This window comes from Mustela nivalis (genome assembly GCF_964662115.1).
Source record: "Mustela nivalis genome assembly, chromosome: 11".
NCBI classification, from domain to species: Eukaryota; Metazoa; Chordata; class Mammalia; order Carnivora; family Mustelidae; genus Mustela; species Mustela nivalis.
Window position 1 is genome coordinate 9,000,783 of NC_139030.1, and position 72,089 is coordinate 9,072,871.

Genomic DNA, 72,089 nt, shown 5'->3' on the forward strand with positions numbered 1-72,089 from the left:
ACTGGCTTATAGTCTGCCAAACAGAATTTTTCGTCTTGAACTTTACACATGGGAAATGTAACTTCAAAGCTTATCTTTATGGATAACTCTAAACCACTGAAATTTTCCAAACCATTTCTGAAAAGTAAAGGAAATATTAATGTTGTTAAATCATTGTTAGTAAGTCAGTTTCTTTGAATTTTAGCAGTCCAGATCTGAGATAACTAACAGTTTTGGAAGGCATACTACTGTATTCAAGAAATGGTTTCATTAACCAAAAATTACTTACATACTAGACATGTTGGTAAAGAGAGTTGACTAAATACAATCTAATGGCTGTGCAGACCAACTCTGATTAGTGAATTACATTTTCAAATTCAGCAAAAGGGCAATCTACCACCAGTGAGCAATTCAACTGCATAAATAGCGATGAAAAGGAAATATAAATTACCCTAAACAACTTGAACCACTGGAAAATAATATTACCATACAAAACATTCTAATTATCTCACTCAAAGCAAATTTGTTTTAGAGCATGTGCAAAACACAAAATGCTAACAGGTTTTTTTTTTTTTATGCCAATTATAGCCGACTACCATTTAGCCATTGTATTTTATTATTTCCAATAGCTTTTCTTCTCCTGGATTTACACAATACTTTTACTTAGATACCTTTGTGTTATTTACATCATGTTTCCTGAACTATAGGATGTCTAGTACTTGGTTGATTGTGTTTTAAATTTATTATGTGGCATTAACTTCCCCCATGGTGACCTAGAAATTGTATTAGAAAAGTAAGCTAATGCAGTATTTCTCAAACTGTGTTTCATGATACACTGGCTCTGTGTTTTATATATATATATATATATATTTATATATATTATATTAATATTATATATATTATATTATTAAATATATATATATTTAAGATTTTTAAAAATTTTTATTTATTTGAGAGAGAGAGAGCATGAAAGGAGAGAAGGTCAGAGGAAGAAGCAGACTCCCTATGCAGCTGGGAGCCCAATGCGGGAATAGATCTGGGGGACTCCGAGATCTGAGCTGAAGGCAGTCGCTTAACCAACTGAGCCCTCCAGGCACCCCAGCTTTGTGCTATATTAATAGACATTTTAAAGAATAAAGTATCCTGTGATTAAATAATTTTTAAAGACTTCAAGTTAAACAATGTATGCAAATTAATATAGGTTGGCTCAGAACCTTGTATTTACAATTCACTGGCAATTTATAAGTTTCATGTGCTTATTTATTGTGCTGCATTTTTCAATAATGTTGGTGATGGAGTATTTTGTGAGGAGAGTGTACACAGAAAGTTATTTAAATGCTGACCTAGGGGGCGCCTGGGTGGCTCAGTGGGTTAAATCCTCTGCCTTGGGCTCAGGTCATGATCCCAGGGTCCTGGGATCGAGCCCCACATCGGGCTCTCTGCTAAGCAGGAAGCCTGCTTCCTCCTTTCTCTCTCTGCCTACTTGTGATTTCTGTCTGTCAAATAAATAAATAAAATCTTTAAAAAAAAAAAAAATGCTGACCTAGGGGGATTTTGATTTGGGGAGAATAAAACTTTGCTTCAATATTTCCTAGGATATGATATGCTTATAGATAAGATTCCTTGGCTGAAGATTGGAGCTTGGGGCTTTTGCACTGGTTCTTCCTTCTCTTACCTCATCTACTAGGGTCTTTTACATTCCTTCACCCTAACTCTTCTCTCTTCTCCTTTCAGGCTTGAGACTCCAACATCTGCTTTTCCCATCTGTTTCCTACTTTAAAAGAAATGAATTTATTTTCTATTTATAAATTGTCTTTACTGTGTATCTTTGATGTTACAATTACTTTGCTAGATAAAGAATGGAAAGGTGTGGGATTTAGCACCAGGAACATCTGAATCCAAGTTTTCATGTAGCCAAGTCCTAGCTGTGTCTCCACATTTTAAGCCCCTGCTTTTCCTTCTCAGCACCTGCTGCTTCCACTGAGCTGCCTGTGGAGTACCATGAATTATGCCCAGAAATATCAGCACATAAGGAAGTGTTTAGATCATCAGTAAAGCAAGACCACAAATAAATACATAAATACATAAATAATAGTTTTAAATTATTTGATTTTAGCACTACAGACTAGTGATCAGTTTAAAACAGTGGTCACAGACAATTAAAATTTTATTCAATTTCTAATCTAATTTAGGGATTTATATCATTATTGTTTAGAATGCCATATAAGTAAGTACTTCATCCCTTTTTAATTCCTGAGACAACTGACAATTTAAACCTGGTATTTCTGGGATGTATGTCTAAATTGTACCACATCTTCATTCTCTTCCTGCTCCCTACATTTCTCCCCTGTTCCTAAAACCTCAGTTTGGGAAAGAGTATCTCTGTTTTTCATACACCTGCACTTTAATCTCTTTCACAAGAATTCTCTAGACATTTGCTACAAAATTGGAATCATCTAAATTCCCTTAGGCCATGATGGAGAGAGTAAGTTCTAGGAGAATAAAAAAGGAAATACTGGCATGAAAATAAGGATATTCACACATTAGTCAATATTCAAAAACTGTGTTCTATCCTCTGTTTTGTTTACTGTATATGTGACCCGTTGGGAATGTCCAGCCTCTATTTATGCCTGAGAGTATATCTTCATGCATAAATACCCTCAAGTCAGTTTTAGCAGATGTGGTATACATAGCACTAACTGTATGATTTCTAACATCATCACACACAATAAAATTTAATTAAGACATGAGGTTGCAAGGATGATAAATACAGAATAATTAAGTTGAATACATGTTTAGGTTTCAGATGTTGGTAATATTACAAATAGATCTCAGCAAATGAGAAACTCCTATTTTAAACATATCAAGAATCATGCAAGTTTGCAGAAGGCACATGAATAAGTAACTAGAAGTATTTGTTGTTAACATATGTTTAAGAAAACCATAAAAGGCACTCTGGACAAAAGATTTTAGATTCAGATTGTATGATTAACTCATCCTTGAGCATAACAACTTCTTGTAGACACATCTCTAAAGGCAAGGGAAACAAAAGCAAAAATTAACTTTTGAGACTTCATCAGGATAAAAATCTCCTGCACTGCAAAGGAGACAGTCAACAAAACTAACAGGCAATCTACAGAATGGGAGAAGATATTTTCAAATGACATTATGGTTAAAGGACTAGTATCCAAAGTCTATAAAGAACTTCTCAAATTTGACATCCAAAAAACAAATAATCCAGTCAAGAAATGCACAGAGGACATGAACAAACACTTCTCCAAAGAACATAAAAATGGCTAACAGACATATAAAAAAATTCTCCATGTCACTAGCCATCAGGGAAATACAAATCAAAACTACAATGAGCTACTACCTAACACAAGTTAAAATAGCTAAAATTAACAAGACTGGCAACACTAAATGTTGGCAAGGGTGATGAGAAAGGGGAACCCTCTTAAACTGTTGGTGGGAATGCAAGCTGGTACAACTACTCTGGAAAACAGTATGAAGGTCCATCAAGATGTTAAAAATAGAGATACCCCACAACCCAGCAATTGCCCTATTAGGTATTTAACCCAAAGATACAGGTATAGTGCACCTGCACCCCAATAATCCTAGTAGCAATGTCTACAATACCCAAACTGTGGAAGGACCTGAGATGCCTTTCAACAGATGAATGGATAAAGAAGATGTGGTTCATACATACAATGGACTATTACTCAGCCATGAGAAAGGATGAGTACTTACCATTTGCAAAGACATGGATGGAACTTGGGGGGAATTATGCTAAGTGAAATAAGTTAGGCAGAAAAAGACAATTTTCATATGGTTTCACTTATATATGGAACATAAGGAATAGTGTAAAGAACAATAGGGGAAGGGAAGGAAAACTGGGTGAAAAGAAATCAGAGAGGGAGACAAACCATATGAGACTCTTGACTCCAGGAAACAAACTGAGGGTTGTGGAAAGGGAGATGGGTGTGGGGATACATAACTAGATGATGGGTATTAAGAAGGGCATGTGTGGTGACGAGAACTGGACATTATACCCAACTAATGAATTATTGAACATTATATAAAAAAAAAATGACACTATACATTGGATAATTAAATTTAAACTAAAAAAAAAAAAAAGAATCTCAGAAGTACGGGTTCTTAGGTTGCTCAGTTAGTTTAGCATCTGACTTTTGATTTCTGCTCAGGTCTTAATTTCAGTGTTGTGAGTTCAAACTCCATATTGGGCTCCATGCCAGGTGAGAAGACTTCTAGTAAATAAATAAATAAATAAATAACATCTCAGAATTGGAAGGACACTTTTAGGTCGTGTCGTCCAATTACCTCCTTTTGGCAGAGATTTTTCTAGCCTCATGTAGTAAGTTAAGATGCCATGTTTGGGACAAATTATATCAGATAACATTGTGTTACACTGTATGTATAGAAATCTTGCTATATTGACTTGATCAAATAAAGCATTGTTTTGGGTTTTTTGTTTTGTTTTGTTTTGTTTGTTTGTTTTGTTTTTTGTTTCTTTATATAACAACCTAAAAGTAGCCAGTTTTATATCACTCATGATAAGTTAGTTGAGGCTGTTGTTTAGGAGCTAAGTGGGCTATTTCTTTCTTCCTTCAGTGTCACCCTTAGAGTGTGACTTTCATTTTCATGGACCCAAGATAGCCCATGCTCCTTTAAGTACTTTGTCCACATTCCTGGTATACTCAAATTAAAAATCAAAATAAAGGAAACATAACCTTGCCATTGTCAAAGACTCAAAAATTCAGACACTAGTATCATTGAAAAGAACAGATATTAATCAGCAACAAAGTATTAAAATAGGAAAGAGGATCTAGAATGAACAGAACCCAATTTTTATTTCTGCAGGGGTGACCAGGAGTATTAAATGGAGAATAAGGGAATATAGAAAAATAAGTGAGACTCAGTCAGGAAAGTGGAAGTTAATAAAAAGCAGGAAGAAATTTTGGGTCCCTGTAAAACCCATCTGAATTTGCTATCAGCTACTTATTGAAGTTTGGTTCCTTCCTTCCCACAGAGACAGGGAGACAGGGGCCCTATAATCAGATGTTGACTGGAATAAATAATATTTTCTTTGGCAGCTTTGAGCTTCTCTAAGCAGAAACTTAAGAGTGCTGGAATTCTTATCCTAGGCATGTGACCTTGATCTTAGAAATTAGAAATTAAAAATCTTAGAAATTGTGGTAGGATTTGTTCAAGTATTTCAATTGGGTTGGAGGAAGTGAGGAGTGGACAAATGAATCTGCAGTTTTTATAAGTCATGGTTGAGGTCTAGTTAAGAATAAATCTCAGGGAGCCTATCCAGAGTTTGGTCAAGGGGATAATTTTTGTTACTAGATTTTGTCTTCTTATAGGGAAAGGGAGACTTTTGTCCTAGAGTTATAGCATATGGTTACCCATAGCTGCACTAAACTTTGTACAAATGTATACCCTTGACATAGTTTCCTGATATCCCCTCACATAATTGATTAATCTTGGGTAAAATATTAGGTAGGTGTCTTAGTAATATCACTGTCATGGTATTCCACACAGATTTTTTCTGATTTTTCTGAAAAGTCACAGTAACAACTAGGTGGCCACACCTGGTAGGGGGTAAAGGATTCAAAAATTGATATATGTTCTCAATCAATGTCTAAAATATGATGCTGTATCACCCATAGCTAGGATTCACAGGAATTAAGTTGTGGGCATCGTTATAGCACACTCACTATTACACCCAGTAAGCCTGTATGAAAATTGCCTTCCTATTTCTGTGATTTTATGCTCTACTACCTTAGAGATCTTAGTTTCAATAAAAAGGAGTGATGTGGGGCACCTGGCTGGCTCAGTCTATAGAGCATGGGACTCTTGATTTCGGGGTTGTGAGGTCAAGCCCAGCATTGGGTGCAGAGGGTGCAGAGCTTAGTTAAAAAACAACAAACAAACAAGAAAAACAACAAGTAATGTTCCAATTGGGAAGCACAACAATGATTTCATTGAACTGGAAATTAAGACTACCACCTGGCCACTTTGGACTCCTCATGACTGTGAATCAACAGACAAATAAAGGGGGTTACTCTGCTGGCTGATCCTGACTTCTTCTCCACTTTGGGGTTAAAGAAGAATATGTCTAGAATACAGGAGAATGCTTAAGATGTTTCAATATCACCAGACCCTTTGATAAAGGCTAATGAAAAACTATAACAATCCAATCCAGTCATGACTACTAATAGCTCAAACTCTTCAGTTATGAAGGTTTAGCCACCCTGCCAGGTAAAGAACCTGGTAAGGTGCTTGAATGAAGGTAAAAAAAATACAGAATGGGTAGTAGGAGAAGGCAGTTATAAATACCAACTACAACCATATGTCCAGTTACAAAAATGAGGATTATAATTATCATAAATATGCCCTCCTTATTTTTTTTGAATACCTTTATATAATGTATAGATATATGAATTTACTTTCTTTCCCTTCTTATTCTTTCATCATGTAACATAAGATCTACTGACTTCATATCATACTATTTAAGTATTCTTAATTCTACATCACAGTATTTAAGTTTTAGGATATCAGCAATAGTAAACATCACTTAAGAGCTTTGCCTCCTCTGCTGGGGAAAGGTTAATGTGGTTTTACTTGAATACGAGATGATTGTTTCCTGTTAGGTGGACTTGTATCCATGTTGTTGAATTTATTGGGAGCTTAAATGTGTTTTAAGGAGACTGTATTAGTGCCAGGTTGACAAGGAGTGGATTTGTGATAACTAATTTTGTATGTCAACTCAATTGAATCATGGGGTACCCAGGTATTTGGCTAAACATTATTTTGGAGTGTGTCTAAGAAAGTGTTTCCACATGAGATTAACATTAGAATTGGTGGACTCAATAGAACAGATTGTCTTCTCCACTGTGGGCAGAAATTAGCTAATCATATGAAGACCTGAATATAACAAAAGGTGAAGAAAGGGAAGATTCATCACTTACACCGGTATGATTGAGCTGCGATATCTTTTCCTGCCCTCATACCAAGATTTTCAACCCTGGTTTCCAAGCCTTTGGCCTCAGATTGAACTACACTCCTGGCTTTCCTGTACTTCTAGTTTTCAAACCACAGATCATGGTACTTCTCAGCCTCCATAATTGCATGAGCCAACATCTCATAATAAATAAAAACAAACATATTTCATAGGTATTTTAAATATACTTAATATTTATTTCCATTTGTTTTGTTTATCAGGAGAACTCTGAATGGTAGAAAAGGTAAATAGCATTGCCTGATTTCTAAATATATAGATTTTTTCCAGGACCTTTTTTTAACCTCATTAATTAATTAGTGCATTTAATAAATCCCTGATATCCATGAAATGCCATCATTGATAACACGAAGAAATTCTAGGTCAGAGTGTTTGTACACAGCCTAACACTTTCTCCTAAGGAGAAAGGGCAAGAGACATAAGGCTTATGAAGCCAAAATGGGAGAGACCAATGAAACCACAAGTGGAAATATATAGAAGTAAACCCATTGTTTTCATGTATACAATAATATGCTTTCATTGTTTATTTTGTTTTTTGTTTGTTTGTTTGTTTGTTTGGGGGTTTTGTTGTTATTGTTGGTATATTTTTTATTGTTAGTGTTGTTGTCCTTCTGATTGCTGTGTTTTCTATAGTAGAAGTATTTATCTATTGCAACTTTCAAAAATATATTTGTTTAAACAATTGAAGTGATATGAAATATTACTAAGAAATATTCTTTCTACTTCTCTAGAATAAGCATGTGACTTCTGTCCTATGTTCTGCCCACAAATTGATGCCTTAATGAAAAGAGAAGAAAATGCTGTAGACTATGGCTCAACTAACTACAGTTTGCTTATCACACATCAATTTTTTTAAGATAAAACTTTATTAAAACATAGCCACACCCATTCATGGTATGTAGTACCTGAAGCTGATTTCCCAGCTCCCAGGGCACAAATAAGTAGTTGCAGCATGATAATATAGCCTATAAGGATAAAATATTTACAATCCTTCTTTAAGGAAAAGATTGCAAATTGCTTCTCCAGATAACTATAGAAAATAAAGGTGCTATAAAACTAAGTTAAGAAAACAAAAAGCCTGTTATAGTTTGAACAATTTTAGGGAAGGACTTCTTAAGAGGCAACTATCTTGTCAGTCACTTCCTTTAGTGGGGGACAGTATTTTACCCTATCACAATATGGGATATTGTGAGTAATTCACCCATATATTTATTCACATTATATTTATCTTGAAAAAGATAAATAGGAAAGCTCCATTCTAGCCATGCACTTGCTACTTCTGCATTGTGAGGAAATTTTAGGAAGAAGGCAGGACATCTTCCCAACTTCAAAAAAGCTGTGGAGAAAGTAACAACTGTGCCCTATGTTCCTCTTCAATGTGAACATTTTCCAGCAGCCAACCAAGTTAGGCTCTGTTAAAGAAGTCCCAAGGCTAAGAAGAGTTTCTTCACTAGAATAGCTTTTAAAGTGACAAAAAAATTGTTAGCTACAGGAGCAGTATATCATAAAGATACCCTTTTGGCCATTGGGAGGGTAGATAATGAAGCAATTTAACATAATTATTGAAAAAATAAAGTAAAAAAAAAATTCTTGTTAAAATTGAGTTGAGGCTCTTTGACAGAACCCAGTATTTTAGTAAAAGGAAAGCAGGTGTGGCCTTCCAAATGAAGGGCACATATGAATGATTAGAAGATTAATATACAAACATGGAGTCTGTGGTATGTGAGACAAAAAGAAGATTCCAGGAAAGAATTTAATCAGTCTAGATAATAATCAGGATTTGAAAAAGAACAGTAAGTTCTTAAAAGATAAGTATATGCAATAAATGGTGCTGGGAAAATTGGACAGTTATGTATAGAGGAACAAAATTTGACCATTCTCCTACACAATACACTAAGATAAACTCAACTTGGATAAAAGACTTCAACATGAGGAAGTAACCTCTTCAACATCAGCCACAGGAACTTCTTTCAAGACATGTCTCCAAGGAAAGAGAAACAAAAGCAAAAATAAACTTCTGGGATTTCATCAAGACGAAAAGCTTCTGCAGAGCAAAGGAAACAGTCAACAAAACAAAGAGGTAACACATGGAATGGGAGAAGATATTCACAAACGACACTACAGACAAAGGGCTGATATCCAAGATCTATAAAGAACTCCTCAAATTCAACACTCAAAAAAACAGATAATCACGTCAAAAAAATAGGTAGAAGACATGAACAGACACTTCTCCAAAGAAAACATACAAATGGATAACAGACAAATAAAAAAATGTTGATCATCACTAGCCATGAGGGAGATTCAAATCCAAACCACATTGAGATACCATCTTACACCAGTTAGAATGGCCAAAGTCAACAAGACAGTAAACAACAAGTATTGGAGAGATGTGGAGAAAGGGGAACCTTCTTACACTGTTGGTGGGAATGCAAGTTGGTGCAGCCACTTTGGAAAAACAATGTGGGGATTCCTTAAGAAATTAAAAATAGAGCTGTACTATGACCCAGCAATTGCACTACAGGTATTTACCCCAAAGATACAGATGTAGTGAATAGAATGGCCATCTGTACCCCAATGTTCATAGCAGCAATGGCCACAGTCACCAAACTGTGCAAAGAGCCAAGATACCCTTCAACAGACAAATGGATAAAGAAGATATGGTCCATATATACAATGGAGTATTGTGCCTCTATCAGAAAGGATGAATACTCAACTTTTGTATCAACATGAACGGGACTGGAGGAGATTATGCTATTATGAAATAAATCAAGCCGAGAAAGTCAATTATCATATGGTTTCACTTACTTGTGAAGCAAGTACGTGGTCATTGGGAGGAGAGGAGAGGAGGAGAACTAAGTTGGGGGAAATCAGAGAGGGAGAAGAACCATGAGAGTGTGTGGACTCTGAGAATCAAACTGAGTGTTTTGGAGGGGGGTGGGGTGTTGGGTAAGCCTCGTGTTGGGTATTAAGGAGGGCACATATTGCATGGAGCACTGGCTGTGGTGCATAAGCATTGAATCTTGGAACACTGAAAAAATAAAATTAAATTTAAAAAATACTAAAAAAAAGGTAAGTATATTTTGGGATTTTTTTTTTTTGGCTTTTATTTAGATTTCAAAGATAAAAAGGAGTTTCAATAGACGATTTTATAGAATAAATAGTAATGATAGTAGTAATAAGTAATAATAAGCCATTTTAGTCCCATTCTAATCACTTTATCCTTTACCTTTTTAAATAATCCTTGATAACCTATGAAAAAAATATTATTATTATTCCCATTTCACAGTTAATATAGGACTTTAAGAGACTAAATGAAAGAATGTGCAATAATACTAAAAAATGAACCCTGGCCAATCTCTGAAGTTCATGTTTATAAACAATGGGGAATCATGCATATCTAAGTTATTGGTGAGTGGAAAAGCTTAAACTTTGACTCTTGCCTTTGCAATTGTGTCCTGTCTCAAGACTGATATATATGTTCATTTGAAAGTCTCTTTATAAGGTAAAAATTCAGCTAGGTGGACAACATAAATTATTCATAGGAAATAAACCATTTAAACATACTGTGGCTATCAATTATTTTTATATTCTTATTTAAGTTACAATAAGGACAATAAGTTTAAATTTATATTGATTACAAATTTAGGTCAAATACATGGATTAAAGAATTAAGGTATTGGCAGTTCAATTATGTTACACAATGATCTGTTGCTTTGAATCATCACTTAAAATTAAATATAGCCTCCCCACCCACACATCCTAAAAATTACACATTTTATTTAAGAAATGAAAGTTGTTTATTCTTTCTTTTCACTATTTAAAAAGATTATGCAGGATTTTTATTCGAAAATGTCATATTTATGTGCAAAACTTTATCTGTCATTTTCTTGATTTAGTTCCCTGAAGACAGAAGATGGTTTATCAGTAACATGATCCTAGCCCAGTGCAAAATTTGTTTATAAGGAAAGTCATTTCAAACACCTTACAAATTCTGAATCTATGAAGCTGCCAAGAATTTTTTCATATATTTGCTAAGAGTATTAAAAAAAATGTATAAGAAGAGTTTTCCATACAAAGAATGAAAGGTATACTGGCATTGTGATTTTCTTATAGTTTAAATTGTGAATTAATTCACAATTACTTAACATTACAGAAAACATATACTCAGAAAAAAATTAACAAATGTTCATATTATACCACATTTTATTTAAATCTTTTTAATTTTAAACATGAGAACTATAGATAAGAGCAAATCATCTCTTTCTATCCTTTTCTCAATATTTGTCTCCCCAAGTAAAAACAGCAAAGTTAATTGTATTACTCCCACTCATATTTTAATATACTCATTAAAAATATAAACTATAGTATAATTTAATATTAAATATATCACCATCTACCATTATAGTTACCAGAGTCATTGTGTACATATTTTTAAAGAAATTGCTTATTTTGTCAATATTATCTTTTCAAGATTCATGTGTATGTGTTCTTTGCAATTCAACTGCAGAATATTTGATTATTTTAGAATTTATTACTTTAAAATTCATTTATTCCTCTTTTAGTGGACATTCCTGCTAGTCCATGTTCTTAATTACAAACAGTGCTCGGAACATTATTAAATTCACCCCCATAGGAATGTAAATGCAGGTGCTGGGTATAAAGTGTACACTTTTAATTGATTAAAATAATGAAATGGAATTCATCCTGAAAAGTGTTTGTAGTTGTTTCTAATCTTACATATATGAGTATTCTTATATTGTCATATCCTTAAATAATGGTAATGGTTTGCCTTATCAGAGATTTTTGTTTGAATTTATGAATATGAAATGGCATTTCTTTGATTTATAGGGATATAAACCTTCTGAATATTTATTGGAAATCCAGATTTTTTTAAAACTGAGCTTTCATGTCTTTGGACATGTTTTACTATGCACTAAAACTTCTTATTTTATTTTTTCAAGACTTTTTATAACATTTTTTAAATGATCTAGATATGTTTTTAAGAGTGCTTAATATTTACCTTTATTCCATGACTTATATTTCAGCTTGTTTGTCTTGAATACAGTTAAATGTATCTGTATTTTCCTCTTCATTTGACTGAAACAAATCTTTCTTTTTCTATTTGCTAAGAGAGATATTTCCATTCCTTCTCACACATATATATTACAACATCTTGCCATTTATTATATGCATTTAACATTTTTGGAATTATGAATATACTTAGCGAAGTTTAATAAGTATGAAAAAGAATGAACACACATTGTCTTTTTGAATATAGACCTACATATATTCATATCCTGTAATTCTAATTATAAATGAAATTTCAAAAATAAGACAGAATGTGATCCATCCCTGGGGCAAATTTTTATTTTATTCTAATGTAGTTGTAGAAGGAAATAGGCTATATATTTTGTCAGACCCTCATATTTCAACAACTGAAAATTAAAGCAACTTAAAATTCATTATGTGAAACAGGAAAACTTATCTCAGGGTGCCTGGGTGGCTCAGTGGGTCAAGCCTCTGCTTTCAGCTCAAGTCATCAAGCCCAGCCTCCAGCTCTCTGCTCAGCAGGGAGTCTGTTTCCCCCTTTCCCTCTGCCTGCCTCTCTGCCTACTTGTGATCTTGCTCTCTCTCTCTCTCTGTCAAATAAATACATAAATAATTCTTAAAAAAAAAAAAAGCTTGTCTCTTTATTAACCTTTTTTTTTTTTTGGCTACAGAAATCTCAAGAAATAATAAAGTCCTGGACTAATCCCTGAATAGATATTTCAGGTCTGAAAAATTTTACTTTTTCTTGATCCTTTGAATTACTGAATAGTCTGGGTTTTGATTATTGAAAACGATTCTGTTTTCTTTAATTGCTAAATGTTTAAGAATTTCCTTTGAATGCAATTTTTATTGTTATAGTTTTAAAAACATATCTCGAAAATGTATGCATCTCTATAGAAATTTAGTACATTCCAAATAAATTTAATATTCAATTTTTTTTTTTAGCTGGAAATCCTTTCTTGTCAATATTTTTTTGGGGAAACAGTAAAACAGAACAGCTGGCTGCCTGGGGTGCCTGAGTAGCACAGTGTGTTAAACATCTGACTTGGTTCCATCTCAGATTATGATCTTAGAGGGTCCTGAGATTTAGCCTGGCATCAGGCTTCATGCTCAGTAGAGTCTGCTTGAGATTCTCTCTCCCTCTCCCTTTGCACCTCTCTTCTTGTGCTCTCTCTTTAAAATAAATATGTCCTTTAAAAACAAACAAACAAGCAAACAAACAAACAAACTAAAAAACATCCTGGATGCCTATTACCTGAATTTAATATTTTGTCAGGTATCTATTAGATTATAGTTAATTAACATGTTTATATTTATTTGCTGTCTCTCTTTGTATAGATCAGATACAACTACCACCAGAATCTCCTACCTCTTGAGTGGAATGCGGTTACCATTACTGCAATTAATAATTTAAACTTAATAATAGTGTGTACACACGTACAGACACATGCACACAATTTCCCTAAAATAATAAAATGGTATCATGTTGTGCTTTTTTTTTTTTTTTTACAAATTTCCATTTTCTTTGAAAATCACTGTTTTGGGAATCATCCATTCCATATTAATATATTTATATTTGATTTGTTCATTTTAAGTGTATTTTAATATCTCCATCCCATGTATAAATATCATTACATGTGTCAAATCTATTTCGTTTGTTTCTATGTTTCTGTGTCACAGGAAATTACTCAGAGGAGAGTAGGTGGGCCAGAGGTGAGGTAAATGGGTTATGGGGATAAAGGAGAACACTTGTGATGCTTTGTTCTTGTTTGTTTGTTTTTAGCACTTTATTTTGATTTTTTTTTAATGATGTCATGTTAGTCACCATACAGTGCATCATTAGTTTCTGATGTAGTGCTCCATAATTCATTGTTTGTGTCTGTTTTTTAGTGTTTAAAGATCTTTCTGTTCTCTTGTTGTAGGTATTTTTTTTTTAAGATTTTGTTTATTTATTTAACAGAGTGAGAGCAGAAGAGCACATCCGGGGAGCAGCAGAGGAGAGGGCAAAGAAGGCCACCCACTAGCAATGAGCCCAATGTGGGGCTCTATCAAAGCACTCTGGGATCCAGACTAAAGCCGACAGTCATTTAACTGACTGAGCCACCCAGGTTCCCCTTACTGTAGGTCTTAATATCTACAAATTTTCCACTAAGCACTACTTAATTAGCTATGTTCAGTATGTTTTGATATGCTGAGTCATTTTTCATTCATGCCCAAATATTTTCTGATTCTCCCTTTGATTTCTTCTCTTGCCCTTTGGATACTTAGAAGTGTGTGCTTTAATTTGCACATTTTTGTGAGTTTCTTAAAATTTTTCCTGCCACTGATTCTTAATTTCACTGTGGTTAGAAAGCATACTTTTATTATTTCTATTCTCTTATATTTTTTGAAGTTTGTTTTACAGTAGCATATAGAACATTTTTGGAGAATATGCACTTGAAAATGCACTTGAAAAGAGTATCCGTTCTGTTGTTGGGTGGTCAGCACACAAGATCAGGTCAAATTGTTTTATAATGTTGCTTAAATTTCTATTTCACTCTTGGTCTTTCTACTTGTTCTATCAGTTATTAAAATTGAGGTATTGAACTCTCTAATTATTATTATTAAATTTTTCTATTTTCCTAATTTATTCCTATCAGTTCTTGCTTTATATGTTTCAGAGATCTTTTATTAGATACATATATATGTATAATTGTTAACCTTCCTTTTAAGCTGGCCATTTTATCATTAAAATGTGTCTCTATCTCTAATAATATTTTGTTTTAATTTGTATTAATTCTAGTCTGCCCAAAATTCCACCACAGACTTTAATGGCAGAAATTAATTTTCTTACAGTTCTAGAGGTAAGGCCAGATTATCAGCAGGCTTAGTTTCTTCTAAAACCTTTTTCCTTGGCTTGCAGATGGCTTCCTTCTAACTGTGTCCTCACATAGTCTTTCCTCTGTTCTGCTGTGACCTTGGTATCTGCCTGTATGTCCAAATACCTCTTGTTAAAAACTCACATTCTGAGGTACTAGAGGTTAGAGGTACAACAAATGAGTTTTAGGGGAACAAAATTCAGCCCATAACATGCCTATTTTGTTGGATTTTAGGATAGCCACTCCAGGTTTTTTGTGTTTTCTGCAATATTTCATTTTTTTAAAATTATTGTATATTTTATCTGTGATATAAGATATGATTTGCTAAAGGCACTTATAATTTTAGCAATGTTTATCAATCAAGTATTTTTAATTAAAGTATATAGATTAGTTTTAGACATAATGCTGTTGTACACTTAATAGATTACAGTGTAGTGTAAACATAATTTTTATATGCACTGGAAAACAAAAAAATTCATTTGACTCACTTTATTGTAATAGTTACTTTAGGGCAGTGGTCAAGAACTGAACCTGCAACACTAAAGTGTGCCTGTATTTGTCCCTTTGAATCTTTAGTGTGTCTTTAAATCTAGTCTGACAATATCTGTCTTTTAATGAGGTTGTTTCATCTATTTGTAATGTTACTGATATTTTTAGATTCATATATGATATTCTATGCTTTGTTTTCTATGTGACATCTTTCTTTCTTCTTCCTTTACTGCTTTATCTGCATTAAATAATTTTCTAATGTATGTATTTTTTAATGCTGATTCTTTTTTACTATACTTTTGAGATTTTTGTTCTTTTCTACTGGTGTTTGTATGGTTAACCATATTTGTCCTAACTTGCCAAAATAAGCATCACACTCAGTGTCTCAATCCAGTGATATATGGAAACATTATTCTTATTATTACTTTTCCTTCTTTTTATGTATTATTCTTATTATAGGTATTACATTTCAGTGTTTCAAATTGAACATATACCATGTATTTTATCTATCATTTCCTTAGCTCAGTAGAGCTTTGCTCCCACCCACCCCCTTTGTGCTATCATTTGCAAAATATCTCATACATATTGCATTTACATTATGAGCCTAACAATAAATTATGTATACATGATTCTATACAATTTAATGTTAAGTAAAAAAGATAAAAATTCATTTATACTTACATGATAACTTTTATACTTACATGATAACATTTACTGGTGGTTATTTATTTATTTGGACTTGAATTACTATTTAGGATCTCTTGTTTTTAGCCTGCAGAACTTCCTTCACTATTTACTGTAAGGCAGATCTGTTAGCAACAAATTTTCTGCTGTTGTTGATCTGAGAAAGTCTTTATTTTTGAAAAATGGCTTTTCTGTATATAAGATTTTTGCAAGGTTGACATTTATTACTCTGAACACTATGAATAGGTTATCCTATGGATTTCTGGCATATACTGTTCCTGTTGAGAAAATTACTTTTTATCTTACTAGGATTCCCTTGTATGAAGAGTTGTGTTTTTTTTTTTCCTTTTGTTTTATTCAAGATTTTTTTTTCTTAGTCCTTGAGTTTCAGCACTTTTATTGTAATGAGTCTATTTGTGAATCTCCTTGTATTTATCCTACTTGGAATTCTTCAAACTTTCTAGATATGTAAGTTATTGTTTTTCAGTAAATTTGGGAAGTATTCAATCTTTGAAGATATTTTCTTTTCCTTTTCCTCTTTCTTGTCCTCTAATTATCCATTTATTAGTACACTTTTAGGGTCTCTACTTTTCTTCATTCTTGTTTCTCTGTTCTTTAGTTTGTATAATCTCTATCTTCGGTTTATATAATCTTTATCAATATATATTCAAATTTACTTACTCCTTTTTGCTAGTGCAAATTTACTGATGAGGTGCTATAGTGATTTTTTTTTATTTTAGTCATTGAATTATTTCACTTATTTGATATATTTAAAAGCAGACTAAACACAGTAAGAAGATGAATTGTTAAAACCCAAAGATATATTAATATAAATTATCCAGAGAGAAAATTTTAAAACAAATGAATACAGCATATTGAATAAATATATTGACTGAAAAACTTGAAGAGAAAAACCAGAACAGAGTCAATATTTGTAAAGATAAAAGTTAAGACATTTTTAAGTTGATGAAAGTTATCTACCCACAAGTTCAAAAAACCTAGTGACACAAAACAAGCTTAATATCAAATAAAATTAAATACAACACACCAAAAAGGAAGAAAAACCCAAATGTACAAATCAAATATATAATCAAAAAAGCAAATACACTGAAGACATACTGCTAAAACCAAATATAAGAGAAAATATTTAAATCATTCAGAAAAAACAAAAAAACAACCTACTATTAAGCATTCCATAGAAAGATAATAACAATGCTAAATATTGATCTAAAAATGTAACTTAAAATGCATTACATAAAGTAATAAACTAAAAAGAGAAATAGACAAATCCATACTCATGGATGGAGGTTTTGGCATGTCTCTCTCTCTCTTACTCTTAAGATTTACTTATTTATTCGAGAGAGAGAGATAAAGTGAACTCACAAGTGTGAGGGGCAGAGGGAAAGGGAGAGAGATTCCTAAGCCAATCTCGTGCTATGTGCAGAGCCTGACATGGGGCTTGATCTCATGACACTGAGATCATGACCCGAGCCAAATCTGAGAGTCAGACACTTAGCTGACTGTGCCAACCAGGTGTCCCTTGCATGTCTCTTGTAGGTGATAGAACAGGTAAAAAATAAGTAAGTATGTGTGATTTTGATTGACAATATTAACTAAAATAAATTCTTTGATTGTTTAATGATGACAGAAATTAAAATAGTGGATACCTCGGGGTTATAGATTGGGAAAAGATACAAGGCACCTTATGAGATTCATATACATTCCATATGTTGTTTCAGTGGATGACACATGATAACATCATTAAACTACAAATTTAAGATATTACACTTAATGCACTTCATAGTTATTTGTTATTTATTATTTTAATAAGTAGGAAACATATGAGAAAAAGAATTAAATCCAGAGCAAGGAGTGAGACGGTAGAAAGAATGGTAAGTAAATCACTTCATCTATCTATAATCACATAGTAAAATATAAACAATATATAAACAGTTAAAGATGTTTTAAGTAAACAGAAACAATGAAGCAATAAAAGGAAAAACAATGTAGAAACATAGAAGGAGTTATTAGATTTAAAAATCCTAAATTCTTTTCTTTTGGTGGTTGTGGATGACTAAAATATTAACATCAAGCCTTCTAAAATCACATGTCTGTTAACATTTGAATGTAGTTCTCCATTTTCAGGAATGGCAGACATGGTAATCCAAGTCAATTCTACCAATGAAAACTCTAGAAAGTGGGTAAGATCTACAGGATTTGTTTAAGCATACCCTGAGTTACCAAGACAGAAAAGAATTATGAGAACATGATTCAGAGAAGCAGATTTCCATATGTGTGGGAGTTATATTTATGCCACTTTAGCATGTAATTCCAGAAGAGAGGCCTGGAAGGCATTTGACAATCCTTCATAGTGATGGCGTTGTGGGACTATTGGAGTCCAGGTCATCCCAAAGGTTGATAAACAAGTGTTTTGTTCTGAAATATCCAAAATAATACTTTGAAATATTTGAGCATATTTAAGACAACTCTTTTAAAGTTATTTTCTGCTAATTCTGTAATCTCTGTAATCTTTATGTTTGTTTCTATTAACTGATTTAATTTCTGGCTTTAGGTCAATTTGTTTAGCTTTTTGTATATCCAGTAATGCATGACTGGATGATGGATACTGTTAGTAATATGTTGCTTTAGATTTTAATTTTTTTAAAAGGCTTTATTCTGTCAGACACTTTTATTACTTATAGAGGTGGGATCCTTTTGAGGTGTTTTTAAACTTTGTTAGTGCAGGTAGAGAGCAGACTTTTTATAGGAGAAATTTAGTCCTGAAAACTGCTTCTTTTTTCATTTGCAAAATGAGGGAAAGTTCACAGCAGTACCAACATCATAGAGTTATTCTGATAATGAAATTCCTTAATCTACGTAAATATCTTGGAATGGTGCTTGGTGCATAATATGATCCACTGTGATCTATTATTAATACTATTATTCATATTATGATATTAGCAAGTGAGTAAGGTAAAGAAGGGAAGGACTAAAGAGAACACCATCAATACAATTTAAAGCACCAAAAGTCAATTGAATAAATTGAGTATTTGAATCTATGAATGTACTAGTATAGAACAGTTAATTTCTTTGAATTTGGGGGAAAATAAGAAAATAAAACAGAGGTATAGAATGACTGTCCTTATATATAGTCCTTTTAATCTTGAAAAATAAATACCTTGAGTACTTTTAGATTTTCAAATATAATTATCTTTTAGGTTTCATTCTTTTAAAATGCTGGTTTAAAAGAAGAATCTTTGATTGATTACTTTTAGATAGATCAAGGTTTTTGAAGAGCCTGTAAGTTCAAGAAAAGGCTTGTGGGTAATTGCATGACCAGGGCAATGCAAATCACATGTTTAAGCTTTTAATAGCCTGTGTTGCAGCAGTCCAATTTTTGTATAGACTCTTTGTCTTTATAGGATGTGTATGCTATAGAAAGCCCAAAAGGTATGGTTAACTATATAATAATTGTTTCAAATGGAGTATAGAGGGTCCAAATAGCACACTTATGGGGTGCCTGGGTGGCACAGTGGGTTAAAGCCTCTGTCTTTGGCTCAGGTCTTAATCTCAGGGTCCTGGGATTGAGCCCAGCATCTGGCTCTCTGCTCAGTGGGGAGCCTGCTTCCTCCTCTCTCTCTCTCTCTCTCTCTCTGTCTGCCTCTCTGCCTACTTGTGATCTCTGTCTGTCAAATCAGTAAATAAAATCTTAAAAATACATAAGCACACTTATTATCTGCTGAATTATTTTATATCACTGATGAAATTTGAGTGATGCCTTCATGCATAATTAGTGAGTGGGACTCATAGTTGCTTTCTGCTTAATAGGGATAGATCTAAATCTTGCTAGGTCTGAACTATACCATTTTTAGGAGCTTTCTTTTGGGACAAAATATATTTAATTAGTTCCATAAGTGGATATTTATTTAGAAAAAAAAGAAATCACAAATATAATATTTAAAAGTTACTAAATAAAAAAGATTATCCTGCAATGTACAAAAATATAGTATTTTTTAATTTATTTAAATTCAATTCAGTTAACATATACTGTATTATGTTTCAGAGGTAGAATTTCTTATAACACCCAGTGCTCATTACATCAATGCCTCTTTTAACATCCATCATCCAGCTACCCCATCCCATCACCCACCACCCCTCCAGCAGCCTTCAGTTTGTTTCCTAGAGCTCAGTGTTTTTTATGGTTTGCTTCCTGCTCTGTTTTTATCTTATTTTATTTTTCCTTCCCTTTCCCTATGTTCATCTGTTTTGTTTCTTAAATTCCACAGATGAGTGAAATCATATGGTATTTGTCTTTATCTGACTGACTGACTTCATTTAATGTAATAGTCTCTAGTTCTTTTATTCCAGCTACAAAAAAAAATATTATCAAATTTTCATCATGTGAAGTACAATCAAATAATAAAAATGTAAAAGTGTGGATAAAACATAATACAAATGTATATAAGGGGTTAATTTTAAATGATTATACTATCATTCCAAATGGCAAGATTTCATTCTTTTTGAAAGTAACATGACAAAAATTTGATAACATAATTTTCCATAGCTGATATAAAAGATTTTATCATCTTTTTTCTATCCTTCCTCACTTATGATTATTTTTAATAAATATCCATCAGTGTAACAACTTGATTTCAGTAATGTCATAAAAAGTCTCAGATTAAATTAAAAATCTATATAAGGAAAATTATAAAATTTTGATTAATGAAATCAAAGAATTAAATAAATGAAGATGGCTTTGATCTATACATCCAGAGCAATCCTATACAAAATCCCAGCAAGTTGTTTTATGGCTAATAGCCACAATTTTAAAGAAATTGAAAGAATTCTAAAGTTTATATGGTGAGGTGGAGCTGATCTGATTCACAAGGAGATCCCAAAGTTTACAAGAAGGGGCAAAAAAACCAGAATGGTCAAGTCAGTATTAAAGGAGAAGAACAAAATTGGAAAACCAACACTACCTAAATTAAAGAATTACTATAGATTTACATTAGTGAAGAATGTGCAGTATTGAGGTAAAGATAGATAAATAGACCAATGGGACAGAGTAGAGACCCCAGAAATGGACACACCTAAATATAGTCAACTAATCTTTTACAAAGGAACAATGACAGTGTAATAGGCTAAACTAAGTTTTTTTTTTTTTTTCAACAAATGGTATTGAACAATTCAACATCAAATTAAAAAATGAAGTTAGACAGTTAGGCACTTTATGCCCTTCACAAAGATTAACTCAAAACGAATTAGAGATCTAAATGTGAAATACCATCTATGAAACTTTTAAAAGACAACAGAAGATCCAGTTACTGTGTTTGGTGATGACTTTTTAGATAGAAAATCAAAGACATGACCTATGAAAGAAACAATGAGTAAACTAGACTGTTAAAATTAAAAAAAAAAAAATGCTTTGTGAAAGATAGTCAAAAGAATGAGAAAACAGGGGCACCTAGGGTGGCTCAGTGGGTTAAGACTCTGCCTTTGGCTCAGGTCATGATCTCAAGGTCCTGGGATGGAGTCCTGCATAGGTCTCTCTGCTCAGCAGGGAGCCTGCTTCCCCCTCTTTCTCTGCCTGCCTCTCGCCTATTTATGATCTCCCTCTCTCTTTGTCAAATAAATAAATAAAATCTTTTTTAAAAGAACGAGAAGACAAACCAGACTAGGAAAAAAAAATTTTTTTCAAAAGCCATACTTGATTTAAAAAAAAAAAGTCACCCAAAATACACAAAGAACTCTTAAAACTCATTAGTAATAAAGTAAACAAACTTATTAAGAAATGGAACAAAGGGGCGCCTGGGTGGCTCAGTGGGTTAAGCCGCTGCCTTCGGCTCAGGTCATGATCTCAGGTCCTGGGATCGAGTCCCACATCAGGCTCTCTGCTCGGCAGGGAGCCTGCTTCCTCCTCTCTCTCTGCCTGCCTCTCTGCCTACTTGTGATCTCTGTCTGTCAAATAAATAAATAAAATATAAAAAAAAAAAAAAGAAATGGAACAAAAACCTCAATATACACTTCACCAAATAATGTATACAAATAGCAAATAAACACATGAAAAGATGTTCCACACTGTTTATCATTTGGGAAATGCATTATAAAGCAGAGAGTTCTCACTGTACACTTATTAGAATGGCCCAAATCAAGACCCCTGAAAACATAAGGATGGAAACCAACAGAAGTTCTCATCCATTGCTATAGGAAGTCCAAAATGGTACAGCCACTTTGGAAGATGGTATGGTGATTCTTTACAAAATAAAACAAACTCTTACTATAAGATCCAGCAATCACAATCCAGTTTTACTCAAATGAGTTGGAAACTTAGGTCCACATAAAAACCTGCCTACAAATGTTTAAAGTAGGTTTTTTAAAAATTGCCAAAATTTGGAAGCAAGGTATCTTTCAGTAAGTGAATACATAAATGAACTTTAGTACATCCAGACAATACAATATTATTCTGTGTTAAAAACAGATGAGCTACCAAGATATGGGAAAACCTTAAATGCATACCACTAGGTGAAATAAACCAGCCAGAAAAAGGCTACATGCTGTGTGATTGCAACTATAATATAGTCTGTAAAGACAAAACTGTAGAAACAATAAAATGACCAGTGTTTTCACGGTTAGGAGGGAGAGAGACATGAATAGGCAGAGGATTTTTAGAGTAGTAAAATTATTCTGTAAGATACTATAGTAATCAATACGTGTCTTTATGTATTTCCCAAACCCATAGAATATACCAAGAGAGATTCCTAATATGAGCTGTGGACTTTGGGTGATAATAATGTGTCCATGTAGATTCATTAATTGTAAGAAATATACCAGTTTGGTGGGGAATGTTGATAATAGGGGAGGCTATCCTTGTGTGGGGACAGGTGGTATATGGGAAATCTCTGCACCTTACCCCACTTTTTCTGTGAGCCTAAAATTGCTCTTAAAAAAAAAAAAAGAAAGAAAGAAAGAAAGAGAAAGAAAGAAAAATTAAAAAAGGAGGGAAGGAAGAAAGGAAAGAAGGAAGGAGAAGGGTAAATTCTGATTACTGTAAAATTTGAGAAGAATTTTATCAAATTTATTTTATTTTGTGTTGAAGAATTCAGGACATTTTAACTACTCATGCAATGATGATTTTTTATTTATGTTCAATTAGCCAACATATAATACATCACTAGTATTTTTGTACTGTTCAGCAATTCATTAGTTGTGTATAACAACCAATGCCCACTCCTACATGTGCCATTCTTAATACCCATCACCTGGATACCCCATCCCCTCACCCACCTCCTTTCTGTAACCCTCAATTTGTTTTCTGGAGTCCAGAGTCTCTCATGGTTTGTCTCCCTCTCTGATTTCTTCCCATTCAGTTTTCCATCCTTCCCCTGTGGTCCTCTGCTTTATCCCTTATGTTCCACATATGAGTGAAACCGTATAATTGTCTTTCTCTGTTTGACTTACTTCACTTAGCATAATCCCCTTCAGTTCCATCCATGTCAGTACAAATGCTAAGTACTCATCTTTTCTAATAACTGAGTAATATTCCATTGTATATATGAACCATATCTTCTTTATCCATTCATTTGTTGAAGGGAAACTCAGCTCCTTCCACAGATTGGCTACTGTAGGCATCACTGCTATGAATATTATGGTGCAGGTGCACCCTTCTTTTCACTATGTCTGTATCTTTAGGGTAAATACCTAATAGGTTAATTGCTGGGTCATGGGGTATCTCTGTTTTAACATCTTGAGGAACCTCCATACTGTTTTCCATAGTGACTGTACCAGCTTATAATCCCACCAACAGTGTAAGACAGTTCCCCCTTTCTCTACATCTTCTTCAACACTTGTTTCCTGTCTTGTTAGTTTTTGCCATTCTAACTGCTGGGAGCTCATCGTAATTTTGATTTGTATTTCCCTGATGTCTAATGACGTGGAACATTTTTTCATGTCTGTTAGCCATTTGTATGTCTTCCTTGGAGAAGTGTTTGTTCATATTTTCCATGCATTTCTTGACTGGATTGTTTGGTTTTAATCTTAATGAAGTCCCAAAAGTTAATTTTTGCTTTTCTTTCCCTTGCTGTCAGAGACGTATCTTGAAAGTAGTCTCTGTGGCTGATGTCAAAGAGTTTACTGCCTAGGTTCTCCTCTACGATTTTGATGGATTCCTGTCACACATTTAGGTCACTCACCCCAACTGAGTTAATTTTTGTATATGGTGTAAGAGAATGGTGCAGCTTCAATCTTCTGCATGTGACTGTCCAACTTTCTCAGCACCATTTATTGAAGAGACTACCTTTTTTCTATTGAATGTTTTTTCCCCTGGTATGTTGAAGATTAAGTGACCATAGAGTTGAGAGTCCATTTCTGGGTTCTCTATTCTATTACATTGACTGAGGTGTCTTTTCGTGCCAGTACCATGCTGTCTTGATGATCACAGCTTTGTAATATAGCTTGAAGTCAGATACTGTGATGTCCCCAGCTTTTGTTTTCTTTTCAACATTTTCTTGGTGATTCAGTGTCTCTTCTGGTTCCATACAAATTATAGGATTGTTTCTTCCAGCTCTGTGAAAAATGTTGATGGTATTTTGATAGGGATTGCACTGAAATTGTAGATTGTTCTGGGCAACATAGACATTTTCACAATGTTTATTCTTACAATCCATGAGCATGAAATGTTTTCCCATTTCCTTGTATCTTCCTCAATTTCTTTCATAAGTGTTCTGTAGTTTCTGGAGTGCAGATCCTTTACCTCTTTGTTTAGGTTTATTCCTAGGTATCTTAAGGGTTTTGTTACTATTGTAAATGGGATTGATTCCTTCATTTCTCTTTTTTTAGTCACATTGTTGGTGTGTAGAAGTGCAACTGATTTCTGTGCAATGATTTTTCATCCTACCATGTCGTTGAATAAGTTCTGATAATAGAGGTGGAGACTTTTGGGTATTCCACATAAAGTATATGTCATCTGCAAAGGGAGAATTTGATTTCTTCTTTGGCAGCTTTAATGCCTTTTATTTATTTTCATTGTCTGATTCCTGAGGCTAGGACTTCTAGTACTATGTTGATCAAAAGTGGTAAGAATGGGCATCCCTGTCATGTTAATGATTTAAGGTAAAAGCTTTGAGTTTTTGCCATTGATAATGATATTCACTGAGGGCTTTTCACAGATGGCTTTTATGAAATTGAGATATGTCCCTTCTATCCCTATATTTTGAAGTTTTAATCTGGAAAGGTTGTTGTATTTTGTCAAATCCTTTTCTGCATCAATTGTGAGGATCTTATGGTTCTTGTCTCTTCTTTTGTTAATGTGATCTATCCCATTGACTGATTTGAAAATGTTGAACCATACTTGCAACCCAGGAATAAGCCCCACTTGGTGATGGTGAATAATCTTTTTAATGTACTGTTAGATATTATTCGCTAGGAATTTGTTGAGTATTTTTGCATCCCTATTCATCATGAATATTGGTCTGTAACTCTCCTTTTTAGATGGGGTCTTTGTCTGGTCTGGGGGTCAGAATAATGCTGGTCTGATAGAAGGAGTTTAGAAGTTTTCCTTCTATTTATATTATGTGGAACAGCTTCACTAGGATAAGTATTATTTGGATAAAAAGGCAGGACCTGTCCATATGCTATCTTCAAGAGACTAATTTTGAACATAAAAATACCTCCAGGTTGAAAGTAAGGAGATGGAGAACAATTTATCATGTCAATGGCCCTGGAAAGAAAGGCGGGGTAACAAATCTTATATCAGACATATCAGATTTTTTTTCATTATTTATTTATTTTTTATAAACATATAATGTATTTTTATCCCCAGGGGCACAGGTCTGTGAACCGCCCGGTTTACACACTTCACAGCACTCACCATAGCACATACCCTCCCCAATGTCCATAACCCCATCCCCCTCTCCCAAACCCCCTCCTCCAGCAACCCTCAGTTTGTTTTGTGAGATTAAGAGTCACTTATGGTTTGACTCCCTCCCAATCCCATCTTGTTTCATTTATTCTTCTCCTACCCCCTTAACCCCCCATGTTGCATCACCACTTCCTCATATCAGGGAGATCATATGATAGTTGTCTTTCTCTGATTGACTTATTTTGCTAAGCATGACACCCTCTAGTTCCATCCATGTCATCGCAAATGGCAAGATTCCATTTCTTTTGATGGCTGCATAGTATTCCATTGTGTATATATACCACATCTTCTTGATCCATTCATCTGTTGATGGACATCTAGGTTCTTTCCATAGTTTGGCTATTGTGGACATTGCTGCTATAAACATTCGGGTGCACGTGCCCCTTCGGATTATTACATTTGTATCTTTAGGGTAAATACCCAATGGTTCAATTGCTGGGTCATAAGGTAGTTCTTATTTTCAACATTTTGAGGAACCTCCAAGCTTTTTTTCAGAGTGGTTGCACCAGCTTGCATTCCCACCAACAGTGTAGGAGGGTTCCCCTTTCTCCGCATCCTCGCCAGCATCTGTCATTTCCTGACTTGTTAATTTTAGCCATTCTGACTGGTGTGAGGTGATACCTCATTGTGGTTTTGATTTGTATTTCCCTGATGCCGAGTGATATGGAAAACCTTTTCATGAGTCTGTTGGCCATCTGGATGTCTTCTTTGCAGAAATGTCTGTTCATGTCCTCTGCCCATTCCTTGATGGGATTATTTGTTCTTTGGGTGTTGAGTTTGAGAAGTTCTTTATAGATTTTGGACACTAGCCCTTTATCTGATATGTCGTTTGCAAATATCTTCTCCCATTCTGTCAGTTGTCTTTTGGTTTTGTTAACTGTTTCCTTTGCTGTGCAAAAGCTTTTGATCTTGATGAAATCCCAATAGTTCATTTTTGCCCTTGCTTCCCTGGCCTTTGGCGACGTTCCTAGGAAGATGTGCTGCGGCTGAGGTCAAAGAAGTTGCTGCCCGTGTTCTCCTTAAGGATTTTGATGGATTCCTTTCTCACATTGAGGTCCTTCATCCGTTTTGAGTCTATTTTCATGTGTGGTGTAAGGAAATGGTCCAATTTCATTTTTCTGCATGTGGCCATCCAATTTTCCCAACACCATTTGTTGAAGAGGCTGTCTTTTTTCCATTGGACATTCTTTCCTGCTGACAAATTAGATTTTAAACAAGACTGCAGTAAGATATGTAGAGGGGCACTCTATCATACTTAAACTGTCTACTCAACAAGAAAATCTAACAATTGTAAATATCTATGCCCCCAACATAGCAACTGCCAACTATTGATGAAATAATCATATTGATATTAATACATTAATAGTAGGAGACTTCAACACTCCACTCACAGCAATAGACAGATCATCAAATAAACAAGAGCTTTGAAGGACACTTTGGACCATAAAGACTTGTAGATAGATATATGTATATATGTGTTTGTGTGTGTATATATACGTGTGTGTATATATATGTATGTGTGTATGTATATGTATGATATACATACACATGTATCATATACATATACATGTAGTATATGTGTGTATGTATATAATACATAAATACATATGTATATAATATATGTGTGTATATAATACTTATACATATATGTATTATATTATATGTATGTATGTACACACATGTGTACATAAATGTGCATGTGTGTATTATAATACATATATGTGTGTATATAATATGTATACATACATATATATGTATATAATACATATACATATATAATACATATACATTCACACATATATATACACATACACATATATATGTAGAACATTCCATCCTAAAACAACAGAATACTCATTCTTCTCACAGACTCATGGGTCACAAATTAGGTATCAATTGATACTAAAAGATTAAGATTATTCCCTGCATATTTTCAGACCATAATGCATTGAAACTGGAATTCGACCACAAGGAAAAATTTGAAAGGTATGCAAACATTTGGAGGTTAAAAAGCATCCTGCTAAAGAATAAATGGGTGAACAAGGAAATTAAAGAGGAACTTAAAATAGTTCATGCAAACCAATGAAAATGGAAACACATTGGTTCAGAACCTATGGAATACCTCAAAGGTGGTCCTTAGAGAGAAGTACATAGCTATCCAAGCCTCTCTTTAAAAAAAATGAGAAAAATCTCAGACGGAGGGGTAGTAGGCTTAGGCTTCGTCAGGTAGCAGGAGATCAGCTTGATAGCTTATCTAAACATTGCAAACACCTACAAATTCAATGGGAGATTGAAGAGAAGAAGAACAGCAACTCTAGAAACAGAAAATCAACCACTTTCTTAAAGGTAGGACCGGCAGAGAAGTGAATCCAAAGCGACAGGAAGATAGACTGCGGGGGAGGGGCCGGCTCCCAGCAAGCGGCAGAGCAATGGAGCACAAAATCGGGACTTTTAAAAGTCTATTCTGCTGAGGGACATCGCTCCAGATGCTAAACCAGGGTGAAGCCCATGTGGGGTCAACGTGGCCCCAGGTCCCGCGGAGTCACAGAAGTATCGGGGGTGTCTGAGTGTTGCAGAGCTTGCAGGTATTAGAAAGGGTAAGCTGGCTACAGAGACAGAGCCGAGGAGTGAGCTCTCAGCTTGGGGTTACCTTGAACAAGCTGCGGTCTGGGTGAGCTCGGAGTGCGGCCGGAGGCCAGGGAGACAGGAGTTATTGGGTGCTATTCTGTGAGGGTGCACTGAAAAGTGGTGCCCTGAGCTCTCAGTTTCTCTGGGCCAGAGACTAGGAGGCCACCATTTTCATTCCAGTACTGCGGAACTCTATGGAAAGCGCTCAGGGAACAAAAGCTCCTGAAAGCAAACCTGAGTGGATTACTTAGCCCAGCCCCTGGTAAGGGCAGTGTAATTCCACCTGGGGCAAAGACACTTGAGAATCACTACAACAGGCCCCTCCCTCAGAAGATCAACAAGAAATCCAGCCAAGACCAAGTTCACCTACCAAGGAGTGCAAGTTCAAACCAAGGAGAGCAACGGAATGCCAGAGGAGAAGAAGGCAAAGCACTGAACATATGGCTTTCTCCCCATGATTAATTATTCTTGCAGTCATTTTCTTTTTTTAATTTTTCCTTTTTTTTTTTCTGAACCTCTTTTTATCCCCCTTCCCCCCCCCATGATTTGGGGTCTCTTCTGACTTGGTTAAAGCATATTTTCCTGGGGTCTTTGCCACCCTTTTAGTATTTTACTTGCTCATTCATATAGTCTTATCTGGATAAAATGACAAGGTGGAAAAATTCACCACAAAAAAAAGAACAAGCGGCAGTACCGAAGTCTAGGGACCTAATCAATACAGACATTGATAATACATCAGATATAGACATCAGAATGACAATTCTCAAGGTTCTAGCTGGGCTCAAAAAAGGCATGGAAGATATTAGAGAAACTCTCTAGGGAAATATAAAAGCCCCTCTGGAGAAATAAAAGAACTAAAATCTAACCAAGTAGAAATAAAAAAAAGCTATTAATGAGGTGCAAAAAAATGGAGGCTCTCACTGCTAAGATAAATGAGGCAGAAGAAAGAATTAGTGATATAGAAGACCAAATGAAATAAAAAAGCTGAGCAAAAGAGAGACAAACAAATACTGGACCATGGGGGGAGAATTTGAGAGATAAGTGACACCATAAGATGAAAATACATTAGAATAATTGGGATTCCAGAAGAAGAAGAAAGAGAGAGGGGAGCAGAAGATATATTGGAGAGAATTATTGGAGAGAATTACCCTAATATGGCAAAGGGAAAAAACATAAAAATCCAGGAGGCACAGAGAACCCCCCTCAAAATCAACAAGAATAGGTCCACACCTCGTCACCTAATCGTAAAATTTACAAGTCTTAGTGGCAAAGAGAAAATCCTGAAAGTAGCCTTAGAAAAGAAGTCTGTAACATACAATGGTAAAAATATTAGATTGGCAGCAGATTTATCCACAGAGACCTGGAAGGCCAGAAAGGTCTCAAGTACACAACCTAAACCTACACCTAAAGGAACTGGAGAAAAAACAACAAAATAAACCCTAAACCCAGCAGGAGAAGAGAAATAATAAAGATCAGAGCAGAAACCAATAACACAAACCAAAAAAGCACTAGAACAAATCAATGAGATTAGGAGCTGGATCTTGAAAGAATTAATAAGATTGATAATCCCCTGGCCAGACTGATCAAAAAGAAAAGAGAAAGGACCCAAATAAATAAAATCATGAATGAAAGAGGAGAGATCACAACCAACACCAATGAAATACAAACAATTATAAGAACATACGATGAGCAACTCTACGCAAACAAATTTGACAATCTGGAACAAATGGATGCATTCCTAGAGACATATAAACGACCACAACTTACCAGGAAGAAATAGAAAACCTGAACAGACCCATAACCAGTAAGGAGATTGAAACAGTCATCAAAAATCTCCAAGCAAACAAAAGCCCAGGGCCAGATTGCTTCCCAGGGGAATTATACCAAATGTTTAAAGAAGAACTAAGTACTATTCTCCTGAAACTGTTCCAAAAAATAGAAATGGGAGGAAAACTTCCAAACTCATTTTATGAGGCCAGGATTACCTTGATCCCAAAACTAGACAAGGATCCCAACAAAAAAGAGAACAGACCAATCCTTGATGAACACAAGGTGAAAATTATCACCAAAATACTATCCAATAGGATTCAACAGTAAATTAAAAGGATTATTCACCACAACCAAGTGGGATTTATTCCAGGGATGTAAAGTTGGTTTAACATCCGCAAATCAATCACTATGATACAATACATTAATAAACAAAGAATAAGAAACATATGATAATCTCAATAGATGCTGAAAAAGCATTTGACAAAGTACAGCAACCCTTCCTGATCAAAACTCTTCAAAGTGTAGGGATAGAGGGCACAAGCCTCAATATCATCAAAGCCATCTATGAAAAACCCACCGCAAATATCATTTTCAATGGAGGAAAACTGAAAGCTTTTCCGCTAAGGTCAGGAACACGACAGGGATGTCAATTATCACCACTGCTATTCAACATAATATTAGAAGTCCTAGCCTCAGCAATCAGACAACAAAAGGAAATTAAAGGCATCCATATTGGCAAAGAAGCAGCCAACTATCACTCTTCTAAGATGGTAGGATACTATATGTGGAAAACCCAAAAGACTCCACTCCAAAACTGAATAGAACTTGTACAGGAATTCAGTAAAGTGTCAGGATATAAAATCAATGCACAGAAATCAGTTGCATTTCTCTACACCAATAATAAGACAGAAGAAAGAGAAATTAAGGAGTCAATCCCATTTACAATTGCACCAAAACTATAAGACACCTAGGAATAAACCTAACCAAAGAGGCTAAGAATCTATACTCAGAAAACTATAAAGTACTCATGAAAGAAATTGAGGAAGACATAAAGAAATGGAAAAGTGTTCCATGCTCCTGGATTGGAAGAACAAATATTCTGAAAATGTCTATGTTACCTAAAGCAATCTACACATTTAATGTAATTCATATCAAAATACCATCCATTTTTTTTTTCAAAGAAATAGAACAAGCAATCCTCAAATTTATATGGAAGCAGAAAAGACCTCGAATAGCCAAAGGAATATTGAAAAAGAAAGCCAAAGTTGGTGGCATCACAATTCTGGACTTCAAGCTCTATTACAAAGCTGTCAACATCAAGACAGCATGGTACTGGCACAAAAACAGACACATAGATCAATGGAACAGAATAGAGAGCCCAGAAATAGACCCTCAATTATATCCTCAACTAATCTTTGACAAAGTAGGAAAGAATGTCCAATGGAAAAAAGACAGCCTCTTCAACAAATGATGTTGGGAAAATTGGATGGCCACATGCAGAAAAATGAAATTGGACCATTTCCTTACACCACACATGAAAATAGACTCAAAACGGATGAAGGACCTCAATGTGAGAAAGGAATCCATCAAAATCCTTAAGGAGAACACGGGCAGCAACTTCTTTGACCTCAGCCGCAGCACATCTTCCTAGGAACGTCGCCAAAGGCCAGGGAAGCAAGGGCAAAAATGAACTATTGGGATTTCATCAAGATCAAAAGCTTTTGCACAGCAAAGGAAACAGTTAACAAAACCAAAAGACAACTGACAGAATGGGAGAAGATATTTGCAAACGACATATCAGATAAAGGGCTAGTGTCCAAAATCTATAAAGAACTTCTCAAACTCAACACCCAAAGAACAAATAATCCCATCAAGGAATGGGCAGAGGACATGAACAGACATTTCTGCAAAGAAGACATCCAGATGGCCAACAGACTCATGAAAAGGTTTTCCATATCACTCGGCATCAGGGAAATACAAATCAAAACCACAATGAGGTATCACCTCACACCAGTCAGAATGGCTAAAATTAACAAGTCAGGAAATGACAGATGCTGGCGAGGATGCGGAGAAAGGGGAACCCTCCTACACTGTTGGTGGGAATGCAAGCTGGTGCAACCACTCTGAAAAAAAGCTTGGAGGTTCCTCAAAATGTTGAAAATAAGAACTACCTTATGACCCAGCAATTGCACCATTGGGTATTTACCCTAAAGATACAAATGTAATAATCCGAAGGGGCACGTGCACCCGAATGTTTATAGCAGCAATGTCCACAATAGCCAAACTATGGAAAGAACCTAGATGTCCATCAACAGATGAATGGATCAAGAAGATGTGGTATATATACACAATGGAATACTATGCAGCCATCAAAAGAAATGGAATCTTGCCATTTGCGATGACATGGATGGAACTAGAGGGTGTCATGCTTAGCAAAATAAGTCAATCAGAGAAAGACAACTATCATATGATCTCCCTGATATGAGGAAGTGGTGATGCAACATGGGGGGTTAAGGGGGTAGGAGAAGAATAAATGAAACAAGATGGGATTGGGAGGGAGTCAAACCATAAGTGACTCTTAATCTCACAAAACAAACTGAGGGTTGCTGGGAGGAGGGGGTTTGGGAGAGGGGGATGGGGTTATGGACATTGGGGAGGGTATGTGCTATGGTGAGTGCTGTGAAGTGTGTAAACCGGGCGGTTCACAGACCTGTGCCCCTGGGGATAAAAATACATTATATATTTATAAAAATAAAAATAAATAAAAATAATTTTTTTTAAAAATTAGAAAAATCTCAAATAAGCAAATTAATCTTACACCTAAAGGATCTGGAGAAAGAACAGAAAATGGAGAAGAGAAATAACAAAGATAAGAGCAGCAATCAATGAAATAGAAACTAAAAACCATAGAACAAATCAACAAATCTAGAAGCTGGTTCGTTGAAAGAATTAATAAGATTCAATAAACCTCTGGCCAGACTTACCCAAAATGAAAGAGGAAGGACTCAAGTTAATAAAATCATGAATGAAAGGGGAGAAATCATGACCAATACCAATGAAACGGAGGCAATTATTAGAACGTATTACCGACAGCTATATGCCTACAAATTAGTCAATCTGGAAGAAATAGATGTATTCCTGGACATTTATAAACTACCAAGACTGAAACAGGAAGAAATAGACAATCTTAACAGACCAATAGCCAGCAAGGAAATTGAAACATTAATCAAAAATCTTCCAAAAAACAAGAGCCCAGGGCCAGATGGCTTCCCAGGGGAATTCTATCAAACATTTAAAGAAGAAATCATACTTATTCTACTGAAGTGATAAGTATTCTTACATACTCTTTGAATTAAGGACTACTCAACCTAAAACTCTGGTGAACCCCAGGGTTCTTGGTAAATTCATTTTTTTAAATTGCCTCTCGTGTTCCTTCCTCTTCATTTCCACTCTAAGAGACATCTAATTTATTTCTCTTTCACTTATATTTTGTGTAAGTTCTCTTTATGTGTTTTATTTATTTGTCATCCACAATAATTGAGGAACAAGACTAATACTGTACTATCTTGAGGAAACAGTAAGAAGTACAGCTGAAATGGACCATGGAGAGCCAGAAAGCATAGGAAAAGCTAATAAAGTAATGACTAATTGTTATTACATCCACAGGAATAGAAAAGCACTCGGAATAAGGTAAGTATGTTCATCAACACTTTGATTTTAAGGTGGTAAATACATTGCTTGCTATGGTAATTCTCATATCTGTAATTTTATAAATAACATTTTGCATCTCTGACAAGAACCTATGATAACAGTTCTTTTCCAATATACTTAAATATTGAACTTTTTTTTTCATTTTGCATGACTACTCCAATCCTGATTTAATTATCTAAAATTATTTAATTATCTAAAATTATTCTCTCAAAACTCCAGATATCCTTTACCTTGCTTTATTTTTCTAAATACTTTTTTCTTATACTGTGGCTCTTTTGCATATTATAAAATCTAAAGTAGTCCTTCTTAGTTTTTTTCACTGATATTAAGCAAAGTGCCTAGCACATAATAGATACTTGATCAAGAATCACTGCATGAATTAGTTTACAGATCACACGCTTTGGAAATATATATTGGGGTTGCTCTTTGAAAAGGGATAAAATATAAGAGTACAGAAATTAAGGATTGATTTTGACATATATGAAGAGATATAAAGACAATACATCATTTTTCTGAGGCTTAGCAAATTCCTCTTCACAGAAACCGGAGTCAATAATACAAATAAACCACAATATTTGGAAAATAAGGATCAATAGAGCTCAGAAACTCCAATTTTGCTGATAGTTGATGACAATTAACTGATTGACAGAGTTAGGTAGTGACATAGAAACCACAACAGAATTCATCAAAGTCACCTTTTGTCAACACATGAAGGTATTTTATTTGACATGAAAGGCATGATTTAGTGGAAAAGATTTTTTTCATTTTCTTTCCTATTTAGAATCACCTCCTCCTTACACCGTCTGTCCATGGATATACTTACCCCATAACTTATCTGTGTTTGCTTTGATCAGTCTCTCAGTATTTTGTATATATCCCAAAGGTTAATTGTCTCTAAATGTCTGGGAAAAAATAATCTTTTCAATTGTTGTATTTTATATTTTGTGTCTGGGGAAAAAATAATCTTTTCATTTGTTGTATTTTCTATTTTGTGTCTGAGTTCTATGAAAAATACTTTTAAAAGTATGAATTTCTTTCAACATTTTCATATAATACTCTCACTGGCCCCTTTTTCTTTAGTTCATGTAAGCAAGAAACAAATATATATGTTTCTTATAAATTTATACATATAAATCTATATATATATCCTAACTTTACATAAATTTATATATATTCTAACAGCATAGCCTTAATAATCGACTTTTTTGCCATTTTGGTGAAAATTAACTTAGATTCTCCCATTTAAAATGGCAATATTTGGGACGCCTAGGTGGCTCAGTTGGTTAAGTGGCTGCCTTTGGCTCAGGTCCTGGGATTAAGTCCCACATCGGGCTCCTTGCTCTGCAGGGAGCCTGCTTCTCCCTCTGCCACTCTGTCTGCTTGTGCTCACCCTCTCTCTCTGACAAATAAATAAATAAAATCTTTTTTTAAAAAAAGGCAATATTCTATTTTTACATGTAAAAATAAAATTTAATGCACATAAATTACTTAGTCCTCATAAACTTCAATATGATATGATTACATATTGATTGAATGGTTCATCAGCTGATAATTACCCATTCATAAGGCCAATTAACCTCTAGTGCTGTGTTTCTCAATCTGAACATTGATCTCCTTTTCACTAGGGTTAATACAGGTACTATGTTTGCTGATAGTCCAGTGTTCCAAAAGCAGGGACCAAAACTGAACCCTCATTATTTCAATGTTCCCTTAGGATTCTAGCCATTTTGAGGGGTTATTACTTTTTGTGTATCAGAATTGACATCTACTCTTAATGTAGATCTGTTTATCCTGTTTGCAGTGTGTCTGCTGGTACAAACACCCAAAAGGATTATAGGCTGTTCAATATAGCATGAAACCCTTAATGAAATCATTCCAGCCCAAGAAGCTGTTCCCTAGCACAGGAGCAAGAAGTGAAGGTACCCATACACAGGTACCACTTGTCTTCTTATGTACTATGTCATGAAAATAGACTAATAGAATGGTGGAATGTTCTACTAAAAATATCCTAAAACACTCATTTGGTGTGGCCCCTGACATTGGGGTGTTGTCACTTCAGATGTAATATTTGCACTGTACCAACAACTTATATATGGAGCTGTGTCAAAAGTAATAAAAATACATGGTCTAGCAAGCAAAGGGTACAAACTTTACACCATCCTTCCTACAATTATTCCAGAATTTATGCAATCACTTACTGACAACATAGGTTATGCCAATTTAGAAGTAATTGTTCCTAGAGGAAGTCTTTCATAGGAGCACAGAATAAGAGTTTTACTGAACATGAAGCTATGACTTTCATACAACCATTTGAGCTATGTGATTTGTCAGTAGACTAAAGGACAAAGAAATAAAGTTAAGATATGGATAGAGGAGGTAAGATTGCTATAAGATAGAAATAGGGAAGAGCAGATATAAAACTTAAGGGATTAATCTCTTGCTGTTTTATGCCTAGTGATTACTGTAAACAGACAAGTTAAGCAAGTGCAGACTGAAAACAGTAAAACTAATTATGACTCACAATCCCTTTGGGTTAAGATTTGGGGTACTAGACCACTGAAGCTTGACTTAAGGGAAATATAGGCTGGAAAATGGTGCAGAACAGTAATGAAATCAATGCCTGACTTGGATCTGTTGTAGCAGAAGGATCTGTCGTTTGTTCTATTATCTCTCTTGTATTAGGTATTTTGTATATTTTGTGGTTGACCAATACCTTGCCTAGTGGAAATCTGCTCATCCAATTTGACCCATGTGAAAATATGGAAGTACATGTGTGGTGAATGCTACATAAAGCAATCTTTAAACAACTGAAAACATAAATCAACAGTTTAAAGGTATGTGTTTTGCTTTGTTTTGTTTTCCAATCCAGCCCATGAGAACTGAATCAAATGCCAGGAACCCACAGCAAGGATCAGCTTGATAATGTAACAACATACTGCCTTACTTTCTTCACCATCTAACGTCACCCAGTTCCCTGCTTCAGTTTCTTTGGATCTCTTAAAAAATAAAGCACATGCATGTAAGACCTTGTCCCAGGACTCGGAGGATTAGAGTAACTTAGTTGGTGAACACAATCCAATTGACCAAATGAAGTATCTTATTCAAATAACAATGTGTTTGGAACACCATTCAGGAAGATGTTAAGTTTAAGTGAAAGAATAATGCATCATGACCTGAGTACCTCGCAAGATTACAAATTGGGAATTTTTTTTATTCAAAAATGTGAATAAATGAATGAATAAGTGAATGATCATTTATAAATTTAACTTACACCACCTCCAGTAAAATTGGATTTGGGGAATGATTGACATCTATACTCAAAATGTTGATTCTTTTTGGTATTCTGGCTAATTGGTGTCCTGGTTAGTAATTTGTTTTGTCTTGGTATTAATCTATCAATAACTAATGTTATGTTTGGACTAGCCCTTTGTGGTTCTTCTTATGATTAAAAGATATCTTTTCTCAGTAACCTTCAGGAAACTTTGAAAAAATAGAGACTTATTCCTTATGGGTTCTAGGGCCTTACAGCACACCTGGGGCCTCATAGCAAGGCACATTGGCAGAGAAAGCACTCAAGGTCCTAGAGTTCTGTTTTTATTGGGGTCAAGGTTAGGAACCTAGGTTTTCACAGGCTCACTCTTCATTGGTGAATTTAAAATGTAAAAGTGGGAATTTAAAGTTCAGGTAGAATAAAAAATAAATGGCCCAAATGGCCAGTTATTGAATTCAACCAAGGTCTCTAAATCAAAGGATCCCAGCAGCAGGAGGTGGCCTGGCTTTGTCTACCCATGTAGCTGGCAATGTGTGGAAGTGAATGTCTCTGCAAGTAAAGCTTAAGTTAAGAAAAAAAAAAAAAGAAAGAAAGAAAATAAAAAAAAAAAAGAAACCCCAACTGTCAGGGCCTACACTATATGATTTCAATAAGTTAATTTTAATAAGTCCGAACAAGTTGCCAGAGCAGCAGCCATATTCTAGTGATATTCTGGTAAAATCAAGTTTAAAACATTAGCATGCTGCCACAAACTCCATTGTATCTGCCTCTTGGGTCATTAAGAAAATAAATGGACTGATGTCACATCACAAGCCATTGTAGCTTATTGTTGAATGTGTCTCTGTGATAGAAGTTAATATGAGACACAGTAATATGCATATTTTGTACTCACAATGTGAGGACTGTGTTAGCTGCTAAGTAAGCTATCTCAGTTATCCAATTAGGGATTAATTAATAATACTGGAGCAATTATGAGATGGACTCCATATTTGATGGTCAGGGCTCCATCATCACCTATTCTCCACTAGATAGCACTTCAGTGGTGAGGATATTTGCATACCCTGGGTTCAGTGTCAGGTCAGCTCGTTCAAAAACCTTTCAAACAATCTGGATATCTCATTTCTCCATTGTACAGATATTTTTAAAAATGGAAAATCTCTTTGGTGAAGAATCAGGGGAATTTTTATCATATCATTTGATATTAATGTCTCCTTCCTAAAAATTACTTGGAGTTTCCTTTAGCTACTAGGGTCTCAGAACTAACTTAGATCTGGAATGTAAATGAGGAATTTTTATTTTTCCATTGTGGCAACTGATGCTAGATTTTGGCTCATCAGATTTTAATTGTCCTGCTTGCAACTGAGTAATTCTAGGTAATACAATGCTCAAACTACCAACTCATCTCATTATAATTGATTACTAAGAATTCCAGAACTTTTTGGGTCAAGATATTGTGACCAATCCTCTGTCATGACTGTTTATAATGCTACTTCTGCCTGTATTACTTTTTTTTATATACAAAAACCCTAGTTTTGGTTATTCTGTTACTTTATAATCCCATTCCATATCAGGAATTACAGTTTTACTGAAACATCTCTACCATCAACCCTGATCTAAAGAGGGCAGCTATAACAGAGTCCAAAGTTGCCATAGCTTCTTCACAGTGAATTCCTTAATGTGTCAATGCAGTAAATGTACTCTGGTCATTCCCAGGAAGAAATCAGGTGGTAAACAAACTATTTTATAAATTCATTCTAGAGGCTTTCACTTCTTATGCCTACTAACTATTTTCTGAATACTCTATAAAGTCATTTCTGATACCTCTATCTAGTTTACTGAGATAGAATATCAGGAAACCATTCCAGAACATATTACAACCAATTTCAGATATCCTTGGAGTATGTTAAATCAAGCCATAAGGAACTTTTCTAACCCACAAAACCTTTATCTAGCCTAATATTATGCCCTCTGTAGTTTAACAACCTCAAGACCTACTTCCAATTTCCACATCTATTTCCCTAGTTTCTGCCATGATATTTTCACCATGAATCACAATTCTTTGGGTGTATACACCACTTCTAACAGGTACCTTGACTCAGTTGGGATGTGTTGAGACCTAACCTTTGGTCTGAAGTCAAAGAGAAAGGCAAAGATACTGATAAAGACAGGCATCATTCTTGAAGAATGGTGCCACAAGTTGTACTTTGATAGCATCTGTACATGGAAGAAAATTGCTTTCCTATATCGGCCGGGTCAGGGGTTTCCAAGACTTCCATGTAGTATAAGAATTATAGACACATAAATCCAAATGACTCAAATTCCACTTATTGATAGATTTCCTTTACTTCCCTTTTGTGTTCCTAAGTTGAGCACAGGGGACCTATAGAGGTTGTATATAAGGAAAAAGAATTTTAAAATATACAGAAACATTACATCACAGTTTTGGTATTAAATGATAGATCCAATATTCAGAAAATATCAACCAATTAAATTACAGCATTAGCAAGAGATAAAAAGTCATATGTTCCCTTTATTACACACAGAAAAATGTGATAAAATTCAGCACCAAATCATAAAACAAAACAAACAAACAAAAACATTGTCAGCAACCTAAGACTGGAGAGGAATTCCCTCAATATAGTAAAAAGCATACTTAGCTAATATTGTACTCATTGATAAAATATGTAATGATTTGTCTATAAGATACAGTGTAAGAACTTAATGTGTGTTCTCATCACTAGATGACCTTGGCAGTGCAATGTGGCAAGAACAGAAATAAGGAAAACAAAATTGTTTGCATTTTTCTATGGAACAACTTCTTTAGAAATTTCTAAGGTATATATAAGAATACAACTTAGTGAATTTAGCAAGGTTGCTGAACATAAGTTCAACATAAAAATCAATTCTACTTTGGGACACCTGGGTGGCTCAGTTGGTTGAGCATCCAACTCTTGAATTTGGCTCAGGTCATGATCTCAGTGTTGTGAGATCAAGCCAGTGTCAGACTCCACGATGGGCATGGAGAGAGCATCCAGGTTGAGATGCTCTCTCTCCCTCTCTTTCTGTCCCTCCTCCTACCACTCATGCTCTTTCTATCTCTGTCTAAAAAACAAACAAACAAACAAAACAAAAAAAACAGTTCTTTTCTATTTAGAAAAAGATTTAGAATAGAAACAATAATATTTAAGAATAAAATAAATGAAATATGTGATATACTTTTACAAAATACTGTGGAGAATATTTAGTCCTAAATAGGTGGAAGAATATATTATGTTCATAAACTACAAGGCCTGATGTTGCTAAGGCATCATTCATCCTAAACTGCCCCATATAGTCAATGTCATATAAAACATATTCTTGCAGGATTTTTTTTCCTGTAATAAATTCAAAATATATTTGGAAATGCAAAGAGCCTGACAGAGTCTAACAATTTGGAAAACTAAGAACAAAGTTGACTGCCTACACAACCTAATACTGAGAATAAACTATAGCAATTAATAAAACATGGTCATGCCAAAAAAATAAACAATTAGAATTATGGACAGATTAAGAAGTCCAGAAATAGACCTGTTCATATGTTGTCAAATGATTTTTCATTTGACAAGTAGAATAATTTAAAGAAGAAAAGATAGTTCTTTCAGAAATGGTGCTGGAAAAACTGGATATTTATTTATGGAAAGTTAACCTTGATTTCATATTAGATATAAAATATTATTTTTTATGGATGTTAGACATAAAATCTAAAGTGTGGTTTCTAAAAAATCTAAGAAAATATTTTTGACTTTTAAGCAGGTGGTAACTTCTTAAATAAGACCCAAAAAACAAATAACAACTAAAATAAATAGTAAGACTATTTAAAAATAAAAGGTTTTTGTAATCAGAAGATGCTGTAAGGGGCTCCTAAGTGGCTCAGTCAATTCATCATCCAATTCTTGATTTTGGCTCCAGTCATGATCTCAGGGTTGTGGGATAGAGTCTCATGTCAGGCTTTGCCTTCAGTGGGCGTCTGCTTGTCCCTTTCCCTCCTCCTACTTGTGCATGCCATCACTCTCCCTGTCTCCTGCTCTAAAATGAATAAAAGTTCTAAAAAAAAATAAAATGACTAAGTAAGAAATCCACATATAAGAACACACACAGAGACTAGAATATTATAGTAGTTAAATATATAACAAATAAAAATTAGAGATATTTACCAGTAGCTCATGGATAAATAAAGTCTGCTGAAGTTATACGATGCAATACTACCAATCAATAAAAGAGGATGGGCTTCTGTTATATGCAGCCACATGGATAAATCTCAAAACAGAAAACAAAAAACACCTTTATGCTGAGTAAAGATGTCAAAAGACTAGGAACTCTGTGTTCTCATTTTTGTAAATTTCAAGTATAACTAAACTATGATGATAAAAATAAGAATGATGTTTTTCCTGAAGTGGGGAAGGTTTCAAATCTGCTGAAGTAAAGAAATGTTTTATAAATAGACTAGAGTTCTGACTATGTAAATATATTCCTTATTTTAAAAGGTTTAGGTTTTCTTAAAATATCTACATTTCACTGTGTGCAAATTATACCTCAGCTGAAAACTATACAATTTATTATTTTAAAGAAAAATAATATGACAGTGAAGAGAAGAATTTTTAGACAAACTTTTACAACCAATAAGTGAATTTAGAATGGTTACTAGCTATAACAACAATTTAAAAATTATATTTCTTTGTGCCATAAAAATAATAGAAAATTAAAGTATGAAAAATACACACAAAATTGATGTTGTGAAAGATCCAAAAGTACAAAATTCTAAAAATCAGGCACTTTTCTGTAACAGCTACCAAGCTGGCAAAAACTGTGAGGGTCAATTACTTTAAACTTTGGAGTCTTGTTAACATCTACAGCATCAAAGGGTCAGGCTGAAAAATAAATAGGCAGGTACATTTTTGTGAATTTTGACATTTCATATAGAAGCTATGTTATATCTCACATTCCTTATGCAGCTTCCTGGTGAAAAGTTAGGTTATCAGGACTTTGTCCTCCAAAAATAGAGCTTCTATGCTTAGATCAGCCTAGTGGTTCACTGATCGATCTTCCCAGAGGTTGGCCATCATTTCAAGCTTGTCAGACTGAAGTTTCTTCCTTGGCATGAGTTATGTTGAAAGAATTTAAAAAGACAAACAGGGGTGCCTGGGTGGCTCAGTGGGTTAAAGCCTCTGACTTCAGCTCAGGTTATGGTCCTGGGACCTTGGGATGGAGCCCCACATCAGGCTCTCTGCTCAGTGGATAGTCTGCTTCCCCCTTTCCCTCTGCCTGCCTCTCTGCCTACTTGTGATCTCTCTGTCTGTCAAATAAATAAATAAATAAAATCTTTAAAAAAAATAAAAAGACAAACAACTTTATTTGCTGTCATTTTCTTTTATTAGCAAATCTTACATTCCAGGAAATCTCTGTCAGGTATGAAGATAACACAAAACAGACTTCAATAACTACATACAAGTATTATAGTCATGATAAAATAGGTTGTTAAAGCCACTAAACAAATGGATAACTGCAGTTCTCAGAAATCATCCACAGTGGGCCTTCTGGGTGGCTCAGTTTGTTAAGGGTCTGCCCTCCACTCAGGTCATGATCTCAGGGTCCTGGGATCCAGATCCGTGTCCAGCTTCCTGTTCAGTGAGGAGTCTGTGTCTCCCTCTCCCTCTACTCCTCTTCCTGCTTGGGCACTTTCTTTCTCACTTTCAAAAAAATACATACAAATTTAAAAAAAATTAAAAGAGAATCAACAACAGTAATCCTTGGGGAGGATTTTTAAAAAAGAAAAAAATTGGTAGAAAATATTTTTGAGATAAACCAAACATTATACTTACCAGAAAAAAAAAAAAAAAAAAGTTCTAAATGTGTTATATAAGAGTGCCTGGGTAGTTTAGTCAGTTAAACATCTGACTTCTGATTTCAGCTCAGGACATCATTTCATGGGTCATGAAATCGAGCCCCTCATGGGCCTCCACACTTAATGTGAGGCCTGAGCAGCTTAAAACAATTGAGATTCTTTCTCTCCTTCTTCCTCTGCCCCTCCTTCCACTCTCTCTCTTTCTTATTCCCCCTCAAATAAATAAATAAATATATCTTTAAATGAGTTTATATGCTTAAAGCTGAAGGATATTATAAAAAATGAAGATAATCAGGAGGTTATGTTTAAACAAGTCAGGAATTTAAATAAAAGACAGAATTATAAAAGAGGATCAAAAACAAATTCTGGAGCTAAACAGTTTAATTGTGCAAGAAAATTCACCACAGGGGTTCAATAAATATTTGAGCAGGCAGGAAAAAAAAAATTAAAAGAATCAGTTACTTGAAGATAAGGCAAATTAAAATCCCCCAGTCTGAGGAACAGAAACAAAGAGAATTAAGAAAAATGAACTCAAAACGTATGAAGCCTACAGAGGTCAATAAAACATATCAGCATGTGCATTCTGGGAGTCCTAGAGAAAAAGTGAAAAAGTAAAAAATTAATGACCAAAATGCCCAATTTGATGAAAGACATGAATCTACACATCCAAGAACTTCAACAAACTATAGATATAGAGATCTAAAAATAAACTCACAGCAAAACACATGAAAATCAAACTGTTCAAAGCTAAAGACAAACCAAAAATTCTTGAACGCAACTGGAGACAAATGACTTGTTACATACAAATATCCTGAAAACAATTCACAAAAGGTTTCCCCTCTGAAACCATGGAGGTTAGAAAATAGTGGGATGGTATATTTAATGTGCTAGAAGACACATTAACTAAATAATTCCATTTACAGTAGCATCCAAAAATATATCTAGCAATAAATTTAACCAAGGCAGCGAAAGACATACAGAAAACTACAAATGTTTCTGCAATAAATTAAAGACCTAAGTAAATCAAATGATATTCCCTGTTACCATTGTTAAAATAAAAATACCACAAACAATTGATATACTCAAAGTAATCCTTCTAAAAATTCCTACTGTCATTTTTTACAGAAATGGAAAAGATAATCCTCAAATTCATATAGGACTGCAAAGGGAACTAAATAGTCAAAATATTATAGAAAGAGAAAGTAAAGTTGGAGGACTTATGATTCTCAATTGCAAAACTTACTTTAAAGTTACAGTAAACTAAACAGTCTGGTACTTGTATAAGGAACAACATACAGAGAGATAAGATAGAATTAATCCAGAAATAAACTCAAATGTTTATGGACAAGTGATTGCAGATAAGTGTGCTGACACTATTCAATGGGCAAAAGAAAAACCTTTTCAACAAATGAGGTCATAACAACTTGATAACAACAAGGAAAAAATGAAATTGGACACCCTACTTTAATCCATATAAAAGACAATGCAGAATGTACCAAAAAGTTAAATATAATAGCTAAAACCATAAAACTATGAAAAGAAATCATCGAAGTAAATCTTCAGAATTTCATATTTAAGAAAGGAATCTTAGATCTGATACCAAAAGTTTAGCAAGAAAAAAATAAAGATAATTGAACGTTATCAAAATTAAATATAGATATATATATGCTTCAAAGGACATTATCAAGGGACATTTCCATAAAATGGAAAGACAACCTAGGAAATAGGAGAAAATATTTGCAAATAATATATCTGGTGGGGTATAATATACAGAATATGTAAAAAAATCTAACAACTAAATTTGATCTCGATGATTTGACAATCATGTTAAGAAATGAGCAAATGGTTTCTTTAATTGATATTTCTCAAAAGAAGATATAGATATGGACAATTAACACAGGAAAAGATGCTAACATCATTGGTCATTGAGTAAATGCAAATCAAAATAACAATAAAATGCCACTGCCCATAAATACGAAATAAAAAAATAATGGGAAAATAAATAGTGTTGGTAAAATGCACAGAAGTTAGAACTCTTGTACATTGCTAGAGGGAATGTAAAATGGTGCATCTCCAGTGCAAACAGTTTGGCAGTTCTACAGAAAGTTAAACGTAGAATTACCATATAACCCAACAATTCCACTCCTAGGTGTATATTCAAGAAAATTAAAAATATGTGTATACACAGACACTTGTTCATGTTTGTTTGTAGTGATATTATTTATAATAACCAAAAGTTAGAAACAATCCAAATGTTCATCAATGGGTAAAATGAATAAATGGTGTGTGGTATATATATATACCAACAGATATTATTCAGCCATAAAAAGAATAAGATGCTTATATATGTTACAATTTGGATAAACTATCAAAGAAACTAGACACAAATGTTACCAATTATATGATTCCTTTTATATGAAATATCCACAATAGGCAAGTCTAGAGACAGAGAATAGGTTAGTGATTGTCAGAGGATGGAGGGATGGAGGATCTGAGACAATTTATATAAACATAATAAAAATATTTTGAAACTAAGCAGAGTCAGTGGTTATGCCACATTAGAATGCACTCAATACCATTGGATTGCACACTTTATTTTTTTAAGTTTTATTTTTAAATTTAAATTTAAATTTTATTTTATTTTATTTTATTTTTGACAGAAAGAGACAGCAAGAGAGGGAACACAAGTAGGGGGAATAAGAGAGGGAAAAGCAGGCTTCTCGCCAAGCAGAGAGCCTGATGCGGGACTCAATTCCAGGACCCTGGGATCATGCACTGAGACAAAGGCAGACACTTAATGACTGAGCCACCTAGGTGCCCCACAGATTGCACAATTTAAAGTGGTAAACTGTATGTGGTGTGAAATTCACCTGTATCAAAGAGTATATTCATAGGCACTTCCACCAAAAAAGCAAACACTAAGGAATAAATTGAATGATTTGTGAAATATATTTTTAGTAATACACACATATATTTTAAAGAAAAAAAAGAAAATTTAGGGATCATGTACTAAATTCATGGGTTAGAAGGTTGGCATTGTAAAGACATAAATTTTCTCACAGCTAATCTATAAATTAGATATATAACAATAAAAATCCCAGTAGGTTTACAAGTTTTCCAGAGCTTGAAACTGGAAGTCAGTCATCAAATTTATATGCAAATACAAATGTCTGAGTATAATCAAGGCAGTCTTGAATAAGGAACTAAAAGTTGGAGGATTAATAAAATACCAAAACCTATTTTTAAGCAATAAAGTTATACAGATTAGTGCAAGAATTATCACATGCAGCAATGAAAAGGCAGATTCCAAAATGGACATACACATATAAGAATGACTTATGAAACAAGTGACAGGGCTGTGTAAAAGATATTTTTTTCCAATAAATGTTTAAATCAACTAATTTCCCATATGGGAAGAAAAAAAAAAAGTCCAGATGGATCACTGTGGTGTAAGGAGTAAAATTAAAGCCCAATATGATGTGTTGCCTTGACATATGGTGAAAACAGGAGGGCTTCAGGTAACTTAACAAGAAGTTTCCTTACTCACTCTGCTTCCTTGAAAAAGGTCCTGGCCCTAAAACCTCCTTATGAGGGGACCAGGCATGGTTTCTCCTTATCCCTGAATAGTAGTTGCCAGTTAGCTACCAGGCCATAATACTTTTCAAAGAACCTAATGACATCTTTCAAAGAAGTTAGAGGTCACTTCCTCACTTGACATTACTGAGCCTACTTCCCACAGACACTGATTGCTCATTCTGTTCCTGAATAAAACTCCCACATGAAACTTGGCATTTTCTCCTCTCTGATGCTGTGAGTCTATGTGACTAACAAATTCTGTCCATCTTATCAGTCTATTGTTGAGTGTCATGTGTTCAGCTATCCCTGTAACCTTCAGCAAAAATTCCTTCCTTAGTTGAGAAGGTAATTAAAACAATAGTAGGTCTAAATGTGAGTGAAAATGTATAGTAATAAACCATTCGGAATAACTCAAGTCTCCACTGATACAAAAAATACAGCAGTGCCTGGGTGGCTCGGTCTATTAAGTGTCTGCCTTCCACTCAGGTCATGATCCTGTAGTCCCAGGATTGAGCCCCATGTGGCTTCCTGCTCAAAAGGGGGTCTGCTTCTCCCTCTCTTCTCTCCCTCCCCCAGTTCATGCGGGTACTTGTTTGCTCTCTCTCAAATAAATAAATAAATAAACCTTTTAAAAATATATAAATAATATTTGGTATATGCATCCAATGAAAAAATATGTATGAAAAGAATAAATAAATCCTATTACCTATCCAACTTTGTGGATGAAACACAAAGAAAACATTGAGGCAAAAAACCCAGACACAAAGTTTGCATATAATAATATGATTCCATTTATGTACATTTTAAGAACAACAAATGATTATGCATCACTCCAATGGTTCTGTAGTGTGTGTGGGGAAGGTGTCTTGTAGGGAATTACTTTGGGATGTTTTAATTGCTGATTACTCGGATATTTTGATTAGGAGAAGATTCATTTAGCAGTACCCTTTTAGCATACTTTTATGTACATATGATATCTAATACAATTTTGCTCTTTGTTGAGATTATTTGAATATTAAACTTAGACTTTAGCAAAATGTTTCAAAATTAGTAGAATAAGCAGTCTTAGTAGAATATAGGTTGGTTGGCCCAAGGTAAATAGTCAGTGTCAACCAAATTTTGTATATTTTCAAAACTATTACTGAAACCTTATTTAACATGCAGTAAAATAATATCTAAAGATATTGACTAATTCTCTACAAAATGTAGCCACTGTCAGAGGAGGGGGAAAGAGAGGAAAAGGGGTTTTCTTATTTTATAAATGATAAAATAAAGGTTTATGGGATCATCCTATAAAAATGATTGAAGACACAATTTAATCCCAGGTACATGTCATTCTTTCAATTGCATTAATATGGTTTCCATTTTTAAGTTCACTTTAATTTTTTTTTTTATGAGAGAAAGGAAAACAGTGAGCCTAATTGTCCACACATTGCATAAATTCATTCTCTTATATTTCTTATATTTCACAGTGTTATATTTCAGTTTGTGTTCCGTGCTCTCATTACAAACAAAAATACTTGTCATATCAGAATGTGTCTTCTTTTGAAAGTTTCCCATAAAAATATGCATATACATTTGTATAAAAAGGGAAGCACTTTATTACAATTTAAATGATAAGATTGAGAAGGAAATTGTATCCATGTTGGAAATTAGCAATTTATTTTTAAGGTTTCTGGGATAATTATTTCTGAGTTGTGGTTTTGTTTTTTTTTTTAATAAAAGAATATGTGTTTAGTTACAAGTGTTTAGACCATAGTTGGCAGGGATCATTAATTTAAATAGTTGTTTTGTGTGTACTGGTTTATTCCTCTTTAAAATATATATAGCTTAGAATTAAATAGGCATGAAAAAGATTATTTTCTTCCCTAGGGCTTTCTTTTCTGTTACCAACAGCAATCATTTTCGTACAAAATGAGAACTGCATTGAGAAATTGTGAAGGGAAATAGTCCATAAGCACATTTAACCACAAGGGTCAAATAATCGTGACCTATTTAACGCTTGTACTATTTCCTTCTTTAGCAGGGGTCTGTGATTGCTGACCAAGTCTGCAGTGATGTCGCACTGTCACCAAAATTCTCTGCCTTTTCATTATCAGTAGTAATGATAAGAAAATAAAAAATCATCAGTGACTACTCTCTCTCCCCCAGCTGCCAGACTATTAACTACTAATTCACTTTTCTTTACTGCCTTTAATAACCTACACCAAGCAATGCACTCACCCATCTTGAGCTAACAATCCATTGATCCCACTGGTTTTCATTGTCTTTCTCATCTTTGGGTGTCTCTTTCCTGCTTACCCAGGTAGGATTCCACCACTTTCTTGTATTTGCTCTCCCCTAACCCTTTTGCTCTTCACAAGACATGCTAATATACCAACTCTGGTAGCACTTACCTCTCCATCTACTCTGCATCTGTACCATTTAACTATTTAGATTAGGAAAAAAACATGTGACTATGGGGACCATTCTGACTTTAATTTATGATCACTGACAAAATTCTGCCTGACATTCTGATTTCAAACACTTCATCCATTCATTCTCCTGAATTTCTAGATAACTTTCACATCTTCTTTCATTAATCCTGCAGCATCCTCACCCTAAGCTGATTGTGCTGCTTCTATTTTAATGAAAGAGAAGCAATCAGGGAAGAACATCCCTATCCATTCTCCAGTATGCATATCCACCTTCTTGGATCTGTCGCTGTATGCTTTACATTCCATCTGGGAACCCAGAGCTACACCTGTACTCATTTACTCTGAATTTCCTTGATTTATTATGGATGAAGAATGCATATACTGAAATCAGCCAAGCCTTTTACTTGTATATTAAATAGTACCATTTGTGTCTGCTGGATGTCATTGTTCACGCAATTGTCCTCTCATTCCATTGTCAATATTCACCTTTCTGCGATATAATTCCTAACTGTTTCAAATGCTATGATATCCTTCATGCTAAAAATACTCGATAATCCATCCTAGATATTTCTCCCATTTTTAAGATAACACTTAAGACAAAACTGTTCCCCCAAAGTTTCTAACCTTGCTACCTTCAATCCTTCTTCCCCGTGGAAAACGTTTCAACCAGATGTTTGCTTAACACCTTCCACCATGGACAGAGTTCTTTTAATGTCTCTGGTGATGTTCAAATCACTAAATCCAATGATTTTTTTTTTTTCTTTTTAAGAGTAGGAGAAGGGCAGAGAGAGAGATTATCTTTAGCGAGCTCCACACCTTATGTGGGAGCTGGATTTCAGGACTATGAGATGGTGACTAGAGTGTAAATCAAGAGATGCTTAACTGACCAAAACAACCAGCCACTCCTCCAATAGTAAATTTTTAAATTTCATCATATTTAAACTTCCAGCAACACTTATCATAGTTGATAATGGCCTCTGTTTTAACACTTTCTTCCTAAGTTCTAAGACATCCATTCTTCTTTCCAGTTTTCACTTCTGCTTCTTCCTGATCTCTCTCTGACTTCTAAATGTCTACATGCCTCAGACTTTATCCTGACAAGTTTTATTCTTATCTCCTTGCACTTAAGTATTTAATGATCTCATGTGATCTTGTGGCATTAAATACTCAATCCTAAAAGAGTCCGAATTTCTATTCCCAGCCAGTAACTCTACCCAAAACTCTAAACTCTTATATAAGATTGTTTATTTAGCATTTGGACTTGAATTTCTAATAGACTTAACTGAAACTTGACCTTCCCAAATTTCTGATTGTCCCTCCTACCCTGCTCAATCTAATCTTAGTGAGTCAGGATCCCATCCTTCTAGTTGCTCAAATCTCTTTATTACAAATATCTAGGACACGTTATAGTAACAAATATCCTGCAGAATTTCAGTGAATTAAAATATTTTTTTTTCTTTTTAATGCTACAGCAACTTTGGGGTAGGCTAACTGTTCTTCCTTGTGTTGTCCTCACTCCAGAATCTAAGCTGTTGAAATCGCCAATATCCATAGCATTTCCAGTGTTAGTAGGGAGATAAGAACTATTTGAGAAATCAAATTGACAGATATGTTAGCAAAAAGTGTCATATGTTCTGTTTCAGTGGCCAAAGAAAATCATGTGGCCATTTTCAAATGCAAAAGGGCATGAAGTATATTCCTCCTATATACTAAGAAGAAGAAAGATATTCTGCTGGTGAAAGGAAAACCAGAAATATTTGGTAAGCTGCATTAATGATCAGTCCTGAAATATTAGAGACATTGTTGGCTCATTTCACTCTTTCAAATAACAACCGCAATGTGTTTCCCGTCCTCTGGGAAAGTCTTTTGGCTATACTTTAAAACAATTTTGAGAATCTGATTATATTATTTCCTCCATAGCCACCACCTCAGTTTAAGCCACCTGTCATCTCTGTTACTATCACAGCTTCATAATAGGTATTTATCCTTCTGCCTTTATTCATCTATAATGTGTTCCTTACACCACAATTTATTGATACTTTAAAATTGGTGATTGCCCTGCTCATTGCTCAAACTCTTTAAAATCCTCTTACCTCATTCAGAGAGAAATTCTTTTATTTTAGACCACAAGAGCTATAAGATCAAGATACTGATACCTGTTACTTCTTGGATCTCATTTTTGCTCACTTCTCATCTCCTTCACTCTGCACCATGCAAGAGCCCATGCACTCCCTATAGTATAATTAAGAAAGTGCATTTCCTTCTCAGGATGTTTGCAATTGTTGCTCTCTCTATAGACAGTATTCTTCCCTAGGTTATTTGGTTGGCTCATTGCCTCTATCACCAGACAGTCTTTATTCAAATGCAGCCTTTTGATTTTGGCTCAGGTCACAATCTGAAGGTTGTGAGATTAAGGTCTGCTTCAGGCTCTGTGTTGGGAATGGAGCCTGCCTAAGAGTCTCTCTCTCTCTCCCTCTGCCTATACCTCACCACTCTCTCTCCCTCTCTAAAATTTTTTTTAAAGTGACCTTTTCAATGAGATCTACCCTGAAAACCTTAAACAACACTGCCACTCTTTATCTTCTTTACTCTTCTCCATAACATTATCATGTGACATAAATTTACTTTTTTGTATATTTCTTGTTTCTACCCTTTAATGTATAAGCTCCAGTGGGGGAACAGTTTGTCTTATTCCCTCATGTGCCCCTAGTTTCTAAGGCATTGCCTAAATAGAGTCCTCGAATCCTAGTTATAGAATGAATAAATGAAAAGAAAAAATATCTGCATATTTATGTATCAGGGCACTTAAACTTTGTATTCAAGATACCGTCCTGGCCATGTGTGTGCAATAAAACATAATACAGCTTTTAATCTGAACTTCCTGTCAAGTCGGGAGATTGAGAGTGCATAAAAAAGTTACAAGAAGCTCTTGGTTCAACCTGAAGCTGTGAAGGAACAGAAGATGCATCTAATTCCTGATAGTGGCATGTGAGCAGAAGTAACGTGGGAACTTTCATGAAGTCTGTGCTTCCTCTATGCTTGCTACTTCCCATTACTAGCCAGATACAAATAATATAAGGGGTCATCATAATGGCTGAATGAAACCTGGCTCCTTAAATAATCACAGAGAGCTAAGTTGCATTTTGTTCAGAGATAGCAGTTTCTATCTTGTGACAAGGAAATTTTTTTTCTTTTTTTTTTTTTTCAGTTTGAGTCATTATACATCTTGTGTATATGTCATATTGAAGACCAGCATCAAGGATGATTCCTACATTTCTTCCACAGAATTAGAGTTACTAAAGGTTCTAAAAGGAGGATCAAATTTGGGAAGGTGAGGTGGGGAATGGAAAGTTAATTTTTTCAATGTGCCGATTTTGAAGACATAAAGGATACTAGGGAATATGTATCTAGAGATGTGACTGGAGCTCAAAAGAGAGACCCAGAACAGAAATTTTGACCACCATCAAATGTACATATATTGGATAGTATAACCTCAAGAAGTAAGTAAATAGTGAGGATGAGATTAAGAACGTAGCTTATAAGAAATGTCAAACTTTAAGGGGAAAGCAAAGAAAGAAGCTCCTGGAGAAGCCTTCCTGGCACATGCTTAATATTTTAATCAGGCAAGCAAAGCATGTATTATTATCCCCATATTGGGAGTAATGAAGCCGATAGTTTGTCTCTCTAGTCTCCAGAGGCTCGTTTATATGGTGTAGAAAGATGTTTAAATTTCTTTAGATATGAGTGTCTGACAAGTAAGTTTGTGTCTCAGAATCTCACAAATATGCACATTAAAAGGTTTATTTAGGCTGCAGCATGTTTAATTAAATTCACTTTTGTAAACTGTTAAATATTCCAATAAGAGTTGGATTTAATTGTATTTAATTAAAAAGAAAAAAACTCTGAAATATATTCATCAGCAGATTGTGACAAGTTCTACTTCATTCTCTGTATTTCAAGTACTTCCTCTTCCCAGAGGCTAACCTAAGTCACCCATTCATTGGTTAGGGTCCAATAACAAATACTTTTAAAATGTATTCACTGGAATCCAATACCATACTTTTAAGTTTTGTTTATTTTTTTTAATATTTTTAAAAAGATTTTTATTTATTTATTTGACAGACAGAGATTATAAGTAGGCAGAGGAGATAGGCAGAGAGAGAGGAGGAAGCAGGCTCTCTGCCAAGCAGAGAGCCTGATGTGGGGCTCGATCCCAGGACCCTGGGACCATGACCTGAGCCAAAGGCAGAAGCCTTAACCCACTGAACCATCCAGGCGCCCCTTAAGTTCTGTTTATACTTTTAAACAGTATTGGAATCCAACACTACATTATAATTCTAATGAATGCAATGATTTTGCCTTTATTCATGCAGCATTCCAAGTTCATAGTTCTTGGAATGCATTTGGATACATAAAACAAATATTTAATGTATCAATGCATTGATAAAATGTATTCATTAATTTTAATTAATCTGTCTGAATTAAACAGCATTTGGCTACTCTTTAGAATAAGGACATTTGGGACCTGTTGAAGTTTCTAATTCACACATTTTTAATTTTCCCTGAAGACCCCATCCTAAGTGTTCATGCCTATCTAGCTGTGAAGTGTTCTCTGGATGTTTGGATGTTACTATTCCTTGTAATATATCTTTGTCAAAACTATGCTAGGTTCTGCTCTCTTTTTCTCTTCTCTCTCATTTTAATTGGTATTTTACAGAAGGCACTTAAATATCCTGTAGCCATTCTTAACATTGAAAGGACAATTACTTCTATATGAATCAAAGTCCTTTCTTCTTCAAGGATACAGACCATTCATGCTTCAATTTGCAAGACAATGCAACAATACAAAACTTAATGTCAGACAAAACTAAACTGAGTTATTCACAATTACAGAACTCAAAATAGAATGGTGCTTTTAAGATGTGACATTGTATTGAGAAGACAATCTTGTAATTATTCTGTATTCATTACTTATCTTTTAATAAAATTAGAAAATGTACCATATACCTCTCTCCCCCTCTTACTGAATTCTGTCAATTCACCAGTTAACAGGTGAAAAAGTGGTTAAAATGGAAGCTAGTACAGTACTTTCTTAGTTCTGCTGTTTGTTTCCTTTAAAAATAATGCATATATCTGCTCTAGATTAATAAATGAGAATGAATGGCTATGTAGTAGCTTTCTGTTTTTACTAACCATTATCAAAGATAACCATGATAAAATTCAGTTATTGTTTAAACAATATCTTTAACATCATATCCCAAACTTTTTACCATTCTAACTTATCAAGGTAGCTTGGTAGAGGAAACTATATTCATCAGGGTATGCTAATTACCTTACAGAGTGAGCCTCCTACCTCAGCATTTTTGGTAGCCAAGGGAAAGGATATCTAGATTCTGTAGTAGAGACACAATAATTATCAAGTACAGCTTTGACATCAGCTGCAGCCATGTGGTTTGTATTAATTTCCTGGGGCCACCATAACAAAATGTCACAGACTGAGTGGTTTAAACAACAGACATTTTTCTCTCAGATCAAGGTGTGAGCATATTGGTTTCTCCTAAGGCTTCTCTTCTTGGTTTGCAGTTGGGAAACTTCTCTCTCTATGTCCTCACATTTATTTTTCCTCTGTTTATATAAATTCCTGGTGTTTCTTCCTTTTCATAGAAGGATACACAAATCATATTGGATTAGGGCCCCACCTAAAGAAATTCATTTTAATTTAATAAATCTTTAAATTCTGTGTCTCCCTACAAGTTCACATTCAGAGGTAGTGGGGGTTGGGACTTCAAGATATGACTTTTGGGGGATGCAATTCAGCCCATGACAGAGTACATAACAAGTACAACTAATTTTGTCTTTTGGTAAGTACCTTCATGGAAAAGTCCAGCCAGAATCCCACATGAGATGTTCATAAAATTTGATATGCAAAGGAGTGAATCCAAATAATGAAAGAGGTGAATTCTACCAGATACCGTGGTGTGCCAAATAGAGAGAGAATTTTCCTTAGTCGAAGGAAAAAAAAAAAATAAGATGCTTCACCTAATATTATTCCCTCGTGCTGCTCACAGCCTAATCCAATGGTTTACCTGGGGTTACAAAGACCTTCCCTTGCTTCAAACTGAGCCAAATACAAAGAACCATTCCAAATCCTGGACACCTGATGGAATCCATTCATCTTTTTATTTTGCTTTGATATTCTATTCCTCCCTCCCTCCAGTCTTGCATTTTTCAAACTATACAGGTGTATTTTCTGAGAATACTTCCTAAGAAAAAATTTTCACACTATTCCCTATTTTGGTGTCTGTTCCTTGGGAACCCAAGATAAAATATCAATAATCTATGAGCTTTGTATAGAGTTACTAATTATCTATTTTTATTTATGTGGAAGCTTAAAAAATGAAAGTGGAGGATATATTCTTAGGTGAAAATGTTGTAAAAATGAAAAAATAAAAAGTATATATAGCAAAACATTTATCACAGTCTTATAATTAGTATGTGTTTAATAAATAGGTTTTTCAAAGGAGACATCAAGACAAAGTGAACAATGTAGACTCTTATGCTCCTGTTATTTCCCTTATGGGCTCAATATTACTATTAAAATAGGTTAGAATATACACCACAATAGTTATTCTCTTTTTATATGCAAATGACTCTGGCTCTGACTCAGACTTAAACTAGCGTTATTAGAAAAGGAAAATACAATGGACAACAAAGAGGTTGGTTGCTGTTCTCAGAGGAAGAGATGAACAAATAAAACTCAAGGAAAAAAGCATAAAGGTATCTAGGAGACATCAGTAGCAGGAGTGAGTATGTAGGCCTCTGTTTAGATTATACACATTATGTAACATCAATGATTCCCAGATTCAATTTCCATTAGCACACATTCCACATCCTAAGATGATAGCAACTAATTGACCCAACTTTGAACAATTACCCATATCCATGTCATGGTCCCTGGGTACCCATTTTCATATTTTGGGTCCACTGTCAGGGGGATAACTACATTAAGATATCAAAGATAAGATAACTTTAGCATGAATTTCACTATGATTTTAGTACTAGTTTGATGAGAGACACCTTTAAAAAACTTGATTATAATTTATAAATATTTTCTAATTAAGCTGCATAAAACCATTTCTGTGTGCCATGTATGTAGGAAGTTTTCATATCAACATCACTGCAATTCACAAAACTAAAGAACAGAGGTCAAACTACCTACGCAAGTAAGTCAATCAACTGATAATAAAGTTAAAATTAGACTACAGGGAGATAATTCTTTTCATCATGTATGCTCCACAAAGGAGTTGGCCTCAAACAAAAATACATGGAAAGCAGTTATAACTTAACTCTTAAGTCCACAATAAAGCTGAACTGGAAAGATAAAAAGTGGTCCTGTCAGTATTGCATCATATTCTGTCATGGCAACACCAGGCCCTGACAGCAGCATGGAAAGGGCCGGTATTTCCATAATTGTACAGATGAGAAGCTTCATAGCCCAGTGGTTGTGGTTTTCCTCCCACACTCTGCCCTCAAATACTGCGAGAATTCTGAGCAGCACCCTAAGATGCAGTGGGGAAGGGGACCATCATACATGTCATTACATTTGTAAGTTTTCATCAGTATATGCCATTCTCTTGGGTCTGGTAAGCATGTTCCTCAGTAATGGTCTCATCATTTTGCATAGCAGATACCTTAGTATCAATATCTGGGATGTGCATAAAACTTCTAAATTCTAGTTGATGGTATTCCAAAGAAGCAGAGACAAAGGATGGGAAATAGGTAATTCACAAATATACAAAATACAATAAGTAAAAAATGCAAATCAAAATAAAAGTTAATTTTGCCTACCCAGATTTTTAAAAAAAGATTCTCAAAAAAATCATATTTCCCCAAATTTTCCTAGCCATAATTAAATTGTTTTATATATATCTATATCTATATCTATATAGATATAGATATATATATATGAAAGACAGAGGGAAAAAAATCAACAATTTGAGCAAGGAATTAGACAAAATTTAGCAAACACTATATTTATTTATTTATTTTAGTACAGTGGTTGCATTTGGAGGAATTTGTCAAGCTGAAATTGTCATGAAAATTATATTCATTTAAAGTTAATTTTTTTGTTTGTTCTTTAAGAAGGTTATTGGAAACAAGCTAAAGTTTTGGCAATGTTATAATATAACTCTGGTGATTTAGCCTAATAGAATAACATGCATGTGTTAGAAATGTTATCCACACAACTATGTAATATTTGGGTATCACTTGAAATATAACAGCATATGAAAAATCAGCACACTGCTTATTAATGAAGTAGGATATTAGAGTAGAAACAGACCAGAAGAAACTGCTTTTTCTGATTTTGAATGATGGGATTATAGTTGAATTTGAAAAGGAACTTCTTTGATCTATTTTATATGTTAAATTACATTTAATAGTTGTGTAATCACATCTTTATATTTATTTTGTTTTTCTTTAAAGATTTTATTTATTTACTTGACAGAGAGAGAGAAAGATCACAAGTAGGCAGAGAGGCAGGCAGGGAGAGAGGAGGAAGCAGGCTCCCTGCTGAGCAGAGAGACTTATGCGGGCTTGATCCCAGGACCCTGAGATCATGGCCTGAGCTAAAGGCAGAGGTTTTAACCCACTGAGTCACACAGGTGCCCCTGTTATATTTTTTTTGGAATGCATTTTTAATTTTTATTTATTTATTTATTTGATTTTTTAAAATTTATTTTCAGAAAAACAGTATTCATTATTTTTTCACCACACCCAGTGCTCCATGCAATCCGTGCCCTCTATAATACCCACCACCTGGTACCCCAACCTCCCACCCCCCACCACTTCAAACCCCTCAGATTGTTTTTCAGAGTCCATAGTCTCTCATGATTCACCTCCCCTTCCAATTAACCCCAACTCCCTTCTCCTCTCTAACACCCCTTGTCCTCCATGATATTTATTTGATTTTTTTTCAGTGTTCCAAGATTCATTGTTTATGTACCACACCCAGTGCTCCATGCAGTAGGTACCCTCTTTAATATCCACCCCCAAATTCATCCATCCCCCCACCTTCTTCCCCTCCAAAACCTTCAGTTTGTTTCTCAGAGTCCCTAGTCTCTCATGCTTCATCTCCCCCTCAGATTTACCCCAATTCACTTTTCCTAATGTCCTCCATGCTATTTGTTATGCTCCACAAGTAAGTGAAACCATATGATAATTGACTCTCTCTGCTTGACTTTTTCACTCAGCATAATCTCTCCCAGTCTTATGGAATGCATTCTTTAGAAGCAAAATGGGTGATTCTGTTTATACCACTTAAATGTAGAAGCCAAATGTTACCCTAACGCTCTTAGAGTTGTTGGGTGGGACTGTGAACTAAGCTCACATAAGAGCAATGGGATAAAGAATGTAAATACATAAGTTTAACCTGCCTTGGGAGTCCTCAACAAAGAATGAAGACTCAAATAGATGATGAAATCCATAAGCTTTTATAGTAGGTTGAAGAAAAAGAGACAATTGTGGAAAATTAAGGAAACGATGTGAAAAGGCTAAAGGAAGATAAGAATTGTTTTTAAAAAATCTGTATATAATCCTCTATGTCTTCACTTTGCATGATAAGAATCTTACTTCCCTCCTGAAAGAGGAAGGACATCTTTCATAGAAAAATTGTGTTTCCTGCTTTGGGAAATATGAAGGACAGAGTACCTCATCAGCATCTGCGGCTAAAGTGCCCTTAATACAAGATAATCAGTAATCCAAAGTGGCACATTGTGGGATAATATGCTTTGAACTTCTTCTTCTCAACTATGTGCTGAGTTAAATAAATGATCAAGTCACTAGTATGCAGACACTAAATCAAGACAGTTTAGCCAAAAGCCTTCTCCTCATGGGTATGCCGCATTGCTTGGCTGCCTAGAATCCTTCTCAGCAAGGGTACAGGGTTGAAGCTTGCCTTTGGTGCTCTCCAAGGTTCCTTTTGGTCATGCTATGATGTTGTGTCACGCCCTGTGCTTTCTCTCACCTCCCCTTTAGGTGATTAGCTACTAATCTCTACTGAGGTATTATATGATGTCTGCCTAAGGAGATACAGCATTTTTATTTAAATAAAGGATCTCTCAAAGTATCGATTTTAAGAAAATAAATATGTAGTTAGGTAGTCCAGGTGTCAAAGAAGGTTATTAGACTAGATTTATTTCATGACTCTCCCAGAACTCCTCAAAATACATTTATTCAAAGACACTTCTTCTCCTAAGGATGAGATTGTAATTGTCCTTGCTTTATTCCTTAGGACTGAAGTAGATGTGAAAGCTTTTACATTTTGGGGGCAAAAGCAAATAGAAGTGTTAAGCAAAATATTAAGCAAAAAATCCTATTAGATATAAAGACCCTTAAAGTCCCATTAATCTACTTGTTTGGAGACAGATTTTAAAGCCTCATCATAAATATAGACAAAAATAAAAATCTGAAAACAAAAAGAAGCATCTTCATCCCTAAGGGCTTTCTCCCTCAAGTGTTGCTCTAGATTTCTATGTTGGGCATGTGGGAGAAAAACTAAGCATTCAGATCTGAGTCACTCTTTAATCAGTCACCAACACTTGGAAGAACTGCATTTCTTTGAGGTTGAAATGTATCTATGTTTTCAAATACATGCATTCTAGAAATCTTTTGAAACTATCTCATGGGGTGAAAGAGAAAACACTTAAAATCTGATGGGGAAGAAGGCAAAATCTTGTAGGGAAAATGCCAGAGAATATTTTCTGACTGGGGGCACCTTTGTATCATATACATTTTACAACTATGCCATCTGTGGCTGCCTACCAAAGAAATGAGTTTGAAGGAATTAATTTTGCAAGAAGAATTTCAATATACTGTATAAACTGGAAACATCTTATAAACTCACTGGTGTTGAGAGCCTGAGATTCATGATGGAATTAACAAATCTTACACAATTTGGAAAAATCTCTTGATATCATCATATGTCACTGATCTTGTTATTCTATTTCAATAATATTAAGAGTCAAAGATGTATTTTATATTTTCCTCTTTTAAAACATAGGTCCTCAGGGTGGGTATAGATTATACATCTAACATTTGCTGTGAATAATTAGGTCCCTTGGTTGTAAGTCTATCTCTTCTAAAATTTAGGAAGAGGAATTCTTAAAAGACTACTAACTAGGAATTATATTAAATATTTGTGGTCTAACTCAGAAACAAAGTAGAAATAGTCCAACATAAAATTCCTAATGTCTTTATAGTTGAGGAACAATTTACATATGGGGCTGGGAAGTCCTACTCTAGATGGTTCCTGGTTCCTTCACTGGCCCAATCTGGGAACACTGATGGCACAAGTGGGTAAATATTTGTTAGCTAATACACAGAGTAAGTAAAGCAGCAGAGGCATCTTAATCAAGATTTTCTTGGTTGTTAACAACAGAAGAACACGCAGCCAGATTAAGCCAAAAGGGAGTGGTGTTATATCGGGTAGATTGCCCCCTAGACTGGAGTAGTAGTGTGCAGCAGGCCCACACTGAGAACTCAAGCCAGGAATCAGCTGCAGCCAGCAATCTCATTCTTTCTCTGTCTCTTTCTGCCTGTTTCTCTTTCTCCTTTCATCTCTCACTTCCACTTTTGTGAGTGTCTGATCCACCCTTTATTTTTTGCTTATTGATTTTCTGTTCTTGCTTTTGTTCATTTTCATCTTCCAAAATTAGAGTTATTCACATTACCATTATGCTAGTCATTCATTTTTTAAAAAATGGAGATGAATAAATTCCCAGTCCATAGTAGAATCTTATTGGCCCAATTTGAGTGTAATCAGCTATTGCCAAAATTATGTCCTGGTCCATTTAAGAGATGATAGAATACATCTCAGATAATAGGGATCATCATGATCATCACAGAATCCTAAAAAAGGTGTGTTTTAGACTTTCTTTTAGAAAAGAGTCCATAGGTGACAACATGATCCTATGGAACGTTGCCAGTAATTCAATGTGAGATGTAAGCATAATCATGCTGTCATATCTCTCATCCCATCGAGAACCAGTACTGCTTAGACTAACCTGAAAGCCAACTGAAGTTCTTTCCCTTCCTTTATTTTCCTCATGTATTTTTTCTGACTTTGGGCATATCCTTCACAAATTTGTGGGTATCACTGAAGAGAGAGTCTTCAAATAGAAGAGAATTACTCTTTATTCAAGGACATAAAGAAGACAGCTATTCACAATTACTGGAAATTGTAAAGGAGGTATCAACTTTCATTAACTATTTGAGGATCTATGGCAAGTAATCTTTTTATACAATTAAGGAATATATGAATCACTTTCCCTTGTTGCTGTGAAGGCTAACTCATTAATCTGATTCAATGATTTCAATGACTAGAGTATTGAAAAATATTGACTTTTACTTAAAGTCATAAAGAATATTGAAATTTGTTAAATAATATGGACTTGTCAATTCAAAATGTGTAATTTTGAGAAAGAAATATGTTTCCAGAAGTATTCAAAATGGTTTTTAAAGTAGGGTACGTGAAGAATTAAATAAGTGAAATAAGGAAGAAAGATAAGAACAACTAATATGGGAGAACTGTAATGTGATCTGTACAATTTTTGAAAAGAGAACATTGTTGGAGGGTGACTTCAAAATGACAGCTGGGAGAATCCATAAAGGACAGTATTATCTTAAGAACCAGAAATGGAAAACAAAGTAAATAAGACTAGTTGCTTCCTTTTACAAACTTAGATCTATTATTATTGCACAACCATTAGATAAACAAACATTTGTGGTATATTATGGATGAAGACTGACATAGAGTGAAATATAAAAGACTAATATTTTTAAAAATAGTTTGATGAGGACTTCCAAATTTAACTCCAACATACTCAGAGCTTGGAAGTTGTAACCTCTCTGTTAATAACAAGAAAAAACTGGACAAACTGAAAGTCAGTTATTTTTCATGAGCCCATAAGAAACTGAGGTTGCAAGGAAAACTATCAACTAAGAGGAAAGCTATCATTTAAGAATTGAAAGAGAAAGGCATATCCAGAGGGACACAACAACTGACATCTGCTTTATCTGGAACAGAAGTCATAGAGGCATACTATAGTAGGAAAATTTAAGTGGCAATTTTGAAGAATTGCTGGAAATAAGTGAGTGTTAGTATGACAGCAAGACACTCCTTGGGGGTTGAAATGTTAGGGAGATCGATAAATTTTCATAATGTCTACTTACTTTTAGTAACCTCTCCATTTCTTATGATGAAGATCTGATAAATGATACTTGCATGGCTGTATTATGAAGAGAGGAAGAATAATAATGAAATTCACTCAGTATTCACAAGAAATGTCTATAATCTAGGGAAATTAATTTCGCAAGCATGCTCTCAGCTTGTGTAAGCTTTCATCTTACTCTATCTGCCTCTAGCCTTCCTATTTCACCTAAGGAGGTAGGGAATTCTCAACAAGGGGCAGGAATTGAACTGGATCAAAATATTATAGAATGCCTCTCTATGACATCATAATACATGTGGGGATCCAGTACAGTAATAATAATAATAATAATAATAATAATAAGAGTAGGTTGAAACTACAAAAAAAGGCTTAAAACCCCAAAAAGTCCTGAAAGCAAACCCGAGAGGACTACTCACCCCGACCCCTGATAAGGGCAGTGCAATTCCGCCTGGGGCAAAGACACTTGAGAATCACTACAATAGGCCCTTCCCCCAGAAGATCAACAAGAAATCCAGCTGAGACCAAGTTCACTTACCAAGGAGTGCGGTTTCAATACCAAGGAGAGCAGCAGAATTCCAGAGGAGGAGAAAGCAAAGCACGGAACTCATGGCTTTTTCCCTGTGATTTTTTTTAGTCTTGCAGTTAATTTAATTTTTTTTCTTTTTCATTTTTTGTTTTTTTTCTCGCCTTCTGGTTACATTTTTTTTTACTTTTACCTTTTTCTTTTTTAACGTTTTTTAACGAGTTTATCTAATATATATATTTTTCCTTTTTGATATTCTTCTTATTTGTTTTCTTTTTTAATACTTTTCATTTTTTTTTCTGTTTTCGTATATTTTTCTTTCTTCCTTTTTGAACCTCTTTTTATCCCCTTTCTACCCACTCACGATTTGGGATCTCTTCTGATTTGGTTAAAGCATATTTTCCTGGGATTGTTGCCACTCTTTTAGTATTTTACTTGCTCCTTCATACACCCTTATCGGGGCAAAATGACAAGACGGAAAAATTCAACACAAAAAAAAAGAACAAGAGACAGTACTGAAGGCTAGGGATCTAATCAATACAGACATTGTTAATATGTCAGATCTAGAGTTCAGAATGACAATTCTCAAGGTTCTAGCCGGGCTCGAAAAAGGCATGGAAGATATTAGAGAAACCCTCTCGAGAGATATAAAAGCCCTTTCTGGAGAAATAAAAGAACTAAAATCTAACCAAGTTGAAATCAAAAAAGCTATTAATGAGGTGCAATCAAAAATGGAGGCTCTCACTGCTAGGATAAATGAGGCAGAAGAAAGAATTAGTGATATAGAAGACCAAATGACAGAGAATAAAGAAGCTGAGCAAAAGAGGGACAAACAGCTACTGGACCACAAGGGGAGAATTCGAGAGATAAGTGACACCATAAGATGAAACAACATTAGAATAATTGGGATTCCAGAAGAAGAAGAAAGAGAGAGGGGAGCAGAAGGTATACTGGAGAGAATTATTGGGGAGAATTTCTCCAATATGGCAAAGGGAACGAGCATCAAAATTCAGGAGGTTCAGAGAATGCCCCTCAAAATCAATAAGAATAGGCCCACACACCGTCACCTAATAGTAAAATTTACAAGTCTCAGTGACAAAGAGAAAATCCTGAAAGCAGCCCGGGAAAAGAGGTCTGTAACATACAATGGTAAAAATATTAGATTGGCCGCTGACTTATCCACAGAGACCTGGCAGGCCAGAAAGAGCTGGCATGATATTTTCAGAGCACTAAACGAGAAAAACATGCAGCCAAGAATACTATATCCAGCTAGGCTATCATTGAAAATAGAAGGAGAGATTAAAAGCTTCCAGGACAAACAAAAACTGAAAGAATTTGCAAACACCAAACCAGCTCTACAGGAAATCTTGAAAGGGGTCCTCTAAGCAAAGAGAGAGCCTACAAGTGGTAGATCAGAAAGGAACAGAGACCATATACAGTAACAGTCACCTTACAGGCAATACAATGGCACTAAATTCATATCTCTCAATAGTTACCCTGAATGTGAATGGGCTAAATGCCCCTGTCAAAAGACACAGGGTATCAGAATGGATAAAAAAACAAAACCCATCTATATGTTCCCTCCAAAAAACTCATCTTAAGCCCGAAGAACCACCAGATTTAAAGTGAGGGGGTGGAAAAGAATTTACCATGCTAATGGACATCAGAAGAAAGCAGGAGTGGCAATCCTTATATCAGATCAATTAGATTTTAAGTCAAAGACTATAATAAAAGATGAGGAAGGACACTATATCATACTCAAAGGGTCTGTCCAACAAGAAGATCTAACAATTTTAAATAGGTATGCCCCCAACTATAGTTGGGAGCAGCCAACTATATAAACCAATTAATAACAAAATCAAAGAAACACATCAACAATAGTACAATAATAGTAGGAGACTTTAACACTCCCCTCACTGAAATGGACAGATCATCCAAGCAAAAGATCAGCAAGGAAATAAAGGCCTTAAATGACACATTGGACCAGATGGACATCACATATATATTCAGTACATTTCCTCCCAAAGCAACAGAATGCACATTCTTCTCTAGTGCACATGGAACATTCTCCAGCAGAGATCAAATCCTAGGTCCCAAGTCAGGACTCAACTGGTATCATAGATTGGCATCATTCCCTGCATATTTTCAGACCACAATGCTCTAAGGCTAGAACTCAACCACAAAATGAAGTTTGGAATGAACCCAAATACATGGAGACTAAACAGCATCCTTCTAAAAAATGAATGGGTCAACTGGGAAATTAAAGAAGAATTGAAAAAAATCATGGAAACAAATGATAATGAAAATACAACGGTTCAAAATCTGTGGAACACAACAAAGGCAGTCCTGAGAGGAAAATATATAGCGGTACAAGCCTTTCTCAAGAAACAAGAAAGGTATCAGATACACAACCTAACCCTACACCTAAAGGAGCTGGAGAAAGAACAAGAAAGAAACCCTAAGCCGAGCAGGAAAAGAGAAATCATAAAGATCAGAGCAGAAATCAATGAAATAGAAACCAAAAAAAAAATAATAGAACAAATCAACGAAACTAGGAGCTGGTTCTTTGAAAGAATAAAAGTGATAAACCCCTGGCCCGACTTATCAAAAAGAAAAGAGAAAGGACACAAATAAATAAAATCATGAATGAAAGAGGAAAGATCACAACTAACACCAAAGAAATACAAACTATTATAAGAACATACTATGAGCAATTCTACGCCAACAAATTTGACAATCTGGAAGAAATGGATGCATTCCTAGAAACATATAAACTACCACAACTGAACCAGGAAGAAATAGAAAGCCTGAACAGACCCATAACCAGTAAGGAGATTGAAACAGTCATTAAAAATCTCCAAACAAACAAAAGCCCAGGGCCAGACGGCTTCCCGGGGGAATTCTACCAAACATTTAAAGAAGAACTAATTCCTATTTTCCTGAAACTGTTCCAAAAAATAGAAATGGAAGGACAACTTCTAAACTCCTTTTATGAGGCCAGGATCACCTTGATCCCAAAACCAGACAAGGATCCCACCACAAAAGAGAGCTATATAGACCAATATCCTTGATGAAAACAGATGCAAAAATACTCAACAAAATACTAGCCAATAGGATTCAACAGTACATTAAAAGGATTATTCACCACGACCAAGTGGGATTTATTCCAGGGCTGCAAGGTTGGTTCAACATCCGCAAATCAGTCAATGTGATACAACACATCAATAAAAGAAAGAACAAGAACCATATGATACTCTCAATAGATGCTGAAAAGCATTTGACAAAGTACAGCATCCCTTCCTGATCAAAACTCTTCAAAGTGTAGGGATAGAGGGCACATACCTCAATATCATCAAAGCCATCTATGAAAAACCCACCGCAAATATCATTCTCAATGGAGAAAAACTGAAAGCTTTTCCACTAAGGTCAGGAACACGGCAGGGATGTCCATTATCACCACTGCTATTCAACATAGTACTAGATGTCCTAGCCTCAGCAATCAGACAACAAAAGGAAATTAAAGGCATCCAAATCGGCAAAGAAGAAGTCAAATTATCACTCTTCGCAGATGATATGATACTATATGTGGAAAACCCAAAAGACTCCACTCCAAAACTGCTAGAACTTATACAGGAATTCAGTAAAGTGTCAGGATATAAAATCAATGCACAGAAATCAGTTGCATTTCTCTACACCAACAGCAAGACAGAAGAAAGAGAAATTAAGGAGTCAATCCCATTTACAATTGCACCCAAAACCATAAGATACCTAGGAATAAAGTTAACCAAAGAGGCAAAGAATCTATACTCAGAAAACTATAAAGTACTCATGAAAGAAATTGAGGAAGATACAAAGAAAAGGAAAAATATTCCATGCTCCTGGATTAGAAGGATAAATATTGTGAAAATGTCTATGCTACCTAAAGCATTATACATATTTAATGCAATTCCTATCAAAGTACCATCCATCTTTTTCAAAGAAATGGAACAAATAATTCTAAAATTTATATGGAACTAAAAAAGACCTCAAATAGCCAAAGGGATATTGAAAAAGAAAGCCAAAGTTGGTGGCATCACAATTACGGACTTCAAGCTCTATTACAAAGCTGTCATCATCAAGACAGCATGGTACTGGCACAAAAACAGACACATAGATCAATGGAACAGAATAGAGAGCCCAGAAATAGACCCTCAACTCTATGGTCAACTAATCTTCAACAAAGCAGGAAAGAATGTCCAATGGAAAAAAGACAGCCTCTTCAATAAATAGTGCTGTGAAAACTGGACAGCCACACGCAGAAAAATGAAATTAGACCATTTCCCTACACCACACACAAAAATAGACTCAAAATGGATGAAGAACATCAATGTGCAAAAGGAATCCATCAAAATCCTTGAGGAGAACACAGGCAGCAACCTCTTCGACCTCAGCCGCAGCAACATCTTCCTAGGAACAACTCCAAAGGCAAGGGAAGCAAGGGCAAAAATGAACTATTGGGATTTCATCAAGATCAAAAGCTTTTGCACAGCAAAGGAAACAGTTAACAAAATCAAAAGACAACTGACAGAATGGGAGAAGATATTTGCAAACGACATATCAGATAAAGGACTAGTGTCCAGAATCTATAAAGAACTTAGCAAACTCAACACCCAAAGAACAAATAATCCAATCAAGAAATGGGCAGAGGACACGAACAGACATTTCAGCAAAGAAGACATGCAGATGGCCAACAGACACATGAAAAAGTGCTCCATATCACTCGGCATCAGGGAAATACAAATCAAAACCACAATGAGATATCACCTCGCACCAGTCAGAATGGCTAAAATCAACAAGTCAGGAAATGACAGATGCTGGCGAGGATGCGGAGAAAGGGGAACCCTCCTACACTGTTGGTGGGAATGCAAGCTGGTTCAGCCACTCTGGAAAACAGCATGGAGGTTCCTCAAAATGTTGAAAATAGAACTGCCCTATGACCCAGCAATTGCACTATTGGGTATTTACCCTAAAGATACAAACGTAGTGATCCAAAGGGGCACGTGCACCCGAATGTTTATAGCAGCAATGTCCACAATAGCCAAACTATGGACAGAACCTAGATGTCCATCAACAGATGAATGTATCAAGAAGAAGTGGTATATATACACAATGGAATACTATGCAGCCATCAAAAGAAATGAAATCTTGCCGTTTGCGACAACATGGATGGAACTAGAGCGTATCATGCTTAGCGAAATAAGTCAAGCAGAGAAAGACAACTATCATATGATCTCCCTGATATGATGAAGTGGTGATGCAACATGGGGGCTTAAGTGGGTAAGAGAAGAATCAATGAAACAAGATGGGATTGGGAGGGAGACAGACCATAAGTGACTCTTAATCTCACAAAACAAACTGAGGGTTGCTGGGGGGAGGGGGGTTGGGAGAAGGGGGTGGGATTATGGACATTGGGGAGGGTATGTGCTTTGGTGAGTGCTGTAAAGTGTGTAAACCTGGTGATTCACAGACCTGTACCCCTGGGGATAAAAATATATGTTTATAAAAAATTAAAAATTAAATTAAATAAAAGTACTTAGGGAAGCTTCTCACAGTTGGGTTTACATAAACCACTAAACACAGTCCAACTCTAGCCAGTTCACATAAATCTTCACACTGAACCTGTATCTGTGTTAATTCCAAGAACCTTATATAGTATACCCACTTTCAACAAAAACAATAAATCATAAGGCAGGCAAAAAACAATCATTAGTCTATAAAGGCAACAAAAGTATCAGAACCAGATTAAAACATGAACAGATGATGGAATTGTCAGCTAGGGAATTTTAAAAATATATAATTAATATGTTAAGAGCTTTCATGGAAAAGAGCATACAAAAATAAATGGACAATATAAACAGAGAAATAGAAACTAAAACAAAACAAAACAGAAGAGTCATCTGTACCCCAATGTTCATAGCAGCAATGGCCATGGTTGTCAAGCTGCAGAAAGAGCCAAGATGCCCTTCAACAGACAAATGGATAAGGAAGATATGGTCCATATACACTATGGAGTATTTTGCCTCCATCAGAAAGGATGAATACCCAAATTTTGTATCAACAAGGACAGGACTGGAAGAGATTATGCTGAGTGAAATAAGTTAAGCAGAGAGAGTCAGTTATCATATGGTTTCACTTATTTGTGGAGCATAAGAAATAACATGGAGGACATGGGGAGATGGAGAAGAGAATGGTATTGGGGGAAATTGGAGAGGGAGATGAACCATGAGAGACTATGGACTCTGGGAGGTTGGAGTAGTCTGCTGGGTATTATGAAGGGCACATATTGAATGGAGCACTAGGTATGGTGCATAAACAATGAATTCTAGTATACTGAAAATAAATTTTAAAAAAATTTTTTTAATTTTAAAAAATGATAAAAATGTTAGAAATAATGGTACTGGGTGTCTCAGTCCGTTAAGCATCTGCCTTTGGCTCGAGTCATGATCCCTGAGTTCTGGGATTGAGCCCCATATCAAGCTCCCTACTCAAGCTTGGAGTCTGCTTCTTTCTCTGACCATCCCTTCTCTTGTGTTCTCTCTCTCTCCCTCACTCTTTCCTTCTCAAATAAATAAATAAAATATTTTTAAAATGCTAGAAATACAAAAACACGTAACAGAAATACAAATGCTTTTCATGGGCTCAATAGTGAACTCGATGTAGCTGAGGAAAGAATCAGTGAGCTTAAAGATAATCGATAGAGATTTCCTAAATTGGAACAAAAATAGAAAAAAAGAATTAAAAAAAAATAAACAAAGTACCAATTTCAAAAGGTATAACATTGAGATTTGTTATAACAGAAGAAAACCAGATGGACTGGAAAAAAATATTTGAAGTAATAATGATAGAGAATTTTTCTGGGGTGCCTGGATGGCTCCATGGATTAAAGGCTCTACCTTCAGCTCAGGTCACGATCCCAGGGTCCTGGAATCGAGCAGAGAGCCTGCTTCCTCCTGTCTCTCTGCTTACTTGTGATCTGTCTGTCAAATAAATAAATCTTAAAAAAAAAAAGAATTTTCTGAAGTCAATCACAGACATCAAGTACAAATCCAGAAAGCTCACAGAACACCAAGTATCAAAGCACAGGGGGAAAAAAAAAAGGAAAACACTATACATATCTAAGATTATTTAATTCAGATGGTAGAAAAGAAATAGAAAAGGAAAAGTCCTTAAAAGCAAAATAAAATGTTAAAAACCTTGTCAGGATCAGAATACGGATAACAATTACAAAATATCTTCCAACAGAAACCATGTATACAAGAAAAGAGTAGAGTAAAAGTTTTATAGGAAAAAAAAAAAAAAACTACCAATCTATTTTGACATCAAAGGATGTATTCAGATAGATAATGATAGATGATAGAAAGATGATAGGTGATGACAAAAGATAGATGATTAGATAGATAGATGACAAATGGGTAGATATAGATAGATGATAGATCAATCTTTGCAAAGTGAAGGAGAAATAAATATTTTATCATACAAACAAAACTGAGGAAATTCATTATAGTCAGACAAGCTCTGAAAAAAAATGTTGAAAACAACTTCAGGCAGAAGAAAAATTATATATATGTAACTTGGATGTATATAAAAGAAGGAAATCACTAGAAAAGGAATAAATGAAAACAAATTTAAATATAAAGAATGCAATAGGTTTGGTTTTTTGTAAGAGGCAAGATGGTGGAAATTACATCAGGTTGCAGGAGTTCAGTGAGATATTTATCAAACCATTCTGAACACTACAAACTCAACAGAAGATAGAAGAGAAGAAGAGCAGCAATTCTAGAAAAGAAAATCATCCACTTTCTGAAAGGCAGGACTTGTGGAGAAGTAAGTCCAAGGCAGCACGGAGGGGCAGCTCCCAGTAAGCAGCAGAGCAGTGGAGCACAAAATCAGAACTTTGAGAAGTCTGCTCCACTGAGGGATATTGCTCCAGAGGCTATGCAGGGGTGGAGCCCTCATAGGGAGAATGTGGTCTCAGGACCTGCTGGGTGCCTGAGTGTGGCAGAGCTCCCAGGTATCAGAGTGGGGAAGCAGACTACAGAGACAGAGCTGAAGAGTGAGCTCTCAGCTTGGGGTAACATTAAACCCTGACCAATGGTATAGTCAGGCCACAGCTCTTTGAGCAGAGACACTATAAGTGGCAGATACAGGGAGACTCACCTTCCTCCTCTGGAGGCAGCAATCTGCTGGGTTTGGAGACTCCAAAGAAGGCTGTGCATCAGAGACAGAAAGGCTCAAGCTGGGTGAGCCCAGAGCATGGCCGGATACCAGGAAGATGGGAGACATTGATCCCTTTCTCTAAGGGCACACTGAGGAGTGGGCTCCCAAGCTCTCAGCTCCTCCAGGCCAGAGATTGAGAGGCTGCAATTCTCATTCCCATCCTCCTGAGTTCTAAGAAAGTGTTCAGGGAACAAAAACTCCAGAGAGCAAACTCGAGTAGATTTCTTAGCCTGGGCCCTGGCAAGGGTGGTGCAATTCTGCCTCATGCAAAGACATTTGAGAATCACTACAATAGGCCCCCCCCCCAGAATATCAGCAAGAATATCCAGCCAAGACTAAGCTCACCAATCAAGGATAACACGGAACTCCAGAGATAGGGTAAAGCAATGCATGGAATTCATGGCTTTCTCACCATGATCCTTTAGTCTTGCAAAGTTAAATTAACTTTTTTTAATTTTATTTTTTTCTTATTCTAATTTTTTTAACTTTTCTTCTTTCCTCTTTTAACATTTTTTAACTAGTTTATCTTAATAATACCTTTCTGAGAAAAAAGTCTGTTTAAACTTTCATTATTATAATCATATTTTATCCTTCATTGTATTTAACCTTATTTTTTGTATACATATAGGCTTTTTTTTTATAAAAAATTTTGGGATACAATTTCTTATAATAGATCAAAATATACCCTAAATCTAGCACAGGGCTTTTTTCTAGTCTCTAGCCTGAGCACATGATCTCCCCATTTTGTTTTATTCTTTCTTTGTACAACCAATGTATCTTATCAATTACTTTTTTAGAATTTTCTTTTTA